Here is a 72,089-nt window from a genome sequence, read left to right on the forward strand (position 1 = left end):
TGGAAATATGAATTGGGGAAGATGGTCTAGAAGGGGAGCTATATGTATACATACATACACACATATATATGTATACATACATACACACATTATATGGAATTATAATATTCTGTAAACAAACTGAATATTCAATAGCAGATAGTTATTAAATATATTATATTAATAAGACAGAACACTACATTGCAAATTAATCAAAAAGTATGAGGCACATAAAGTAAAAGGATTTTATGAAATAAAAAGGGAAAAAAAAGAACCAGGAAAATGGAGTGCACACTATGATCATTTGAGGAAAAAAAAATGAATGAGAAGGAATTGACAAAAGAATTCTACTAGTGTAGAAGTGCTGAAATAATGTTGATATTTTATAAAGCAAAAGTACTCTAATGAAAACAATAACAGCTGTATGTTTTTCTTGTTGGCAGGAGACACCATTACAACCATGTTTTTGACTCTCCCAGATTTCTGGCAGAAGAGTAAAGCTCAGGCCTAGTTGATGAGAGTGGCAGCACACAACCTCAACAGATGTGTATGTAATGGTTGCTTTTGAATAAAACAAGTGAATAAAATCCTATTCAGTTATGGATTGGATAAGGAGTTACGTGGCTTCATTAAGTAGTTAACAGTTGTAACCCTCCCTCACCCCCAAAAAAGAGAAATAAGCAAGATTTGAACTTGAGATAAATACTGTATTAGACCAAAGAGAATTAAGGTAATACAATTGTTGAATTTATAGTATCATGTAATAACTTCCAGTCCTGAAACACTCCAATTCTTACTGTACACAGCAGTAGAGTTCTGAGAAATGGAGTTAAAGTGTTTCAGTCAATACTGTCCTTTATCTGCAAAAGAACAGATGCACTAGGAGGTGGCAAATTTTGAAACTAAGTTCAAAATGCACTCTGTCCCACCTCCAGCCCAAGTAAGCAGATTTAAAAGTAAAATCTAGACTTCTACTCTGGTTGCCAACTCTCAGCTGCTTCTGTTAGAAATACTATACATGTAAAACAGCTAAAGTATGCTTTTAATTGAAGGTAGGCATTAGAAAAGTCAAACCACAAATCTCATCATTGCACATTTTAATATCTAGGTCACAAAGCAAAATATGTATTGGTAAAACAGCTATGAAAAAAATATGGATATCTTCCACAGCAAAACCAGTCTAATATTTTGGAGCTTTGAAATGTAATGCCTATGCTCAATTGGACTTGCTGGATCTCATGGATATTTCTTTTTTTGTAATGAAGATATGATCCTATCCATAGGGTATGTGCCCATAAGGTGATGAAAATGAGTAAAAATTACCAATATTTTCAGTTTACATGCACTACATATCTAGTTATGTGTATATGTCTGGATGATTAAAAATAAGAGTCTTGCTTTTGAAATGAATGCACTTTAGAAGTTACACAATTATGGAATTTTAGATGGAAAGGGCTTTAAGGATTTCCTAGCCAAATACTCTCACTTTACAGATAATGAATCTATGCATAAAAAAGTTTAAATGACTAGTCTAAAACTCATTGAGCCTAAGGATGTCAAAACTGAGATTATGGATTCTTACTCCTAGTCCTATGCTCTTTTAACTGTACCATCCTACCTCACTCATGCAACTCAAAGCTATCTTAATCTAGTTCAATGTCTCATTCAGTATCTGAGAAATCCCTATATAATTTATTTAACATATCCTTATTTCATTTCTTCTTGAATATATACTGTGTTGGGGAACTCCCTACATTATAAAGGATTCCATTCCATTTTTGACAATTCGAAACTTTCAAAAATGCTTTCATTGATTCCAAATTTGCTTCCTTGTAACATCCCCCCATTGGCCTTAGTTCTGCCCTCTTGACCCATAAAGATGTGTGATCTTTTTTCTGGCATTAAGGACCTTCAAATATTTGAAGTCAATGATAACCTTTGGTTTAATTATTTCTTTTCCATTAAATATCTTCAATTGTTCAACACAAACTCATGTGCTGTGATTTCAAGTCCTCTCAACATTCTTATTACCCCATTCTGGCTGTACTACAGCTTTGCATTTTATCTATTTTGCTATGCCTTCCAGTAGTACACATCACAGGTCATCGAAGTTTTGAGAGAATTAAGGACAGAATGGGAGAGGTGGTAGTCAGAAGCAAAAGACTTTTGAGGAGAGATAGAGTGAAAGGGGGAGAGAAAAAGACAAGGGGAGGGAGGAAGAGGGAGGAGAAGAGAGAGAGAGACAGAGAGGGAGAGAGAGGGAGGGAGAGAGAGAGAGAGAGAGAGAGAGAGAGAGAGAGAGAGAGAGAGAGAGAGAGAGAGAGAGAGAGAAAGATGAAGGGAAATACACAGTTAGTAATCACATCTATGAATGTGAATAGGAAGAATTGACCATGAATTGGAAGTAGATAGCAGAGTGGATTAAAAATCAGAATACTATAATATGTTTACAAGGAACACATTTGAAACAGAGAGAGATACACATGGAAATCAAAGAATTAATGAAAACAAATGTGAGGTAAAGTGGACTAGTCATGTCAGACCTCAAACTATAGTCTGAGTGACAATCATCAAAACTATCTGGTACTGGCTAAGAAACAGAGTGATGAATCAGTGGAATAGATTAGGTACACAAGACACAGTAGTAAATGACTATAGTAATCTAGGGTTTGGTAACCCCAAAGACCCAGCTTTTGAGACATGATCTATTTGACAAAAACTGCTAGGAAAACTGGAAAAGAATATACCAGAAACTAGGTATAAACCAATATCTTATACTATATTTCAAGACAAGGTCAAAATAGTACATAATTTAGAAATAAAGTTGATACCATAATCAAATTAGGAGAGTAAGGAATATTTTGCCTGCCTGTTCTAGGAGGAAGGGAAGAATTTTTGACCAAACTAGAGATAGAGAGCATTGTAAGATATAACATGGATGATTTTAATTATATTAAATTAAAAAGGTTTTGCGCAAACAAAACCAATGCAGCCAAGATTAGAAGGAAAGCAGAAAGCCGAAAAAATTTTTACAGCAAGTATCTCTAATAAAGGCCTCATTTCTCAAATATATAGAAAACTGAATCTAATTCATAAAAATATGTCTTTCCCCAATTTATAAATCATCAAAGGATATGAACAGCAGATTTCAGACAAAGAAATCAAAGCTCTCTATGGGAATATAAAAAAACAAATTCTCTAACCCACTATTGATTAGAGAGATGCAAATTAAAACAACTCAGAGTACCACCTCACTTCTATCAGATTGGTTAATATGACAGAAAAGGAAAATAATAAATGTGGGGGGGAGTGGCAAAACTGGGACAGTAATGCAAGATTGATGGGGTTGTGAACTGATCCAATCATTCTGGAGAGCAAATTGGAACTATGCCCAAAGAGCAACCAAATTGTGCATACTTTTTGATCCAATAACACCACTAGTAGTTCTATACACAAGGACATTTTTTAAATGGGAAAAAAAAACTAGTTGTACAAAAATATTTATAGGCAGCTCTTTTTTTGTAGTAGCTGGAAGAATTCTACATTGGGGATACTTATCAATTGGGGAACAGACTGAACAAGTTATGCTATAGGATTTTAATGGAATACTATTTTACTATAAGAAATAATAAGCAGAATGATTTCAGAAAAAAACTAGGAAAGACTTAAACAAACCGAGACAAAGTGAAGTAAGCAGAACCAGGAGAACATTGTATGCAGTGACAGCAATATTTTACAGTGATCAGCTGTGAATAACTTAGCTTTTCTTAGCAATACAACAATCCAAGACAATTCCAAAGGACTCAGGATGAAAAATGATATCCACACTCAGAGAAAGAACTGATAAACTCTGAATGTAGATTGAAGCATACTATTTTTCACTTTTTTTCGTTTTCCCCCTTTTTGTCAGTTTCTTTTACATGACTAATGTGAAAATGTTTTACATGACCGCACATATATGACCTACATCAAATTGCTTACCAGCTTCAAGAGTGGGGAGGTAAGGGAAGGAAAAAGAAAATTTGGAACCCAGTTTTTTTTAAATGAATGCTTACAATGTCTTTCCATGAGATTGAGAAAAATGAAACATTTTAAAAATAAAATGAAGAATGTCTGATTTTTAAAAATTTCTGAGATTTATTGTCCATCTACAGTGCTTTGCCTAAGATAAACGTAATGGACCAACTTTGCGGGTTTCATATCTAAATTGAGAGAGTCTAAAAAGGAAAATTTCTCATGTCCTTTGTATTCCCTCCTTTTTAGGTAAGTAGGCTAAATTATTTTATTGATTATTGATCTCAGTTGGGAGACTTTCTTGGTTTGAGACATCTTAGGACTTCTCAATCTACTGGCAATCTCTCTAGACTAGCTAGATCAGGAACACGTATCTGAATCATTTGACAAAATGTTTTCACACATTCGGAGTCTCACAAACTTAGAGATTTCATCATATCTACCCACTCCAGATCCAACCCAGTACATGAATTGCAGCCATCTTCCTCATACATAACTCTTAAGTATACCATTTCTCCCATCCTTCTTCTTACTTCTTTGATTGAGAATAGTAATGAACTCAATATCATCATTGCTGGAATGGATATGTCAATCAATTCCCCTATGATTTTATTCACCATCTGTCATGTTAATGGGATTAAAGGAGATCTTCTCCACCTATCAAGGGAAGTTGGATTATAGATTTGTAGGAATTAACACATCTTTTGTGAATGAGGCATTGGTTCTCAAGGGTTATGATGTCCTCTGGCTCTAAAAAATGTATAAATACTCTGATGTGAGGTTTTACTTTAGGGCTTACTCATTGGAAGAGTTTGTTTGGCCAGACAAGACTCTGGGCAGCTGCTAAGGAGTGTCCCCAGCTTTGAAAATATAGATGTTGGTACTTCTCTTTCTGATAACTATGTATATATAGTCAGACAGTTACCTGTTGATCTGTGATGTATGTCAGATAGTTGTAAGCCATCTGTTGAGTCTGATTTCTCTGTATTTTATCTGAAGCTCATGGTATTGACTTTTCCCCCTGAACTAAGTGAATGATATATTGCTTGATTAAAGTGATTGTTGACCCCTCAAAAGTTACAATGTCTTCCTTTTAGAAATGCAGATCTAAGAACTTTTGACAGCAGGCCTTCCTGTATGTGTCAGAGTGCTTGCTTTTACACCATCCTTATGATTTTTCATGCCAAATGCCTCTCTCCTTTGTGCACTCCATTCCTCTATCAGAATATAAGGTTCTTGAGCGCTAGGAGTATCTCTCTTTTTGCATTTTTGTCTCCAACACTTAGCACAGTGCCTGGCACATAGTAAGCACTTAAAGTGTCTTTTTTCCCCATTCATTCATTCACTTTAACTTTGGTCATCCTATTTTGACTCCTTGTATTTACTGATCCTCTTTCTAAAGGATCAGGCAATAATTTGTCCCTGTCAAATGACAGTATAATTTCATTAATATCATGCTTTGGAAAAAAAAAAAAAAGGAAAATATATATTTCTGAGCTTCATGGTTCCTTTGACTAGAAGATTCCCTCCAAAATCTAGCTTGACTTTTATTTATCATCTATTTAATAATATATTTTAAATTGATATCAAAATTATTGGGCTTTTTCTGGACTCTACACTTTCCTTCCTTTCTGAAAATTGAACCAATTGATCAGTCTAGTCCCTAAACTGTTCCTTATCCCATTAACCACATTGAATATTCATGTCTTCTCTTCTCTCCTCAAGCCTACCATGCTGCCTTCTCAGCTAAGGATATCTCATTTTTTCAGTGAAAAAAAATGAGGTTACTTGTCTAGAACTCTTATTCTACCCTTTTTCATATCTTATATCACACTGATATTATTGAGAATCTCCTCATTAACCATAGTCTTTTATGAAGGATCATTTTTCTTGTTGAAGCCAGCTCATTCCTATGTACTCTTGATTCAATCCTCACTCATTTTCTCCAGAAGTCTGCTTTACTACATACCCACAACCTCTACTATCCAATTTCTCCCTATCTGCAATCTCTCCCTCTTTACTCGGATATTATCATTCAATTGAAACTGCTCCCTACAAAATTGCCAGTGATCTCTTAATCACTAAATGCAATGGTCCTTTCTCAATCCTCAACCTTCTTAATATCTCTGTAGCTTTACTTTTGCTGTTCACCTTCTCTTCCTACTCACCTTCTGGTCTCTACTGGTTCTCCTCTCATTCTGATCGTTTCTTTCAGCGTCCTTGCCATATAGTCTTTTATTTCATTGCCATTAACTGCACATAATCCCTAAAGTTCTGTCCTGGATATTCTTTGATTTGTCTCTCTCTATTCTCTTATGTGGTGAACTCATCATCTCTCATAGGTTCAATTATCATATATGTTCATGATGCTCAGATTTATATATTCACACTCTGAGCCTTTCTCCTGGGTCCAACATCACCACTTGATCATTACACATTTTGACCTGAGATGCCCATAGAACCTCAAAGTCAACATGCCCAACACAGAACCCATTAGCCTTTTCCCAACCTACTTCTTCATAGCTTCCCTATCATTGATTGGTAAGAGCATTTTTCTCTGTCTGGTCACTTCAGTTCAAATCCTAGATGTCATCCTTGACTCACTCTCTTTTATTGACTCCACATATCCAATCGGTTGTCAATCTTGTCATTTTTGCTTTTACTGCATCTCTCATCTACATTCCTCTCTAATTATGGTCACTGCCCTAGTTCAGGAAGACCAATAATCAAGCTTAAACACTCTTTTTTGGAGAGAGAAATCTCCTCCAAATCATAGAAATCTCCCATCACTTATATCTTGTCTGCATGCCAGATGTATGACTTATTTTCTTAGTGAATTTGGTTCTTTTTTTCCCTGTGCAGGTGGTCTGCAATATACAATCATGACAATACTGCTTCTGTTTCTGCTTCTTTTGGTATCCACCCAAATACTCAATTTCCATCACATTGCTTGGTCTATTACACAACTTGCTAACAAGCAAATTGCTCTTTGCCCTCCATGTTTCTTCCCTTTCTACCTATTCCATCTTTAACATGTCTCATTATATTTTAGTGCTCATCATTTTTGTTCTAAAAAATTTGTCATTAGTACTACCATTTTTAAACAATGTTTATACAGTTGGAGCTATCTGGAAGGTAGCAATAGGGTGACCTCAGAAGTTGATTTCTGGTAAAGCTGCAACTCATTGTGGCAACAGTCATGAGAACAAGGAATGAAGTGGTAGCTAGAAGCTACTTTTTTGTCAAACATCCACAGATATTCTCTCACATAGGGCTATCCCCAGTAAGAATATGAAATCAATATCTGTCAACTTATTCACCCATTAGCCTTTCAAATCCCAAAGTAAAGAATATTTACTGTAGTTGTAAAAAAATACACTTATACATATATACAATATATATATATATACACACATGTATACACGCATACAAATATATACATACAATGTATGTATAATTTTATTTATATTTGCTTTGCACAACTAGTTTTGACATAATGTGGGACTTCCCATTTCTCCTCCTCATCATAATTATTTCCTTTAGTGTCTTCAGAATTAATAACACCATCTTGGCTGATATGTTTCACTTAAAAATACACCTATGGAGGCACAGAAGTGAGTAATGTGTGCTCCTCCACACCACATTTTCCCCTGACACACTAGGAGCAAATTGTAAATCACATTGTCACCACCATCTGAGATACTACCAACATGACTGCAGTTTGGAGTGAGCAAACCAGGAGAGAGGGAGGTAGGGAAGGAAGAAGGGAGGGAGGGGAAAAATGAGTGAAAGAGAGGGGAGGAGAGGGGGGAAAGAGGAAGAGACAGAGAGACAGGGAGGGAGAGGGAGAAGGAGAAGGGGGAGATAGAGCAAGGGAGAGGGAGAAGGGAAGGAAAGAAAGAAATGGTGCTAAGTTACATCTGAGTTACAGGTGCATAAGCCTTTAGTAGTAGACACATTCATAGTGTCATATGTTTACAGTTTTAAGGAACATTACAGGGCATGTAGTTCAAGTCTTCATTTTATACATGAGAACACTAAGACCCAGGGAGTAACATTTAAGATCACATCGCAAATAAGAGACAAAGGCATGATTCGAACATACATGGTCTTACTTCAAATGCAGTGCTTTTTCCAGCATCTCCCTAGGTAAAATCTACCCTGCCCTCCATTCTTGTTGATAGTTTAAACCCTTTTGTCCTTTTACATCTTTACTCATTTTGCTCCATCATTCTTCTTTTTTAAGTCTTCTCTCTTTTAATGCTTTATTTACTTTTATCACTCCTTAACAACTTGACTATTATCAAAACCATTTTTTTTTGGAGAAATTTTGTCATTATACCACAAGCTGGGAGCTCTGCCTATAGTTTGTTTTCCCAATCCTACATACTGTAAGAAGTTCTTTGTCTCCTCAAGGTCCCATGTGTAGGCAGGAATGAGTCAGAACTAAGGTATACTATTTCATATATTGTTATGGCTTTTGTAGTGAGCAGAAGTCATTTTTCACTTAACCAATACTGGTTTTTACTGATTCTAATTAAAGAAAAAATAAATATACTTCAATCTATCTTCCGCTAGAAGTAAACAAATACTGTAGGATTGGATTGTTTCAAGATACCTTAAATTACACATAAATAATTCCATCGGTTCCCAATTGGCTTCCATAGAGTTTCCAAAGCAGATCCTCTAAAATTCCTCTTTTTCTAGTCTCCAGAGACCATTGTCCTTTCACAAGATGATCATTTCCCTAATATTTTAATAAGGTCAAACCATTTAATCTAGGTTTCTTCAACTATTTTTATCCATTTCTTTAACCACAATAGCTTTACTCATCCTCTCTTCTCTTCCTGTAGTCTCAGAAAGTAAGATTACTTTCCTCCTTCCCTAGGTGTCCTACTTGCTTTCTCACATCCTCTCAAACCTTCTTACTCCATCAATCATCCACACTCTTGGATCTTGAATTTCTCCCTGTCTTGTTTCTTCCTCCTTTTTTCTATAAACACTCCATTTCATTTTTTAAAAATCACTTAACTCTGATAACTTTCTCATGCAATTACTCTGTCTTCCACCTGCCTTCTCATAATCAGCCCCTAGAAACACTAGCCTATATTTTCTTCACCAGTTCTTCATATTTACCCTGAAACTGCACGCCCTCTCTTTTTCATTTACATTTCTTTATTTAAATCACTCTTTACAAAGTCACTAAATGGCCTCCTATCACCAGATGTAATTTTTTTTCTCAGTCCTCTTGCTTATTGACAGTCAATAGTATTTTACAATGTTAATCTTCCCTTTCAGTTAGATAAATGTCTTAAGGTCAGGGATACTTTCAATACTGTATTTGTATCCTCAATACCCAGCACATAGAAGATGCATAGTAAATATCTGGTAAATGGAATTGAATTCTTCTTTGACATCTATGATCTTGCTCTATCCTATTACCTACTTGCTCATTCCTCTACCTTCACCTACTTCCTCTCAGACTTATCTTTTTTTTTTCACTCATTCATTTTCATCCTTGGGGCTTTCAAATGTGGAGATCTTGGGAAGCTCTCTTCTCACCTCCTTTCTCATATTGTGTATGTCCTCCCTTGGCAACCTTATCCGTGCCCATAATTTCAATGCTTACCTCTATGAAAATGGTTAAACTGAAAGGATAGAGTGGATTGATTATATTCTGAGAAGGGACTGTGTAACCAAGCTCAAGAAGTCAGGATACACTTAATAACTGGATTTATTCTTCCTCAATTAAAAATGGAAAAGCATCTCAAACTTACTTCATCATAAGCCAATTTCTTTTCATACTGTACAACAATAAATATAAATGAATCCCCGATTCTTTTCTGTATTCACTCCCTTTTACCACAGGAGTCCTGTTCTGTAATCTCAATTTATCCTGGCATGAATTTACATTGGTCCCATATTATAGTTCCTATCAAAGATTATATCATTCAGTGATCAGAGTGTTAATAATTGGACTCTTAATTATACTCCAAGGATGACAGGACAGAATTTCCAAAAGCTCCCATCCCTAGATGGCTTTAATATTTATAAAGCCCTTTATAGACATTAGTTCATTTGTTCCCCCTGTGAGGTAGCTACTACACATATTGTTATCATGTGCACTTTACAAATGAGGGAACTGGATTTCAGAGAAGTTAGGTGGTTTGGACATGATCACAAAGCTAGTGTAGCAGGACTCAAACTCAGATCTCTGCTTACTCCAAGTCAGGACTTTCCCCACTATACCACTTTGCCTAAATCTTCTCCAAATGTCTTGATCAGTTCACATTTGACTAAGACAGTTGACCTTCAGTCACTGGGGAAAATAGCAAGCATAATCACTGGGTAGATGGTATCTACAAGGAAGGGAAAATGCATATGAAGCAGAATGTTGACTAGTCAACATATCAAAACAGAGACTCTCTTATCAAAAAAAGTTCCCTTGAGAGCCCAGACTACACAGTTAGAATTTTCCCTGAGTCAGAATCTCTTTTCATAAACAACTGGATCCACCAATTCTATCTCCATTTACGTCAGCCACCACTCTTCCTCATTAAATTTTTCCATGACATACCGTCTCCACAATCATGTAATGCTGGCATAAGTCAGCTATTTCCCAATCTAATTTCTATGAAATGGAGTCAAACTACTTCATTGCTGTGGTATAATAGTGACAAGAGGTTTGGACTTGAAGTCAGGAAGATGAGTTGCTTCTGGACACTGACACTAGCTATGTATACAGAAGAGTTGTTTAAACTCTCTGAGGTTCAGTATCCTCTGGGAAATGGAAGTAATAAGCCTACCTCATATTTTTTATGAAATAACAAGATAAGGCAGATAAAGTACTTTATAAACTCTAAGGAGTTGATCCTTAAAATTATCAATTTGCAAATATCAACAATGATAACGTTTGTGTTGTTTCCTTTACAAGCTTGCAATGATTTTGCTCCTTTGTATTCATGTAGTTAATTGCACATACCAATTTCTAGAGTTGAATTAGCCCAGTGTGGTTTTGTGGGATTCTGACTATTCTGTTGAGGGCTTCCTTTTCCCTTACCTGTTTGTCGGTGCTAGACTTGACAATCATCTTCAAAATGAACCTTGCATTTGCTTTGTCTTAAGAAGTATGACTTGTAGTGAGGTCAAAAAGGGGGAGGAGGGGCAGTAATCTTTCTATATTCCAAGCACAGTCAGATTCTCTACCATATTGCTTTCAGTAAGGAAAATGTATCATCTTCCTGAGACATGATGGAAACAGTGACATAGATATATCAATGATGCTTAATATAGATATGACAGAAGAAGCTGTCAAGTTTTTTTATATATGAATCTCATTTGAGGAAACCTTGAAATTGAAAAGTGGGGGAAAAAAGCAGAAGATTTCTGGGAAAGTAAATCAGGGGTTTATTGCTATCACTAAAACCCTTTCCACAGTAATTCATATTCTGGGATTCAAGGGATGTAGGTCATCTTCTCAACTGTGTAATTAACTCTTGTATCTGTAAGCAAGTTTATAAAAATCTTTAGAACTCTGCTGCCTCCTTTACAAAAGAGGATGGAGGGAATTCTAAGGTGCTTTCTTCCTCTACCATTTTATGACTGAAACTGTGAGCTCCACCAATGCATTTGACAAATGTTTCATTTAACAACTATATAAGAAGGATCCATGATTTATTTAACCAGTATAAAGAGTTCCTGATGTGGAAATTCTCTTCATTGATACTGATTCCACCCTATGAATGGTTTAGCAGTTTTTAAAGGAAGTTCAGTGACTTATCTAGGGTCACATAGCTGATAAGTGCCATTGGTGCCATTTGAACTCAGATCTTCCTGACTTCAAAGCAACACTGTATTCAATGTTGTCTCTACAGGGTACCAAAGGGTCTTACTGAAGGTTTAAGCTTCAAAAATTTTAAGAGCTTAAGCCTACATTAAGTCTTTTTGGACATCTTCTATTTGCCTAGCAAATTCTTCAAAATAAAAAAGTACAAGGAATAGTTTCTTCTTTATGGATAATAGGATCTGTCTTATACCTCAGGAATAGCGTGATGATGATCACACAAGATGATATATATGAAAATATTCATATTTTTGTAACCAGATAAACACATCTTGGGAATATATATTCCCTGGTGTGGTCTTTTGCATTAGGGAAGAGAATGTTCAGCTGACCTTTCAGGGTGCCCTTTTGTCCTTGAAGTCCATTATTTCTGGGAATCCACTATCAAGAAAACAACCCAAACAACACAGGTGGTAAGGAAGCTGGCCCAGGAAGTGATTTATTTATAAACAGAGCACTAGCTTTTGGCAGCTAAATCAGAGTTTGAAAGACAAAATTAAAAGTTATGACATTCCATGTGCATAATGATGTAGTTTCATATTTTGAATATTCTTCCAAGGGTACATTCTCAATTTTTAAGGAATGCTAATATTTACTGTAGAATAAGGACTAGAATTGTGGTTACGTTGCCATAGTGAACTACCAAGCAAGGAAACTACCTCTGCTACTGATAGGGTACAGACTCTGGGAACCTCTCTGAACTCTCCTTGAATCTTCATACTTAATCTGACTTTTCATATCCAAATCTGTTACCCTTAACCTAGCCTGGCCCTCCATTGTCTGTTACCTCTGGATTGCCTCTAGCAGTTTCCCACCCTTGATCACATCAGAATTCCACTCATTTGATTTGGGACCTGTAGTTCCCCCCTCCATTTAAGATCCTCCTTGGACTCCTCCTCAAGATCCTCCCCAGAGGACTAGACCACCCCCAGATGCCTCCCACAGACTTTCTGTATGTAAGATCCTTCTTGTCTCCATGAAGGTGCACAGATTCAATCTGGCTCAGAATTAATCTAGCTCAGATTCTGTCTGGTCAGTTTGTTACTACAAGCATTGCATTTGGTGAGTCTCCTTAAGAGTTAACCCAATATGGCAAATCTTTAATGAAATTTGCTTTTCTTTAGCTGTAAGAAGTCTTGGATCAAATTCATTCAGGCAGGACCCAGGGAGTTGGTATTTAGGAGCCCCAAGCACTCCAAGTCTCAACATATGGTTCCCTGACCGCAACACTATTATACAGATCAACATCTTCTCTATACCTTATCTTAAAGAGTTGTATTGAGTACTGAGAAGTTAAGTGATTGGATCAAGGTTGCATAGCTATTATGTGTCACAGGTCAGTATTGAATCCAGGTCTTCCAGGTTTCAAGACCACCTCACTTTCCACTAGGGAATACTGCCTCTCCTAATATTACTTTACATAAATTCAGACTTTTCTTAGTTATACTGATGTAAGATATCATCATTGGCTCCAACTCAGTAGAATTATGCAGTGAGAATTCAAATAATGGGACCATTTCAAAGATTCATTATTTACCTTAATTGGGATATAGCTGTAAATGATTTTAAATATGTCACTATTAAATAGCATTTTTATCATAACTAACTGGATGGATAAGCAATTTCTGGACACTGTTGGATTCTGAGAAAATACCAAGAGCTGTTACCATGGAAGTCTACTTTTTTATCTTGATAATTCTTTGATCTTTTTGATACACATTGGAGGCATCCATGAGGGGAATATATCAATAGGGAAGAGGTAGATTTTTATAAGTGATATTCAATAATAATTTAAAGATTTACTGTCACTTGACATTGCTATTACTTCTGCCTAGGTAGAAGGAGTGGGTGAGAACAATTTGTTCTAATGGCCATGAAGGCAGCTGAAGTCAGTGCTGTGGAGCATGTGGAGCATGTGGAGCATGGTCAGGCATCAAACCTGCCAAGGTCTTCCTCTACATCCTGGGCTATAACCAGTCATCCTGACTTTTTTCCTGCCACTGAACTTCAACAGTTCTTAAAGAGAGAGTGAGGCTGATGACTGTGCACCTCTACCTTGCTTAAATCAAATTCAAGCCAAGACATCACCCCATGATGCCATTGGTCTTCTTCAAAAACAAAGAATGAAAAACAACAATCAATTAACTGAAAGATGTAGATAAGATAAGTTCCCATTGTGTTTATTGTTTGTTGATTTAAAAAAAGCATTTGATTCATTAAAGCTTCCTTAGAGGTACTTTTCCAGAAAGAAGTCTCCTATCCATACATCAAAGTTATTTGAAATCCACTAAGAGATGACCTTGTTTCAACTTCCAATGATAAATACCAAGAAAGGCACAAAAATGGAGTATGCTCACCAACAGGATTTGTCACTATGCTGGAGGAAATCTAATGAACAGTTCGAATAGCCAAGAGGTTCTCTCTAGATGTTAACAGCTCTTAGAGGCTCCTTTTTTGGGATGGCACTGTACTGACTGCACCACATCTCAGGATATTGCAGAACTTCCTGGCTCTAAATAGTTTGACCTCATCTTTTCCTGTTGATTTTGTGTAAACGAAGGGCAGACCTTTAGATTAATCCATAATAATTTTGATCTTATTAGTTTACTCATAATTGCAGTCTTGTGAAATGCTTTGGGTTAGGTTTCTATCTCCAAATATGAGCTCCCTTATCCAGCTTCATATCACCTGCAAATTTGACAAGCTTATCTTCATCTCAGCCAACGCTAAAAAAAAAAAGGTAAAACGCACATTGTATTCAGCTCTAGTCACCTTATTATGGAAGAGACACTGACAAGCTCAGGTAGTGTTCAGAGGAGTACAATTCCCTCTGAAGAGGATAGGAAAGGATCTTAAAACCATGCCAAATAAGGATCATTTGAAATAATAGCTAACATTTACATAACACTTAAAGGTTTACAAATTGCTTTGCAAATATTATTTTATTTCATCCTTAATTATTATTTCATTTTATCTGGGAGGTAGATGCCACTATCACACCTATTTTGCCAATGAGGAAACATTTCATATTTATATGTATGTATGTATATATGACCATAATACATACATGTAACAGACATGTCCCCTTGTCTAGTCATTTCAGTCATGCCTGATTCTTCATGACACCATGTGGGATTTTCTTGACAAAGATACTGAAGTGATTTGCCATTTTCTTTTCTACCTCATTTTATAGATGAGGAAACTTAGGCAAACAGGGCTAAATGATTTGCCCAGAGTCGCGTAGCTAGTAAGTATCTGAGGTCAGATTTGAACTCAAGAAGATGAGTCTTCCTGATTCCAGACCCAATACTCTATCCACTGTACTACCACCTAGTTGCCCATCCCTCTTCCCATAAAGCCAATACAGGATTAAATGAGGTTATTCCAGAGAAGTTTGAGCTTTCAGTGATGAACTTCAGGAGTGCTCTCCAGTGCTCAATCCAGTTAAGTTCAGAAGCTGATCACCAGGTTGGCTTCAATAGCAAATCTTGAAGACGATTTCCTAAATTATGCAAAGTTTATTATTTCTATAGATAAAGCCATTATACCTACTGACAGAAAGAAAAGTCCCTAAAGTTCTGAAGAGTATATTTATTGTGCATATGAAGATATAATTGATGTATATATATGTATGTATCTATACATACATATATATGTGTGTGGATGTGTGTAATACATACATATATACATATGTGCATATACATATGTGTGCATACACACACATACACACACTTGCTTTGCGGTAATAAAATTTACATGCTGTTCTCCAGGAAAGAGCCATTAACAGATTTTGTTTTTAAAGTTTAGCTCATTAAGAATATCTACAATAAGTCATTTGCAGGTGCACATTTAAGCTCTCAGGTTTTATCACCCTACCTGCCTCCCTCTTAAACAGAGCTTCACATGAAAAATTTCAAACAAACAGCAGTAGACTCTAGCCTCAGGACATACATGGGGTCCTTGACTGTTCTGAGTGTCAAGATTAAAAGAAAAGGAAAAACAAGTTATTACATGATTGAAAACCATGTGTCTCTGAGGGTACATGGAAACATTCAAATTACATCTAATTTTATAGTTAAAGTTTCCTTTAACTTAATTAGTCTTCTACCCTTTATATCTATATCTCTGATAGAGTTTAAACTGCACAAATTTTGCTGTGAATTCTAGTTTTCATAATGAAAACACTGGCTTTTTAACACAGCTGATTGCCTTCCAGGTGGTTGTTTTTCTCTGTTAAATGACCCTGACCACAAACCTGTCTTCCAGGTTCAGGGAGGAGGGGAGTTTCGATGAGAAGGCAGTCATAGAATTCAGCTGGTCCTGAGAAAACATTAAATGCCTTTCTGAGGCTTCACCAGCTGCTAGCAGGAAAATTGAAGGAAGGCCAGTTGTACCAGAGAAGGCTTCTGGGACACACTGAAATACAGTGTGGAACCATTCATGCTGCTAACTGGGGAACAAGGGCAGCTGGCAGATGATGCTGTTTTGTGGCTATCAGAAGGTAAAGGCACGATCTGAACAAAATGAAATGGAAATAACAAAGGAGAATCCTCCATCAGGAAACAGAGGGATGCAGAAATGCTTAGATTTTCATAATGCTAAAAGAGAACCTTATCTACATATTCTCATGGTGTGATTCTTCGTTGGGCCACTTCTGAGTCCTACCACATTCAGATACCCTCCCCAGCTGTTTGCTGTTTCTGGTACCCCCATTAAGTCATTTAACAATGGGGAATGGAGAGTAAACTTCCAAAGACCCACACAATCTGTTAAGTTTAGATAAGAGGGAGCATTGAAAGCTTATTTGATAATTTCAACTATTTATATTTACTGGGTCTTCAAAATTCAGTCATAAAAAATGTGAAAATGTACGTATGCATGTGAGTTTAGTCTTCCTGGAGGCAGAAGTCATGTAAAAATGAAATATAATAAAGAAAAAATTTCTGGGCTGAATGTGGTAGCTGAAGTAAAAAGCAGATGGAAGGACATCTTCAAAATCAGGAAGGACAAGAAAATAAAGGATTTTATGTCTATGTGGTAGGTGAGTGTGGAGTTTTATTTTTAAAAATTCCTTACATGAAAACCAAATTAAAATATAAAAAAATTTTCTTTTGTAAGAGACAGGACCAAATACCTTCTGGGGAGAATAAATCATTCTTGTACAACAAAATGAAAGTCTTAAGAGGTAAAGAATACTGTATTGTCAACATTTCTACGTGGGATCAACGTATTTTAAATTGACAAAGTGAAAAGGACATACTAGGACTTAAAGGTTCAGTGGGTGAATCTAACCACTTTCTTTCTGGAGTAAAAATTCCGTAAGGATGCATTACAGGACAACATTCTATATGCCAAAATTTCATTTCTCTCTCTTGGTTTATTTACTTCATAGCTAACATTGGTGAGTATTTTAGTAATTAACAGTCCAAGAGAAAGACCAACCTAATCTAATAAAGGTTTCTCAGGAGATGATCATTATCATCAATTAATATTTAATGTGTTCTGTGCTATAAAATTAATAAAGCTGACTCATGGTGCTATGTTGTGAAAGTTCTTGATGTCATGGTGAAATCTGATGATATTCTGAATCCTACTCCCCATCATCCTCCTATAACCCCCATCAATTGCCTGCCACTCTCCAGCTGACAATCAGAAAGAGAATAATGGCAACAGATTTGGCAACTACAGGTCAATGATAGTTATTTTTAGGTGTTGGAAAACAGAGACGACAATAAAATATTTATTGAGCCAAATGCTTCTCCACAAGCATGGCTAAAATTATACATGTGTTCATTGAAGATTCTGACCATCAATTCCATCCAACCAACCAGGACTTTCTCCTTACCTGGAAATAAGAGAAACACTTAGCAGCCATTTTATTTGTACAGCTGAGTCCACAAGCTTGGATGGGTTTGTCTGAGTTTAAAATTAGAATGGCATTCTGGCTCTGTGGGGTGATACATCAAGGTCAGCCTTAATGACTTAAAGCCTTATTTTCTTTGCAATCTATTTTCCAGAATGGTATCACAGATAGAAAGCTGGCCCCAAAATCAGGAAAACCTGGGTACTAATCCTGCCTCTGGCAGATACTGGCTGTTTGACCCCAGGTAAGTCCCTTAACCTCTCAGTGATCTACATTACTATCTAAAATTATTTAATTTTCATTGATGATGTTGGCCTATATTGGCATATTAATGACAAATAATAATAATGTTGATAATAGAATTTATCCTATAATAAAATAAAAATCAATATAACCATATATAAATATACCACACAAATAAAACAATAGAAAAATAGTATAAATAATTGAGTGGTTTGTCTTTCCTTTTCAAAGAGGACCATGACATCAGGGAGATGAGGACATGGTTTGCAACTGACTTTGATCTGAGTGAGGGGGTGTGCAAAGTCACCAAAGCACTTTATAAATATGACCTTTTTTATTCTCAACAGGGAGGTCGGAGCTATTATTTTACAGATGAGGAAAATGAGGCAGTCTGTGGTTAAGTGAGTTTTCCAGGTTTCCAGGTGTCCAAGTTCCAGTGCTCTATCCATTGTACTCCCTGGCAGAGTTTCTTTATCTAAGAGCTCTTTTTGCCAATGAAATGACTGGTCTAAGTTCCATCCCTATGCTTTTTTTGATTTTTAAATACCTCTGTCTGCATACTTAATATTCCTGGCTAAATTATTAGCTCTTCCCAGTCATGGACTATTCAATTTTATCTCTGTCTCTTCAGTCCCTAGCACATAGGTGTTTAAAAAATAATTGTTGGCTAACTGATTCTCTGTATCACCATTCTCAGAGAAGTTTAATTCACAACAGTTACCCCAGCAAGAAAGGTAAAAACCCAGAAACCATATCAGTCAAAAACATAATCTTCTAGCCCAGCAAGAAGACATGATAACCAAGTACAGCCTAGGTTTGAAATGAATGTTAGTGCACAAATGATTATGGAGAGTATTGGAAACAAATTAAGCAATATCTCCTTACAAAACAGAAAAAGGGGTGTTGTGAGAGAAAAGGAGTCGACAGAGATTTTGGTATTAACTAAACCAGATCCTGCCAAGATCATTTGTAGATTAACCCAGAAGGAGCACATCAAATAGAGAATAAGGAAGAGAGAAGGGTTGGTGGGGAGGGGGTTGATGTGAGTTCAATTTTGAATATGTTGAGTTCATGATGTCTACAGCATAACCAATTTGAGATGTCCAATAAGCAGTTTGGACACGAGACTGAATTAGTTGCTTTACTTATCAGCATAGAGATAATTGGATCCACAGAAGCAGATGGGATTCTTAAGTGAAATAGTATAGAGGAAGAAGAGAATTGAGCCTGGTTCATAGGTATGACCTGGATGAAGATCCAGCAAAAGAGATGGAGAAGTGATCAAATGTATAGGAGGAGAACCAGGAGAGAAAATAATCTAGAAAATATAGAGAGAAGAGAGAATCATGGAGAAGACTTAGCTGTGTCCAAAGGCTATAAAGAGGTCAAAAAGAATAAGGACTCAGAAAAGGTCATTAGGGATGACCTTGGCAATGAAGACAGTGTTAGTCACTTTGGAGAGAGAAGTTGCTGATGAATGATGAATTGGGAGCCAGACTGTAAAGAGTAAGAGTAAAAGATGGTCTTTTGTCTTTCTTTGTATTTCTAGCCCTTAGCTCAGTATGTGGCACAGAAGTACTTAATGAACACTTATTTCTTTCCTTCTATCCTTCCTAAAAAGCCACAAAATTGTCCTTGGATGCTGATTAGTTCCTGCCTCCTTTGATGTAACTTCCTGATCACCTAAGGATTAAAGGTCCTCCAACTTGGTATAAGTTTGAAGATCACTTGAGTTACTTTGCCCCATTGACCAGACACTTGCTTTCTTTGTAGAGAGAAGAGTGTGGGGTGGAAAGATGTCCAGAGAAACTAAGCACCTCTATATCCTTGTTGCATTTTCCTGCTGTATTAGGGCCTCTTTTTATTGAGTGTTCAATGACTTGGTGCATCATTCCATCCCAAATTAAACCTGAACAGGTTGCTCACATTAGACCTACTGCTATAGTGTTCATGATTTTGTGTTGACAGATTTCCCTGGGAGAAGATCTAACTCACCCTCTGGGAACACAACCTTCCAGAGCAAGGGAAGGTTTGTAGTTTGGGCTACATATATATTTTTGCTGTCTTTATAAAGGTATGTGTCATCTCTCCCAATAGAACATAAGCACTTTGGAGACAGACTATTTCATTTTTGTCTTTATATACTCAGCATCTGGAATATCAACTGATGTGCAGTAGGTCTTTAATAAATGCTTGTTAAATTCATTGATTAATTGATCCTGCTATTGTCACAGAGTGAATTAGTATTATGTGCAAGACAAGGACTTATCAGATCCTGATGCAGTCTGCCAGAGAATACTGAAATTCTCCAGGCTCTTCTCTTTTAGGATGTTCTCTGCCCTTCCTGAATACCTCTCTCTTGCGGAAAGCTCTGGAAAGGTTTATTATGTGTATCTTTCCTGTCTTCTCCTCCCCTCTGTCCCTGGGGGCTGGGGGTGGGGAGTTATGTGTTCATTGTTCAAATAGCTTAGGATTTTAGTCCCAGAAATAACCTAAGGGAATTAGATGTCGTGAATCTACTCTACAAGGTCAATAAAAGTTGTGTCCATGATATTCTCTGAAACCATGGACTTTTCAGGTATGCTCACAGTGGGTACTAGTATTACAGTCTATTTCCTCTTGAAGTAAAAATAAAATCCTCAAATCCTAGCTGCCGCTAATCTGAGTTTAAACTGGTTTTCTGGGAATTAAACCAACCAGTCACCTCACCCTTAGCAGGTTCGTGTCTAATCCTGTTATATTTACATGGTTATAAGTGCTCTTTGAAATACTGGCAAATCAAAGGAGAGGCAGGCTTGACAGCCTGCCTAGCAGAGAAATTATGCCCTTGGCTACCCTAGTTCACTCTGTCAAAGTAATTTTATCACATAATATTTGAGGGGGGAAGACTTAGGAAGAGAAGAAGGAAATTGTGCAAACAATATAATAACTGATTCGGCTGAAATTATGCAAGAAATATAATAGCTATTTTGCCCAAACATAATAATGGCAAAGGTAGAACAATAAGGGAAGGGGGAGGTTTTATTCTATTTTGACACTAAGTCACACTTCACAGTGCAAAATATGGACTTGTCTTTTGAAGGTATTCATATTGTCAAATTTATTGTTTTTATGTACACCTGTAGAACTTTCTCCCTATGACAGAACAGTGGTAAAAAGTGAAGCTAATATATGATGCTGCCCTCAGTTGTTCTGGCAAATGCAAAATTTTTCAAAGTTTCCCAAACTAACTTCCATGACAGTACATTTTAAAAATCTACTTACCAATTTTATGAACTCCTTATGCCATATTGTATGTGATTTATGATATGAAAAAACTCCTCCCAGTCTAGTTTATAACCAGGGAAATGGTCCTACCAGCTTTAGAATTGCAGCTGCTGTTATTTCAGCAGTTATATATAGCTCAGGTGTTCCTGGGAAATTGCGTTAGAACCAAAAATTTGTGTTGAAATAAAGAAAACAAGCATATTATTTTAAAGTGACTCTTTTAAAATAATAGTTTGCCTCTTTTCGCTTCTTTTTTCTCCACCTTCCTCTAGGTAGGAAGAATGAAATCCACTACACCTCACCTCCCCAGGTTAGAAATATTTAAATGAAAACATAGGAATATAAAATATAAATTCAAAGCACCTGAAATGTGCTGTCCCCTTAGTAGAATCCAGTTAATCCCTCTCCTGGAACTCAGCATGTCAAAACAGTAAATCTTTATGAAGGACCAAGTACAACAGATTTGAATCAGCAGGGACCTCTGACTATTTTTCCTCCACTATCTGAGGTCTTAAGTAGGGCGATTACTTCCTGAATGGAATAATTCCCTTAGGGCTGTGCATACTGGAGTCAATTTAATTCAGTCAAGGAATAAGAAGATATAACAGCTTCATTGACCTCTTCCGTGGTCATACTCCTTAGTCAGAGTACAGTATTCTGTTAGGGGGACCAGTTTTGGAAACGCTATTGGTAAGATGCATGGAGACTATCCAGACAAGAGAAACTAGGATGGTTAAGGGTCTGGAGATCAAACCCTATGAGGACTGAGGTTGAAGACCCTCAAAATGTTTAAAACCTGGAAAATAAAAAGGTTTAGAGATGGGTAGGACAGTTGTCTTCAACTATTTGAAAGCTTATCATAAGGCATATGGATTGGACTTGTTATACTTGGATCTCCATGGCAGAACTACCAGCAGTAGGTGGAAGACGTGTAGTACCTGGGACATCCCATCAACTGATACTGTGAATTCTCCAGACAAAACTCTCCTATATGTAAATCTACTTTGTGTTCTCACTCATTCAAAAAGATAGCTTATTAATTCACCTAGAGGTTGAGGATGATGATGACAATAACTATCCTTTATGTAGCACTTTAAATATTTACCAAGTACTTTAAAAATATCATGTCAACCAATCAATCAATCAATAGTTATTAAGCCACTTTTTGCCAGGTACTATGGCAAAGTCTGGGGATGCGAAAAGAGTCAAAAGACAGTCCCTGCTCTCAAGGAGCTTATAATCTAGTGGAGGAGAAAACAAACAAATATATACAAAGCGGGTTATACACAGGATACACTAGAATTAAGAAGAGTTGGGGAAGAGTGAGATTAATGTGAACTTAAAGAAAGACAGGAAGGTCAGTAAGGAGAGAGGAGGAGGACGTGTTCTAGGCACAAATCTATTCATGCCAGTCAGAGAGAACACTCTGAGCCAAAAGATGGAGTGTCTTGTTTGTGAAATAGCCAGAAGGCCAGTATCCGGGAACTGAAGAGAATGTGTCAGGGAATAAAGGGTAAGAAGACTGGAAACATAGGAGTGGGCTGGGTTATAAAGGGTTTCAAGGCAAACAAAGCATTTGTATTTGTATCTGAAAACAGAAAGGAACCACTGGAGCTTATTGTGGGATGAGGGGTGAGATGGTCACATTTGCTCTTTAGGAAAATCATTTTAATGATTGAATGAAGGACCGATTGGAGCAGGGTGAGACTTAAGGCAGGCAGACCTACCAGCAGACTATTGCAAGAGTCCAGGTACGAGGGGATGTGGGCCCTGCAACTTGCGCGACTCTACTGTCAGAGGATGGAAGCAGCACATTTGAGAGATATTTTAAAGGTGAAATCAATAAGCCATGGCAATAGCTTGGATATGGGGAGTGAGAGATAGTGAGGAGTCCAGGATTAATGAGGAACCAGGAGGTTAGTGGTGCCCCATACAGTAATAAGGAAGATGTTGGATGGAGTGGGGAAGAGAGAGTTTAAGATGTCTTTTTTTGTGGTTAAATCATTTTTGCAGTCATGTCAAATTCTTTGTAACCCCAGCTGGGGTTTTCTTGGCAAAGATATTTGAGTAGTTTATCATTACCTTCTCCAGTTAATTTTACAGATGAGGAAACTGAGGCAAAGTTAAGCGACTTGTCCAGAGTCACACAGCTAGTGTCTGAGGCTGGATTTGAACTCAGATATTCTTGACTCCAGGTCCAGTGCTCTATCCAGCATACCACCTAACTGCCCCAATATGATAAGAAAGACAGCAATAAAAATGCCTATAAATATGTAGCATGTTTTGCCATGAATATGTACACCATAAGAGATAAAATTACTCTTAATAATTGATGATGATTGGTGATGATGATGATGGTGGTGGTGATGGCAGTGACAATGACAGAGGCAATGCAACATAATGGCTAGAAAGCTGGCCTCAAAGCCCAGAAGATCAGACTTCCTCAGACACCCTGGCTGTGTGACCTTGAGCAGGTTACTTCACAACTCAATATATCTCTCTCTCACCTCTCTTAGACTATAAAGTTACAAAGAAGGCATCAGCCTACATTGGTGGAGGGAATTTCCTCACCTGGAAGCTCTCCATTTACACATGAAATCACAGGTCCAGTCATTTTGCTCATTCAATAATAAAAAAAACAAACTATTATTTATGTAAAATTTGTAAAGTCTGTCTCCACAGTGGGTAATTTAAAACAAAGAAAACAGGGAAAATAGTACTTTAGAGTGCCTGGATTATGATAATATCCAAATTCACCTGGAAATTTCTAGTAACCTCTGACCTCCAGAAGAATACTCTGAATGAAAAATATTTGAAAAAGTTCTCTGAGCCTAGCTATGACTGAACCTGCACTCAAGCCCCTTCTCCCTACTTCCCCTCCAATGCCTTGACCCCATGTCTAGCACTTATCCACTAATGTAGACTATTGTCTCTAGCTCAGAGGATCTTAATCTTGGTGGCTGTTGTGGTCCACTTTGGCAATCTGGCGAAGACTATGGACCCCTTTCAGAATAATGTTTTTAGCTAAACTTTAGTTGGAGGTTAGTGAAAGTACAGACGCATTTATTTTCTTATCCAAATTTACAGACTCCCCTGAAGTCCATCTGTAGAACCCTATGGTCAATTCTGTCACTGAAAAGTTAGAGGCTACCCTCCTTTTCTTCTCCCTTTCCTTAAGTCTGAGGAAGGAACAAGAGTCTAGCTTTGAATTTTTATAGCTTTCTCTATCTATCGCCTAGAATAACTCCAACTAACTGATGGTTTTAGACTCAAATCTTCTATTTTCCCTAAGTCACCAAGGGCTCCATCTTTGTCAACAGCCATATTTTTACTTAGAGTTAGAAATTCCCCACGAATCCTGGTTTCATTGACTGACCTTTGTCAACATCCATTTTAAAAACTGGTTCTCTGGACCGAATGTTCTTGGGATTTAGAATTCCCAATACCTCAATCAATCCCCCAATTTTTTTTCTCTCTTACACAAATAATGAAAGAAGAAAAGTAAGGAAATAAAATTAAGCCCAGAATACATGGTTCTTTTGACTCTCTGAGGCCTAACTGAACTCTAGGCCTTTCAGAGGTAAAAGTTGTAGTAACAAGGTCTGCTTTACAAATGTATAAATTGCTGGCTATAAGCCTACAGAAGGTAAACTTAGACTGGATATACAGGAAAATTTCCTATCAGACTATTCAAAAGTGTAAGGACTACCTTGGGAGGAAGCAGGTTTCTTATCAATGAAAGTCTTCTAGAGAAAGTCTTCTAGACCACTTAATAAGGTCATCTATATATGAAATACTTGCTTAGCTATAGAATGGGTAAAATAACCACCAAGATGCCTTCCAATTCTAAGACTATCATTTTATGATTAATGTAAAAATTCTACCTGAGGAATTCAAGCAAAATTCTATCTTTTTTCTCAATAGCAAGACTTGTTGCTTAATTTTGTAGATTATTTCTTATAACACCCTATATTTCACCCCACCTGTATAACTACCCTAAAGACAGTGCCAACATTATGATCAAGAAATCCTGTAGGCGATTGCAAATTCTTGCAATTTTGTCAATATTGACAGAAACTAAGCTGTCAGGAGCCTTTGTGTCCCCAAAGTCATATGGTTTGGCAGCAACACTGCTGACCCATCAGATCTTTGCATTAGGATCAGTTCTGTCCCTGAAAAGGAAAATTAGAGCATCAACTAGTCCAGATTTTTAATTCTCCTGGTACCATTTTGAGGAACCAAGTGGGGAAAATATTTGGAGAGAGTAAAGTATTCCCAAAGTGGCATGTTACAAACCTTATACATAGCAAGAGATCCTGGGACAATATGGTCAGAATGGAAAGATAGCTTTCCCTAGAATGAATTTGTCTTTAAAGAGAAATTTTTGCTCTGGTTTGAGGTCCCAGACATCATAGAGTAAAAATTCATAATACTTAAAAATGATTGAAATTGCAATGGGTATAATCATGAAATTTGTTCCTAGTTTAAATATGCTACTTTAGACTACATCATTCTCTACTTATTAGAGTCTACGTGCCTGCTTATCTCTCAAGTGGGACCAGGCATTAAGCCTATTGTCCAATACGAGAAAAAACCAGAATGAGTTTTTAAGGAAGCTGATCAGGACATCATGTTGTATAGAAATGTATCTGACAACACTGAGACTGGCCACACCAAGTGATTAAATGAGCTCTTTGTGGTTTATGATTTTTTTAGGAACTCAAGCCCTGTTCACTCCAACCAAATGCCTCTGTGAATGGTATTAGAGTTCAAAGCCTATACAGGAACATTCATTGAGGAAAGAATGGAGAAATGTCATTGCTGAAAAGAGCATGCTCATTTTAAAGTGACTAGACTTAAAAATTGATTGGTGGATTCAGTTCAGGGCTTTGAAGTCCTAGCTCTCAGCAAAAAAAAATAACTGGACAGACTGCAGTGCACTATGGGTAAGGGTTGCTAATTCACCAAAACAAAACAAAAATATCTCTGGGGGACCTTATGATCTCAAAGTCAAAACAGCAAAACCAAGGTAAAATGAATTGTGTGCAATTCCAATCGCTTGATGTTATCATCCTCCACTCTATACCTTAAGCTCAAACTGCTGTTTGCAATCAGCTAGAATCATATTAATGGCAGCTGCTTCCTTGGATTTTGAATGAAATAAGTCATTATCCTGAGAGTCTTTTTCCAGGTAGTAATAAAATGGATTAATTGAATGATTCATAATTAAAAGCAATCTACTCATTGAGGAGAGTCCTTCTCGAATTCTCCTAGCTATTCCCTCCCTAAAAATATTTTTGGAATACCATCATATACAATTGCTGGTTTCTAGCATTTTTAACGTTGCTGTTCAAAAATAGGGAGAAAGTCATTTATTGCCAAAAATATTTACATATGCTGCTTTTGATTTGATATATTTACCCCTGACTACCACAAAATGTGAAGTTTTTCTTGTTAATAGTACAAAATTTTATACTGCCATTCCATCTTTCCTCAAGAAATCTATATATGGAATGTCTTGTATTATTCTCCTTTCTCAAAATCATGAGTTAAAATAACTCAAATTTTTTATTCAGATAGTAGTCATCGTTCCTTATTATAAATTAGTTAACAAGAGAACATTACAAAAATAATGCAACTGTAAAACCCTCAGCATTTTCCAAAAGTGATTAAGACCCATTTCTGTGAATGTAATAGACTTAGAAATTAAAATTTTTATTGGCCTGAACAATATATGAAGTGCAAATTCTAGGAGTCAACTTCTTAAACTCCAGGAAATAAACTGAGGAATATATTCTCATCCTTTTAAAATAAAGAAAAGTATTTCATCCTTACTTGTGTTGTACTTTTGAGACATATATGCACATACATTTTTCATGACATTAGCTGGAATTACTTTTCAACACACACACCAAACCAAAGCAATAAAAGAAACTCAACATGGCTAAGATATTTCTGAAATATTAGGTGAAGATGGAAAATAAATGTGATTCATCTGTCCTAAGAGTCTTCCACTCACATAAGAGAATCCATTGGGTTATCTCATAATGATTTATAAAGACGAGAGACAAAAATATTTTTAAAATCCATATTCAACAGGGGACTTTTATGGCAGTATCTTTTATGAAGCAGTATGCTGTAGTGGATAGAGCACTGAACTTTGAGGTGGAAAACTAGGGTATTAGCTATGTCTCCCTAAGCAAATTATTTTAGCCTCAGTTTCTTCATCTATAAAATGGGGGTAATAGGGTCACTGTAAGGATCAAGTGAGGGGTCACATAAAGAACCTTGAAAACATTATAACACTATGACTTTTATGATTTTTGTTTGTGTTAAAATGACAGACTTTGGAGTACACTGGTGTCCTAAAACATGATTTTCTGATAAGGAACCTGTAGCCACTGAAAAGGAAGGAGGAAATGCATTAATTAATTACCCAATTATGAATTGATTCTTCCAGTATCAGAGGAGTTGCCAAAAATAAAATAGACAGAGGTTTACTTAATGGCAAATTAAATTCACTCTCCAGCTAGTAAAGTAAATATGTTCTTTTGTGGCAATGAATAGGAGCTTTTTGACCAGTTAGATGATAAATTAATCACTTTCTCAGAATTTTTTCAATTCTCCAACCCCTCTATCCTCAAGAAAGAATTATATTTCAGGAAGAGAGTAATTATAGCCAAAACTATAGGAGAAGGAAAGAGAATCCCCAATAGGGAGGCTTTATGGATTTATTTCAGAAAACTGTAATACCTGGAGTGCTCACTTGGTGCCCTTATTCCCAACAGCTGTCACAAGCCTTTGGCTGCAACCACAAGCACACTTATAGATATGTGCCTGAAATCCATCTAGGAATACACTGTTGCTGCAATAACTGACTGAAGAGTCTAACACTCCATTCTCGTCCTCCAAGGAGAAGCAAATGCCCAGCATTGTTTCCTATTCCTTATTGACTTAGATCTCATCTACTATTGTCATGTCCCAGTAATACTGAACAAAATTTTAAGCATATCAAAATAATGAAAAAGAAAAAGATGCAAACACAGAGTTAGGGCAAAGGAGACTCAGATCAACTATTAATATGAAAGGAGACTATATGCAATTAGTAAGAATACTTTCTGTTGGAGTGTCCAAGAGACAAAGTAAAGAATTATTCTACTCTATCAAAATGAGTTGTTAGAACCAAGACCCCATAGACCTGTCAACTGTGAGACCTCTAGATCTGGCGCAGCAGAATAGTAGTAAGGCCTGAGGCTTTAGCACAGTAGATGAGACTAGAGAGGATGTCCACAAGCAAATGGTGAGCTTCCAACCTCAGAGGTCCCAGCTCAGAAAGTCAGTGACCAGGTCCCTTACCCCTGGTGCAAGAAACTTGTCATAGTGTCCCCTGTACTCCTGAAGCAAAGCATAACTTTAAAAATTGCAAAATAGGTTGGAAAATTAGCAAAAAAAGAAAAAAGCCATGACCATAGAAAGGTAGTATGGCAACATGGAGATCAAAATGCAAATACAGAAGAAGACAACAATGTCAAAATGCCTATATGTGAAACCTCAAAGACAAATGTGAATTCATCTCATGCCCAAGAAGTTCTCTTAGAAGATCTCAAAAAGACTTTTAAAAATGAATTAAGAGAAAAAACTGGGGGCTGAGCCAAGATGGCAGAGTAAAATCAGGGACTTCCTGAGATCTCCCCCAAAGCCCTCTAAATGCCTGTAAAAAATAACTAAACAAATTCTAAAGCTACAGAACCCACAAATGAGAGAGTAAAACAAATCCCCAGTCCATGACAACCTGGAAAGTTGACAGGAAGGGTCTTTCACATCAGGTAGAGAACAGAGCACAGTCAGGCATGGGAAGCACCAGCATAGATGGCCAGAGCAGACCTCAGGGGACTAAATCATTGGCAACTCTAACAGTTTCCAGACTTCTCAACTGAAAAACACCAAAAAGGCCAGTGGGAAAACTCTGTGGGACTTGGGTGAAAGAGGTGTGCTTAGTCTGGCCAGGTCCAGCCCCAGGTTGGTGGGTGTCATGGCACAGCAACCTGAGGTGAAGGAAACAGCAGCAGCAGTGGCAGCAGTAGCAGTAGCAGCAGTGGCAGTAAAAGCTGCTTCAGGAGCTCTGGGCCCACTGATGGTGGGGGATCAAGCAGTTGATACAAAATCCCTGAAGCCTGGGACAGTATATCCACCACCACCAGCACCAAAAGCAGAGTTCTACCTTGACAAAGAGTTAGAAAGTCAGGTGTTTGTCTGGGAGGATGAGTAAACATTGGAAAAGAACTCAGACTAAAAAATATTACTTTGGTGACAAGGAGGATCAGAGCATACAACCAGAGGAAGACAGCAGAGTCAAAGCTCCGCCTAAAGCCTCCAAGAGGAATATAAATTGGTCACAAGCTGTGGAGAAGCTCAAAAAGGATTTTGCAAATTAAGTAAGAGAAGTAGAGGAAAAATTGGGAAGAGAAATGAGTGATACAAGAAAATCATGAAAAATGAACCAACAGCTTGCTAAAGAAGACCCTCCAAATATTGAAGAAAATAACACCTTAAAAAATAGACTAACACAAATGGCAAAAGAAGCCCAAAAAGCCACTGAGGAAAAGAATGCCCTAAAAAGCAGAATTAGCCAAATGGCAAAGGAGGTCCAAAAGCTCAGTGAAGAAAGTAAAGCTTCAAAAATTAGAATGGAGCCTGCCCGTCCACCATCACATCCCTCCCTTGTTCTCTGAGGAGATCACCCATCACCACCCTGTCTGGTGTCCACCATGGAGGACTAGCATGGCCTCTCCAACCAGGAGCTCACTCACCTGTTCAAGCTCTACAACATCACCCCCCGGCCCGTCATGGGTTCAACCTGAAAACTGTATGAAAAGAAAATCTATGAATATGGAAGTCAGAGAACCAAGCTTTCCCCTGTGACTGCCAGGTCTTCTTACCAATATGCAGAGGATTTTGAGGGTGAAGCTTATGGTTCCAGACAGGGACAGGATGAAGATGACGACATGGATGAAGGTGATGAAGTTGACTGTGATAATTACTATGAAGAGAATTACTCAACTACCAAAACTTATGGGGAGACTGATATTGCAGCCATCCTAGCAGCCAAGACCAGGACCAGCTTCCAGGAGCCCCTGCCTTCCACAAGCTACAGCAGTGGCAGTTCCAAGGCACCTACTTATCACCTGCACCAGTAAATAAGAGAATATTCTCTGTCTTGTAACCCAGAGGAGAACATAGACAGTGACTTCAACTGCGACAGCAATGCCTACCAGAGTGTTTCTCACTACCGAACTGACACTGACTTGTTCTTGTCTTCTAGCCCAGTGGTTTCTTCTCCTTTTTCCTCCACCCCAGTTTCCTCCCACTGGCACTCCCTCCCTCCAGAAGCCTGTCAGTCTACCTGACCAAGGCCCTGAGTCTAAGCTTGGAAAGTATGAGAAAATGGTGCCCCTTTGGGTCCAGTTCCTTCTCTTCATTGATTTTGCTCTTTTTCTGGCCTTTTTCTACTATTTCATACAGGCAGATGATGACAACCCCTTCACTCTCCGTAACTGAAGGCCCCTTCTGGGCCCTGGTCTCATTTTGACATTCTAGCCTCCCTTCTGGGGTGATTGGGAGGGGGTGCAGGGATATCTTCCTGCTTTCATTTGCTGTAGGCCCTGTTGAGACTGCCTCTGTGGCCCATTTGGTTTATCCAGGTCCTACCCATAGTGCCTTGTTGTTTGGCTTTCATTTGAAGCCTTTTGTTGGATTGATTGGAAAAGAGTATTCATGTTTGTTTCTGGAAAAGGAGTTGTCCTGCCCCAGCATAGATAGATATGCTCCCCTATCACATTTGAGCAGACAGATCAGGGGTGTCTTCTAGGAATCCTTTCCTTGAAGAAAGCTGTGCTCCAGTGCCCTCACTCGAGGTCAGGGGGAGTGGTATCCAAACACCATAGTGTTCTCATGGGCTAGGCTCCATCTCACCTGATGCCTCTGTAGAGTCCACCCCAGCAGTGCCATCACTCCACCTACATCCCTGCCCTCCATCCAAGGGGAGGACAAAGGCCCTCCCTGCCCTTGGACTTCTCACACCTGGAGGAAAAGTGAGATTTTCAACAAAAAGTGTCAACCATCCTGCCCTTGACTTTGTTCTCATACAGTTTGTGAATTAAAGAGTTTGTTTATTTTTCAAAAAAAATTAGAATGGATCAGACAGAAGCTAATGACTTTATGAGAAACCAAGAAATTACAAAACAAAACCAAAAGAATGAAAAAATAGAAGACAATGTGAAATATCTCATTGGAGAAACAACTGACCTGGAAAATAGATTCAGGAGAGACAATTTAAAATTATGGGACTACCTGAAAGCCATGATCAAAAAAAGAGCCTAGACATCATCTTTCATGAAATTATCAAGGAAAACTGCCCTGATATTCTAGAACCAGAGGGTAAAGTAAATATTGAAAGAATCCACCGATGACCTCCTGAAAGAGATTTGAAAAGAGAAACTCCTAGGAGTATTGTAGCCAAATTCCAGAGTTCCCAGGTCAAGGACAAAATATTGCAAGCAGCCAGAAAGAAACAATTTGAGTGTTGTTGAAATACAATCAGGATAACACAAGATCTAGCAGTTTCTACATAAGGGATTGAAGGGCTTAGAATATGTTATTCCAGAGGTCAGAGGAGCTAAGATTAGAACCAAGAATCACCTACCTGGAAAAACTGACTATTATCCTTCAGGGGGAAAAATGGACATTAAATGAAATTGAGGACTTTCAAGCTTTCTTGATGAAAAGACCAGAGCTGAATTGAAAATCTGACTTTCAAATAGAGGAATCAAGAGAAGCATGAGAAGGTAAACAGGAAAGAGAAATCACAAAGGACTTACTAAAGCTCAAATGTTTACATTCCTACATGGAAAGACTTGTAACTCATGAGAAATTTCTCAGTATTAGAGTAGTTGGAGGAAAGAGAAAGAGAGACAGAGACAGAGACAAAGAGACAGACAGAGAAAGACAGAGATGGATGGATGGTACAGGGTGAGTTGAATATGAAGGGATGATATTTTAAAAATAAAATTAAGGTGTGAGAAAGGAATATATTGGGGAGAGAAAGGGAAAGATAGAATGGGGTAAATTATCTCATGTAAAAGAGGCAAGAAAAAGGTTTTACAATGGAGGGGAAGAAAGGGAGGTAAGAAGGAATGAGTGAACCTTACTCTCATTGGATTTAGCTTAAGGAGGGAATAATATATACACTCAGTTGGGTATCTTACCCTACAGGAAAGTAGGAGGAAAGGAGATAAGAAATGGGGATGATAGAAGGGAAGATATATGGTGGAGGGGTAATGAGAAGCAAATACTTTAGAAAAGGGACAGGGTCAAAGGAGAACATAGAATTGGGGAGCAAGATAGGATGGAGGGAAATATGGTTAGTCTTTCACAACAAGACTGTTATGGAGGTATTTTATATAAGTACACACGTAAAACCTATATTGAATTGCTTGCCTTCTCAGGGGAGGGAAGAAGAGAGATAATATGGAGCTCGAAGTTTTTAAAACAAATGTTAAAAAATTGTATTTAAATGCAATTGGGAAATAAGATATACAGGCAATGGGGTGTAGAAATCTATCTTGCCCTTCAAGAAAGTAAAGGGGAAGGGGATAAGAAGGGGAAAGATAAAAGAGAGGGCTGACTGAGGGAAAATGTAATCTTGGAGTGGGGAGGGGAAAGATGGGGACAAAATTTGGAACTCAACATCTTGTGGAAATGAATGTTGAAAACTAAAAACAAATAAGTAAATTTAAATCTTAAAAAATCAAATGAGGAAGGGAGAATAAAAATGGGAAAAATAAATGAGTTATGAAAGAGTCATGAAAAAAAGAGTCAACAGCTTGGAAAAGGAAGCACAAAAAATGGAATAAGAAAACACCTCTTTTAAAAGTAGAACTGGCCAAATGAAAAAGGAGGTACAAAAGTTCACTCTAAAGAAAATAAACCCTTGAAATTGTAATTGTGCAAGTAGAAGCTAATGACTCCATGAGACACCAAGAATCAATCTAAAATATTTAAGCATTTCCAAAAATAACCAAACAAAATCAGAAGAATGAAGAAATAGAAGAAAATGTAAAATAACTCATTGGAGAAACAACTGACCTGGAAAACAGTTCCAGGAGACATAATTTAAGAACTGTTGAATTACCTGAAAGCCATGATCAAAAAAAAAAAGCCTGGACAGTATCTTTCAAGAAGTTATCAAGGAAGACTCCGCTGATATCTTAGAACCAGAGGGTTAAGTAGTAATTGAAAAAAAAATCCTCCAATTACCTCCTGAAAGAGATCCCAGAATTAAAACACCCAGAACTCTCAAGCGGAGAAAATCCTGATAGTATCCAGAAAGAAACAATTCATATATTAAGGAGTCACAGTCAGCATTACACAAGGTATAGCATCTTCTGCATTAAAGGTTCAGAAGACTTGGAATATTATATTCCAGAAAGCGTAGGAGTATGGATTACAACCAAGAATAAAGTACCCAACAAAACTGAGCATAATCTTTCAGGAGAAAATGAACATTCAATGAAATAGGAGAGTTTCAAACATTCTTGATGAAAAAAGCAGAGCTAAACAGAAAATCCACGTTTCCAATAAAAGACTCAAGAAAAGCATAAAAAGGTAGACAGGAAAGGAAAAAAAACATGTTATTCAATAAGATTGAGCTGTTCACATCCCTACATGGAAAGATAATAAGCATAACTCTTAAGAACTAAATCTTTATTAAGTCAAAAGGAGTATACATAGGCAGAGGGTGTAGGTTTAAGTTGAACTTGTTGAGATAAAATTTTTAAAAATAAGGGATGAGAAGGAGTATTGCACGGGGGGAAGAGAGGAGAGAGACAGAATGAAGCAAATTATAGCACATGAAGAGGTGTGAAAGACCTATTACAGTGAAAGGAAGAAGGGGATGGGGCTGAGCATTGCCTGAATCTTACTGTCACCAGATTTGGCTCAAAGAGGGAATAACAAACATATTCTGTTGAATATAGAAATCTATCTTACCTGACAAGGAAGTAGGAGGGGAGTGGAGCCAGAAAAGGAGGAGTTCTGATAGAAGGGAGGGCAGATTGAGGGAGGTGATGGTTAGAAGCAAAACACTGGTCAGGAGGGACAGGCTGAAAAGAGAGATAAAAATTATACATGAGAAAAATAGTATGGAGGGAAATATACAGTTAGTAGTGATAACCGTGAATGTAAATAGGATGAACTCGCCTATGAAATGAAAGCAGTTCATAGAGTTTATTAAAAAACAGAATCCTGCAATATTTTGTTTACAATAAACACATTTGAAGGATAGAGATGTACACACAGACTAAAGGTAAATGGCTGGAGCAGAATCTATTATTATGCTTCAACTGAAGTAAAAACAGAAAAAGAAGGGGTTGCAATTATGATCTTAGAAAAAGCAAAAATAGATCTAATTAAAAGAAACAAGGAAGGAAACAACATCTTTTTTTAATATATTAATTTTATTTATTTTTGATGTTCTACAATCACTACCATAAAATGCCAGGCCTAGAGGCCTGAGGGCTACCCGAGTCTTCCCTTACCTCTATCGGAGGTCTTCGGTTGGCCAAACCGGATGCTCTTATGAGAGAAAGGACGTTCCAGAGTCGAACAAGGGTTGAGCTTTATTTCAGGGTCTAGTTACAAGTGCAGGGGAATTCTTCCTTAGGAGGGAGCGAAGAATCTCCCAAGGAGGCAAAGATCTTACAATAAGAGATTGGAAGTAGAAGTGTAAGTGGGGAGAGAGGGGGAGGGGAGAGAGGAGAGAGGAAAAGCGGAGCCTTGTTGTCCTGTCCGCTCCGCGCCCCTCCGCCCAAGAGCGCTTTCAGGCTTTCCTGATCCTACTTAAACTCTTCAGCAGCATAGTTTGCATCTGAATACCGTGCTGTTAGATAACAATAGTGTGCCCAGATCCGGGACAATCTCCAGGGCGGGGAGAGCTCTCTCCCATCACGTTTCTCACGGGAAGAGGCGGAAATACACGAGATAGCTCGGTTCACCTCGATTCCCAGTCGTTTCCTGGGGGGTCTCGTGAGAACTCTAAGATTTAGAAGTTCCCACCTTTACCCGCCCGAGACTGTCCACATGGAATTGAGCTTCCAACCCCAGCAATAAAACTTAGATTTTTTTCCCCCTACCTACCTCCCACCACCTCCCTCCCTCCCCAAGACGACATACAATTCTACATAGGATCTACACATACATTCCTACTGAATACATTTTCATTATAGTCATGCTGTGTAGAAGAACTAAAATAAGTGGGAGAAATCATATAACAAACCAAAACATAATACACACATGCACACACACACACACACACACACAATGATATGCTACATTCTGCAATTGAATTCCATAGTTCTTTCTCTGAATATGGAAGGGATTTTGCCTTAGAAGACCATTGGAAATTTTTTTTTTTATGTCCTTGCATTGCTATGAAGATCCAAGTCTACCAGAAAAAACGCTCGCACACTGTGGTTGTTGTTGTGCACAAAGTTCTCCTGGTTCTGCTCCTTTCACTCATCAGATCATATAAGTCTTTCCAGGCTTCTCTGAAATCTTCTTGTTCATCATTTCTTTTGGCACAATAGTATTCCATTACATTCATATACCATAATTTATTCAGCTATTCCCCAATTGATGAGCATCCCCTTGATTTGCAGTTTGGGGCAACTACAAAGAATGCTGCTATAAATATTTTTGTACATGTGGAACCCTTTCTCATTTTTATGATCTCTTGGGGATATAGTTCTAGAAGCAATATTGCTGGCTCAAAGGGTATGTACATTTTTGTAGCCCTTTGGGCCTAGTTCCAAACCGCTCTCCAGAACGGTTGGATGAGCTCACAACTCTACCAACAATGAATTAGTGTTCCAGCTCCCCCACATCCTCTCCAACATTTATCATTTTCCTGTTCTCTCGTGTTTGCAATTCTGATAGGTGTGATGTGGTACCTCAGAGCTGTTTTGATTTGCATATCTCTAATCAGAAGTGATTTTGAGCATTTTTTCATATGATTATAGATATCTTTAATTTCTTCCTCTGAAAAGTGTGAAAATTGCATGTTCATATCCTTTGACCATTTATTAATTGGGAGGAAACTACATCTTGCTAAGAGATACTATAGAAATGAAATAATATCTATATTAAATAGTGTAAACCAAATTCTAAAGGAGAAGTTAAATGAGTTATATGAGGAAAAAGACAGTAAATCTATACTAGGAGAGACCTCAGTTTTCCCTTCTCAGGACTAGATAAATCTAAGCACAAATCAAACAAGAAGGAAGGTGAGGAGGTGAATAGAATTTTAGAAATATTAAATATATTAGATCTCTGGAGAAAATCAAATGGGGATAGAAAAGGATATATACTCTTCTCTCAGCAGGACATGGCACCTACATAAAAATTAACCATGTGTTAGGGCATAAAAAACCTCACAATCAAATGCGGAAAGGCAAAGATATTAAATGTATCCTTTTCAGATCATGGTGAAATAAAATTACATTTAATAAAATTTTATGAGAAAGATAAAAATTAAATGGAAAGTAAAGAATCTAATCCTAGAGGAAGAGTGGGTCAGAACCAATCACAGAAACACTCAATAATTTCATCAAAGTTAATAACAACACTGATACCAAAATTTATGGGAGGCAGCCAAAGCATTACTTAGGAGGAAATGTATAATTATCAATGCTTACATCACACCTGCACAATCTGTGGCCCACGGGCTGCTTACAGACTGGGCCGCTAGCAGCACACCAAAGGATTTTCTCTACATACAAAGGATGTTTTCCTCTACATTTTTTGCAGGCTGCCCAAAATCCTTTGGTATGTTGTAAACAGCCTATAGGCTGCAAGTTGTGCAGGCATGTCTTACATCAATAAAACAGAGAAAGAGCAGATCAATGAATGGGGCATGCAACCGAAAAAGCTAGAAAAAGAACAAATTAAAAATATCAAATTAAACACCAAACTGGAAATCTTGAAAATCAAAAGAGAGTTTAATAAAAATGAAGGTAAGAATACCATTGAACTAATAAACAAAAGCAGGAGGTGGTTTTATGGAGTAAAGGCACAATAAAATAGATGAACCAATGGTTAATTTGATTTTTTTAAAAAAGAAGAAAGCCAAATTACCAGTATCAAAAATCAAAAGGGTGAATTTATCACTAATGAAGAGGAAATTAAAGCAATAATTAGAAGCTATTTGGCCCAATTGTATGGCAATAAATCTAACCACCTAAGTGAAATGGATGAATATTTACAAAAAATATATATTGTCCAGAATAACAATATAAGAAATAGAATACTTAAATTACCCCATTTTAGAAAACAAAAGAAATTGAACAAGCCATCAATGAACTTACTAAGAAAAACATACCCAGGGTCAGATGGGTTTACAAGTCAATTCTACCAAAGAACAATTAATGCCAACATGTTGTGAACTATTTGGAAAAGTAGACCAAAAAAGAAGTTATATTAATCTCCTTTTATGACACAAATATGGTACTGATAACTAAAGCAGTAAAACCCAAAACAGAGAAAGAAAAGTATAGATCAATTTCTCTAATTAATATTGATGCAAAATTTTAAAATAAAACACTACCAAGGAGATTACAACAATATATCTTTAGGACCATATACTGTGACAAGGTAGGATTTATAACAGTATTGCAAGGATCATTCAATATGAGGTAAATGAAGCGTAACTGACCATATCAATAACAAAACAAAACAAAAAATCATGATTTTCTCAATAGATGTAGAAAATGTTTTTGACAAAATACAGCACCCATTTCTATTAAAAAGACTAGAGAACACAGGAATAAGCGGAGCTTTCCTTAAAAATAAATATTATGTATATAAAACAATCAGCAAACATTTTCTGTAATGAGCATGAGATAGAAGTCTTCCCATTAAATCAGGGGCAAAGCAAAGATGCACATTATCACCACTATTATTCAATACTGTACTAGAAATTTTAGCTATAGCAATAAGAGAAGAAAAATAAATTGTAGGAATTGCATTAAGCAATGAGGAAACAAAACTCTCACTCTTTACAGGTGATATGATGACATACTTAGGTAATTAACTAAAAAACTTAGTTGAAATAATTCACAATTTTAGCAAAGTTTCAGGATATAAAATAAACCCACATAAATCATTAGCATTTCTATACATCACCAACAAAGCTCAGGAAGAAGAGATAGAGAAATTCCATTTAAAATAACTGTAGATAATATAAACTATTTGAGAATCTACCTGCCAAGACAAAACAGAAACTATATGAACACAATGATAGTATACTTTTTACACAAATAAAGATCTAAAGAATTAGAAAAATATAATTGTTCATGGGTAGGCTGAGCAAATATAATAAAATGATAATTCTATGTAAAATAATTTACCTCTTCCATACCATATGGAGCTACCAAAAGATTTTTTTATAGAGATAGAAAAAAATCATAACAAAATTCATCTGGAAGAACGAAAGGTCAAGGATATCAATGGAATTAATAAAACTAAATGTGAAGGAAGGTGGCCTAGTAGCATTGGATATCAGATATATTATAAAGTAGTAAGCATCAAAACTCTCTGACACTGAATAAGAAATAAAGTGGTGAATCAGTGGAAGAGATTAGGTACACAAGACACAGTAGTAAATGACTTTACTAACCTAGTGTATGATAAACCCAAAGACCCCAGCTTCTGGAATAATGAATTTGACAAAAGCTGCTGAGAAAACTGGAAAATAATATGGCAGAAACTAGGTATAGACCAACATCTTACACTGTATAACAAGGTCAAAATGGGTACATGATTTAGACATGAAGGATAAAATTATAAACAAACTACAACACAGAATAGTTTATCTGTCATATCTACGGAGAATGGCAGAATTTATTATCAAACTAGAGACAGAAAGCATTATGAAATGTAAAATGAATGATTTTGATTATATTTAATGTAAAAGATTCTGTGTATACAAAGCCAATGCAACCAAGATTAGAAAGAAAGCAGAAATCTGGGAAATGATTTTTATAATATCTCCGATAAATGTCTCATTTATCAAATATATGAAAAACTGAGTCAAATGTATAAGAATGCAAGTTGTTCCCCAGTTAGTACATGAATAGGCAGTTTTCAGATAAAGAAATCAACACTATCTACAATCATATAAAAATGCTCTAAATCACTATTGATTATAGAAATGCAAATTAAAAACAACTCTGAGGTATCACCTCACAAGTATCACATTGACTAATGTGATAGAAATGGAAAATGATAAATATTGGAGAGAAAGTGGGAAAATGCAGACATTAAAGCACTGTTGGTGGAGCTGTGAAATAATCCAACCATTCTGGAGAACAATTTGGAACTATACCCAAGAGACTATAAACCTGTGACTACCCCTTGATGAAGTCATACCACTGCTAGGTCTCTATCCCAAAGAGATCATAAAAGAAGGGTAAGGGACCTACATGTATCCCAAAGAGATCATAAAAGAAGGGTAAGGGACCTACATGTATCCCAAAGGGATCATAAAAGAAGGGTAAGGGACCTACATGTATCCCAAAGAGATCATAAAAGAAGGGTAAGGGACCTACATGTACAAAAATATTTATAGCAGCTCTTTTTGTGGTGGCAAAAATTACTGAATCAACTATGGTATATGATTGTGTTGGAATATTATTGTTTTACTTTAAGGGGATATACCATATGACATACTATAAGAGGGGATACACAGACACAGACACACACACACACACACACACACACACACGAACATACCCCTACACTATATGGAATACTGTTGTTGTATCATAAGAAATGATGAGCAGAATGATTTCAGAAAAACCTAGAAAAGTTTATATGACCTGATGCAAAGTGAAGTAAACAGAACTAGAACACTGTACACAGTATCAGCAACATTGTGCCATGATCAACTTCTCATCAAAACAATCACCTAAGACAATTCCAAAGGACCGAAGATGGAAAGTGATACACACATCCAGAGAAAGAACTGATGGAGTGTGAATATAAATAGAAATTGCAGCATATTATTTTCACTTTCGTGTCTGTGTGTGTGTGTGTGTGTGTGTGTGTGTGTGTGTTTGGTCCACTTCTTTTACAATATGACTGATGTGGAAATGTGTTTTACATCATTACACACATATAACCTATGTCAAATTATTTACCATTTTAGGGAGGAGGTAGGGGAAGGAGGAAACAAGTAGGAGAGGAACAGAGGTAGAAATTTTGAAACTCAAATATTTTTAAATGAACATTAAAAATAATCTTTACATATAATTAGAAAGAATAAAATTATCATTTTATAAACATGAGGTTGTTAGAACCAGTCACTTCACTGCCAAGTTCAATTTCTCACCTGCTAACATGAGATTCTTTAGAAGCATTTTAAGAAATAATCATCTGCCTACACAATATCTGATCACTCATTCATTTTCATTTAACCAAAACATATGTACTTAGCATATACTTTATATCGAGACCTGCTCCTGATTGCGCTTTTGCTGGGGAGATACAAAACCCAAGGAAGAGGTAGTCCAGGATGAGAATAATATTTGTTTGGGGTTAGGATGCTCAAGATTCTTAAAGCCATGAGTAGAAAAGGTGTCCCTGAGTCTTATCCTGTGTTATCTGGGTTTACAAGTTCTCAAGTTTCTTTCTCTCACCAAATTAATAGGTAAAATGAGATTTCTGAGGTATATTAATGCAGTAAAAACATTTTCTGTCACTTCTGAAACTTGGCTGTCCTTTTCTGATAGCGCTCTGATTTTTTCTAGAAATGACTATCAAAGGAGGAAGAGAAGCACAGAAAGTGGATAGTTGGGCTTAGCTAGAGTGAAAGATTGATAAGGTGGAGAGTGAGAAGATAAGATGGTAATGACTTCAAGGGGACCAAGAAGAATGCCATGGAAATGGTTAACTCCAGGGAGGTAGGTAGTTGGGAAGCAAGTGATGGCAGAATGAAGCTGATAGCCTACAAGAATAGGCAGTACTCTGGAAGCACTGAAAGTTACAGTGACATGAACAAAGTGGTTCATTAGGAGGAAGGAGATAGGTGGGAGTAGAAAGAAGGATAGTATCCCTTTGAGTTAGAATGCATTATGAAATTGTGTTTTTAACTTTATTGTCAAACAGTTTGGGGACTCAGCTGTTGCTTTCCTCCCTCCATCATCTCATACTTTAAATAAAATTCTCAACAGGGTTTCTATGACCAAATCCCCTCCTCATATTCCCATAGAATTACTCATTTCTCTCCCTTCTAGGGTCCCTCCTAAATACCAAATACAGTAGCAGTTTCTTCACCTCAGGTCAGGCTTTATAAGAGCATCCCAGAGCAAGTCACTGAGACAGCCATTGCAATTCTCAGAGAAGTAAAATAAGATGTCCAATCCATCCTTTCAGGTATGGGAATGTTTGAAGCCCTCCCCCCTTCAGTAGCAGACAATTAAAATTTTCAGCTACCAAAACTTTTCCCATATCTTCGATGGGTACAATATCCAGTATTCTGGAAGGGAAGAAAGATGCAAAAGTCCAGGTGATGAATACATCCTGAAATAAATAAAATAATGAGGGTATCTCCCTAGTATCAAAAGAAAGCATCAAAGAAACCCTGGTGTCAGTAATTTGCTTCTGACGTTGAAGGGGGAAATGTGCAGAATTCAGACAATTCACTTGTTTAAACACACACACACACACAGAAAATAGAGATTTGAAAATATGCTTGACATTTAAATTGCTTCCCAACCTGTCCTAGTCTACATTTCCAGTCTTTTTTTTTTTTTTTTAACACTTTTGTCTCCTCCTCCTATTCTACCATTCAGCCAGACTGGCCCTACTTACTCTTCTACAGACACAATGTTTAATGTTCCATCTCCACCCCCCCCCCAAAAAAAATGGAATGTTCTTTTTCTTTACTTCTGCAAATCCCAGATTTCTTTCAAGACTTGAGTCAAATGCCACCTTCTAAATGAAGTCTTGGCCATGTCCCAGCTCCCACCGCATACCTACCAGTGTCCTCCCTCTCAAAGCTATTTTTTATTCACTTCATACTTATCCTGTTTATTCGTATGTATGTACTTATTGTCTCCTCCTTTGGAGGTCAAGATTGAAGTCAAGGATTATGTTAACTCTTTTTTTCTTTATATCTTCAGTGTTTGCTACAATATCTCATTTTAGCAGGCACTTATTTAATATACACTTTTTGATTGACTGATGTCTTTGTGAGGATAAGCCATGCATAGAGATATTAGCCACAGTCTGAAAGACAAGACAGCATGACACTAATGTATGTTGGGCAGATGGACCAGGGAGTTTATGAGCATGTGCAGAGTGCTCAGCTGATACAATCCCCTTGTGGAACACACTGAAGAGTCTGCTTTTAGAAAGGTGCGATGATCTGTAATGAAAGGCTACTAATCACTTATTGGAAGCATGTATAGATGTTCTACTATTAATTCTAGTCTGCTCACCACAGGAAGAAGAGGAATCATTTTGATGCATTTTGGAGCTAGAATTGACGTTTCCTCAAAGAGGTGAGGAAGGGAAAGAGTGAGCACTTGTTAAGAGCCTACTATGTGCCAGACATTGAGGTAAGCGCTTTACAAATATTATTTCATTTGATCTTCACAACATCCTGGGGAGGTACATGCTACTATTATCTGCATTTTACAGCTGAGAAAACTGAGGCAAAGAGAAGCTAAGTGACTCGCCCATAGTTACACAGCTACTAAATTTCTGAGGCCAGATCTGAACTATCCCTGACTCCATGCTTGGATATTCTAGCCTCTACTCCACACGAAGTCACCTGCAAAAAAGAATTACCATCAGAAGTGAAGCTTTTGGTCTGGCTCTTCCCAGTCTAGCTAGTGTTTAAGAAGGAACATGAACTGTTGTGGATCTCCTGATGGAGGAGGGTCCCCTGATCTCTTCTTATCTAGAAGCAGAATGAAGCCACAACTTTTATCACTATTGTGTCCATTTTTTCTGGATTTTAGGGGAAGAGTTATTGGAGGTAGCTATGACCTTGAGAGCTTTGAAAAGTCAGAAGAATAAATTACCAAAAACTCTAGTAGCTCGAGTCCATGCTGGGATTTGCCAGAATCCAGATGCAGGAGAACAAAATCCCAAGGGACCTGAGGATTGTCTCAACCCCAAAGTAGAAGACATCCAAACTTATCAATCTACTATTTATGTTTCCTATGGAAGCAGACTTAGTGAAACCAATGCTATGCAGAATCAGCTTCAAGTTTGAGCCCACTCTCCTTATGACAAAGGTCGTATATTGGAGAGTGTGCTCAAGAAATTGGAGGAAAACATTTTTGCTTCTTTTCTTGTGATGTGTTCATAGTTGCCATGTACCTGTAAAAGTTAATCCATATTGATTAAATTAAACTAGATTACTAATTATTGGCATTTAACATTGTGAAAAGATATCAAAATGGGAACTAAAGATAATACCATTAAGGAAGAATCAAGGATAACCTAGAGCCCTTAGGGAGAAATGGAGGTTTCCCTCTCCCTCTCCTGTTTCCCCCCCCAACTTTGAACATGAATTCACAACCCTGCCATGCTAATTTACCTAATTTGAGAAAATATAACTTTAATATCATTTTAAAACTTATTGAAGTATGGTGTGTTAATATGTGAAAATGTAAAGCCAAGTCAAATTAGCCACCATTGTAAGAGAGCTTTGAAATTTTTTTTAAAAATTTTTGATTTTAGAAGCAGAAAAAACCTTAAATACCATCTATTCTAATCTTATATTACAACTCATCATTCCCTTAAAACATGGACTATTCCTAACTAAATTAAGTTATACAATTTCCACAGGGTCCAATGTTGTGTTCTACAGTTAGTAGGTTCTTTATTAATATTTATCTAATTGGCAAAAGATGAAAGGTAAGGCTCCCTTGCAAAAACTATAGGGCCACATATAGCAACTAGGTGGGGGAGTAGATAAATATTGAGCCTGAAGTCAGGAAAATAAGAGTTCAAATCTGGGCTTAGGAAAATATGGGTTCAAATCCTAACTCAAACAGTTATTAGGTTAGTGATCCTGGGGCACTCATTTAGTCTCTGTTTTCCTCAGTTTGCACAACTATAAAATGGGAATAACATTTATCAGGGTTGTTATGAAAGTCAAATGAGATATTTATATAGCATGCAATATAGTACCTATCATATACCAGGCACTATATAAATGCTTATTTACTTCCCCTCTTGTTACCATGGATATGGAACTGAACCTCAAAGGCCATCTAGCCCAACACCCTGATTACTCAGAAGAGGAAACTAAGGTCCAGGTGCATGAAATGGCTGTTCTGAAGTTGCAGAGTTATCACCAGACTCATCATTTGAATTCAAGTCTTCTGACCCCCAGAGAATATATCATTACTGCAAGAAACAACAGCAAGAGGACAGTGGTTGTCCAGAGTGGTACTAGTCAAGGGTGGAAGGAATGGGATGTATCACTGAGGGCAAGCTTCCCAGATTTACCTAGAGGCAACTTTGAATTATTCTTTTCCCAGACTACCTCCACCCTGACCCTCCATTTATACATTCCTTCCATTGTTGGGGCAGCTAGGTGGTGCAGTGGATAGAGCACCAGTGCAGGAGTCAGGAGGCCTGAGTTCAAATGTCACTTCAGACACTTGACCCTCACTAGCTTTGTGACCTTGGGCAAGTCACTTAATCCCAATTGCCTCATCGTGGGTCATCTCCAGTCATCCTTATGAGTATCTGGTCACTGGATTCACTAGATTCAGATGGCTCTGGAGGAGAAGTGAGGCTGGTGACCTACACAGCTCTCCCTCACTCAAAACAAAGTCAAGTGCAAGTCATGTCATCATTCCTCTGATGGTGGGGTCTTCTTAAGCAACGAAGGACAAACACACCTTCCGTTTTTATAGAAGTTTTATAAATCAGCCCTAGTTAAAAAAAAGAAAGAACCTCATCCTTTAACTCTCAAATTACCCAAATAAGAACAGAGGTACCATCATTGCAATGATTTACTCCTCCAGGAAGTGATTTTATTTTATTTATAATACAGAGAAGTAGCATTTTCCTTTGCAGTAAATTCTCCTAAGAGGTACAAATGTTCTTTAAAAGATGTCGCATTTTCCAAAAATTATGACTCCTGGGCACTGTGTATATTTTATTCTGTTTCTGAAGGCAGGAGACCCAGAATCTGGTAATCTTTAATAATGGGAAAGTTTCTGATAAGGGCCCTTTGAAAAGGAGACAGAAGACTGTCTCTCTCTTTCCATCTCCACATCAAGTGTATTGGACTGGATTGGGTTTTCAAATACTATTAACTTATGTTGCAGAATGAACAGAAACTGGGATGAATTAGGTTTGGGCTTTTTTCAAACAGGAAAGGGTTTCAGTAGAAAAAGCCTGCAGGCCTCAAATGTCAGGTTTCTATTTCCACAGAAATACCTGTATTGAAAGGAAGCTATGTGGTAGATTATTTCATCCACGTATAACATGTGTTTGTAATGTATCTTATGCATTATGTAACTTGGAAGGATTTCTTCTCCCTCCTCCCATGTAAAAGATTCAGAGTAGTGAAAATGGGTTACATCGAAGGATATCAGGGGTCTTTGTGTGTATCCATTACCTTATTTGCCCTCAAAGATTGAATTTTGGATGCCTTTAACAACTATATAAGGAAATCCTTTTGCACAGCACAGTCCAGGTTAAATCAGGCTTCAACTGTATCTATTTGTGTTTTAGAAAATGGAGTTTAGAAGAAGAAAACTCTGGTTTTCTGACTTCAGGCTCAGCATTCTATCTACTACTACACCTAGTTGCCTTATGTGACCCTATATTGTTTTTTCCAAGGGAACCTTACCTTTGCATATTTGAATCTCTGTAAGCTGCCTACTGTATTTAGGGAGCAAGGTTCAGATGTGAAATGAACTTGCTCCTAAATCTATTTTGTAGTTCAGTGTTTTCCGATTTAATTGTGCCTAGACCTGGAGCTAAAAGGATGCAAGTAATGGAAAAAGCATAAAATTGGCTTGTGATGAGGGCTATTAAATATTAATTTAACCATCTCAATGTGTACTAGAAAATGTGAGGAAACGTTGCTTATTGGATAGAGCATTAGAACTGGTGTTGAGAAGCTCTGAGTTCAAATCTACTCTTCCACTTGCTAAATGTGACCAGTGACCAGTCATTTAATTAACCTGAGCTTCAGTCTTCTCATCTATAAAATAAATGGATTAGATTCCTCTTCTTGTAGAGTTCCTTCAAACTCAAAATCTATTATAAATTCTATGACAAAATGGTAACCTGAATTCCCAATATGACAACACACTTGCTTACCTGTTCTTTTTTTTAAATTTCTTTTATTTATGACCCAGAAATGGGAGAAGTGGTCAGCTCATAGAGGGAAAGAAAAAGAAGAGAGAAGACACAGAAAGAAGAGATGAAGGAAGTTCTGCTTTCTCCGATGATAATAGGAGAAACAACACAGATGGAATGTCCTGAAATGGGGACAATTAAGAAGAAAATATTCTGTGAGGGACAGTTTGAGGGAAGGATAAAATGAGCCACAGATGATACATATACAATAGAAAGTTGGAAATCATTCATTTTAGAAGAAACTTGGTCTCTGTCGACATATCTTCTTTATGTTGAACCATTATGTGGAAGAGGGATTACATTTACACAATATAGTCCCATGTGATAGAACTAGCAGTGGTGGGTGGAAGTTTGAGAGAGGTAAATTTGGGCTCACCGAATGGGAAAATGTCTCTCTCATTCAGGCTATTTAGAAGACTCTGGGCTCCTGAGGACTGGAAGATGACCACTAAGGGGAGAAAGGTTTGGGATGGGGTTTGGAGGTTCTGCAGATGAGACTAAATGGCCTCTGGACTCCCTTTTAGGTAAGAGATTCTGTAATTTAGATATTTAGCAGAGCAGTTTTGAGAATTATGCCCACCTTCACTTTCTTTTTTAAAAAGAATAGTTAGCAGTACTCCAAAAGAACAAATGCTTTGCTGAACTTGGTTTTCTGTTACAGCAAAAAAAAAAAAAAAGAGAGAGAGTGATAAAGAAAAGGTAGGGGAAGATGAAGGAGAAAATGTATTTAGCACTTTGAAAATTTCAGAACACTATAGATCTCTTCACAAATCTATTAGATAGATACTAAAAGTACTATTATCCTCATTTTACCAATAAGGAAACTGAAGCTCAGAGTGATTAGCTCATCAGTCTATGGCCATGTAGTTTGGTAATTTTCTGCCTGGCTGTACTGCTCTGAGAATTTTATGAATGGAAAGGAAATTTATTAAATTTATTTATTTATTAAAATTTATTTATTAAATTTATTTATTAAATATTTTCTATGAGTAAAACATTGTGCTAAGCATTGGGGACATAAAGAGAGATGCTGAGTCCTTCCTTGACTTGTCTTAGGAAGTTTACATTAAAATAGGATAGAGCCTTAAGAGTGAATCTAGGAACTTGAATGAGACAAAGTCATACCAGCATGGAGGTAGGGCATCCTCAAAGATGTAGAAAGAGTAACTGAGGTGCGGTCAGCCACTATCACACTGAAGGATCTCGTTTCTGCCATAAGGAAACTTGGGTAGGGACTTGAGATAATGATTTTGAAAATGTTTCTGCATACCAGCTGAGTGATTTCCTCAGACAAAAACCAAACAAACTGTTAATTAAGTACAATGAGAAAGTTATTCACTTGCACCCTGCATTGCCACAGTGCCAATCTCATTATTACGCATATTGTCTGTCACCTCTAGTCATACTGATATATCTTTCATCACCAACACATCTCCTTTCTCTTTGCCTTTGGTTATCCTTCTGACTGCATTTTGAATCAGAAAACATGGGCTCCAATGTTGAATCCAACACCCACTAGTTGTGTGACATAAGGTGAGTTAATCCCTTTTGGACTTTAGTTAGCTCTTCTGTAAAATGAAGGGGCTGGACAACATTGACTCAGTACTGTTTCTACTAGTATATCACCTATACTTCCCTGATCTTTCTGAATTTAACATTGGTCTTTGTCAAGTCTGATCAACTGACAGGCCTTAACCATTTCAAAATATTAATTTTTAAAATTTCTACCTAGACTTCACAGTTCCTTCTTTGCCAACTCGGAGAGACAACTCCTATAACAAAGGCTTTGTTGTTGTTGTTGTTGTTGTTGTTGTTGTTGTTTTTAAAGAAAAGAGAAAGAGAATCCATCAAAATTGATCAATATCTAGAAAAATCAATATTATATGGAGCATTCTATACCTACACTCTCACACTGCAAAAACGTTTGTGTAGGGGGAATAATGTCCTCTTCCTTTGTCTTTGGGGATCTTGATTCATTTTATCTCTTTTATCCGATCCCTTCTCTCAATTTACATGGCCAGTTCCATAGTCCCAATCAGCTCTTGTCTGGACCATTACAATGGCCTTCTAATTTGTTTCCTTGATTCTCATATCTCAGTTCTCCAATCCGTGTTCCACATACCTGCCAAGTAAATCTTCCTAAATCGTAGGAGTGACCATGTCATTTCCCTACACCATCATGTGGGGAATGTTGAAAACTTCTCACCATCGAAGTTTACTCTTCCTTTCCAAGCAATTTCAATAATTCATCTATGCTTCAACCAAACTGGCTTATTTGTTCTTCTCTGAACTTATCATTCCCTCTACCTCCTTCCATATCTCTGCTTAGGTATACATTCCTTCATCACCTCCCCTTCCGAGAATCTTAAACTTCTTTCTAAATTCACTTTAGGTAATCCCACTCATGGGAAGGTATTTCTGATTCCCCTCTTTGTTATCACTCTCTTTCTCAATTTATATTTATCTTTTTACGTGTTGCATTACACATCCAAATATAAGCCCATTAATGACAGGGGATGAGTACAAAGTCAGCAATTTTGTTTTTGAAATCCAACTCCCAGTATTCTATCTTTCACATAGTAGGGGCTTCCTAAGTTTTTATTGAATTGAGTCCCATTGAATCTCTGTGATTAAATAATGCTTTGCCAGTGCCAAATGTCACAAGACTTCCAAAATGTGATTTTCTATAACCCACATTCCACTCACAATACTAACATTAGTAAGTCAACTGTTGTCATAATTCTCTGTCTTATACTTTACTATTGCTCTTAATGTCTGGTGAACTTAATTTATACTGTACAGTGATGGCAATTGTCACTGAAAAAGCAATAAATTTTTAAGGAAACCATGGGAAAACATATGAATGATGGGAAATACTTTGTCCACTGAGGAAATAGCACAATTATCTCTGTCTTCTATTTATTTATTAGGAATAAGCTTTAGTCATAGAAAGTAAGGTAAATGGAGACTGCATCAATATTCCCTAACTTTTTATTTGACTTCCCAATAAGAAAGAAGAAATATAGTGCCCAAGTTATGGAGTTTATTGCCCTGCTATTCTTTATAGCTTTTGCTACACCCAATTTCAGTTGCTGAAAACCTATTCCAATATATTTTAAGGATGACTTTCCTGAAGTGACAGCTTATATAACTTGTGCTCTTGAATTGGCCTAACTGGCAATGTGAAACACCATTTAGGCATCCCTTCTCATTTAAATTCTAACTTGTATAGAGTCTGACATTCATTAACCAGGACCTCAGAATTGGACCAAGATAAATGAAGCCACAAATGCATTTTGGGATATGAATTTCCTTAATCAATTGTGAAGTGTTGGAGGTTTTCTCTCATTTCTTTCCTTCATTCTTCTACCAATACTTCTAGGTAATTTTTGAAGTCCTGGTATGAAAGTGAATTAGGAGGATGTGATAAAATTTAAAGTTTGCTGATGTTATTTAAAATGCAAAGAACACCTTGACAGACTTTCAGGATTTCTATTATCGTGGTGCTCTTAACCTATCCTACACAAGAAAGGATGAAGGTGCTGAAGACCTGAGATCCGTAACACAGAAAAAACTGAGAAGTACATGATGCTTAGGTAGAACTTATTTTGTTACTATATTTTCTTTGAAATAATTTAGAGAGAGGCAAAAAATGTTAGAATGTTCACCTTGAAATATTCCTCTCCAGACTTATTTTTCCTCTTATAGCTTCTCAAGTCATCGCTTTTCTTCCAATAACTAAATAAGTGGGAAAGCCTTGACACACTGTATAATACAGAGCCTTCATCTTCTAAGAAATGCCAGGAAATGTTTGAGATTTTTACGCTTTCTGGAATCCACAAATAAACAATGGACATAATAGGAAAAACCTGTTCAGTCTTATCCACCCTTTTAAACTCCTCCCCCAAAAAAGTCTATTAAAAATACCAAACTTGATTTTCTTTTTTATCTACCCAAGGGCATCAGTCCTTATTACCAAGGAGAAAAACTACGAAGCCAGGATTACAAAAGTGAAGGAACTCAGAAGCATCTCATAACAGTATTTGATAGTCACTAGGGAACTTTTGCTGACAAAATTAAAGAGACAAGTGTCAACGGTCTGAATGGAGAAAGTAATAGAAAACTATCACATAATATGTAAACTTTTTAAACTAAAAGTGGTATAACAAGTATTTCAAGGAAGGAAGGAAGGAAGGAAGGAAATAAGGGGAAAGAGAAGGGAAAGGAAGAAGTAAAGGAGAGAAGAAAAGAAGGGAAAGAAGAGAAAAGAAAAAAGGAAGTAGAAAAAAGGATGGAGGGAAGGAGGGAGGAAAGGAAGAGAGGAAAGGAGAGAGGGAGGGAGAATAATTGAAAGGCAAAGAAAGAATTAAACTCTCATTTTACGTTAATTTCCAAAAAAGATCCTCACATGTCTTCTTCAATCTAGCGCATTTACTTCAAAACCAAAAATATTATCAATTATTTGACCAACATAACATGTTTGTAGTACACTTCTCCCAAGCTCTATAAAGTGTTTGAAATTCAAAAGGGTAAAAGAAATTTATGAAGGTAGTTTTAGACTTTTCATTTTGACCTATTAGTAGCAATGACCATAGTTGGTCCAAGATACTATAAATCACATGTCCACTCATGCTAATGTGAACTGCCCCCATCTTTAACAATGTCTTGCCTTTCAGGATTCATAGTTAGTGGGAAAGCATGGAATTGTACTCATGCATTCTGTCTTCCAAAGAGATTTTTAATTTGATGCAAGATCTATGGGGTTAAAAGAAGATAGGTGATTGGAATGTGATTAAAAAGAGAATTCAAGAAAATAGCGAACTCTTGAGGGAAGTAATAACTGTAGAGGTTTCTAATGTCTTCTCTTAAGAAAACAGCACCATGGAAATACTCAAGCAAAGACAGATGGCCAAAATGCTAATTACTTCCAAAAAATTGAAAAAAGAAAATATGATTAGTGAGAAACAAGTTTTGCTGATTTTTCTTGATCTTAATTGGACATGTAATTCAATGGACATTTCCTGTGAATTCCCCACTGACTCAAAAGGAACCTTGTCATTTTATTCCAGCTACATCTCTTATATTTAAAATTTATGAATATAAAATAAAATGCATGCAACACAAAGATGATACCATCTGATGTACAGGTAAAGTCTGCAATAAAATTCAAAGTATGATACATTTTTGTCTGCTAACCATTATGTGTCATCCTTTGGCTGCAAAGAGGCAACTGGTGTTCAGGGGTTCAAATCCATTATTAGTCACTAACTCTTGTTAGATTAGAGTCTTGGTCCACCACGATTAACATTAATTGCCCTTTTAAATGTATATCATTGTAAAGTTCTTTATGAACATAATATCAAGTGAAGCTAAGAAAACTGGCCGCAGACATTTAAATATCTTTTAAATATAAAATGGTTGGTTGGTTGTTGTCCTTCGTACTAGAAGAGGACCAAAATGACATCACTATGAAAAATTCAAGTTTCAATGTGTCCGACTGTGGCTTATCAGACCAATACAAGCTTGGAATGCTCTACCACAGATTGGGCACAGGTAGTCCATGTGAAGATTTGAGCTGGATACTCTAAATTTGTACATCTTGTGTTTCCTTTGAGCTGTTTCAATTCTGCTTTGCTTGTAGAGCACAACACCTTTTCTGATGTTGGCATGCCATGCTGAGCACTCCTGTGCTAGTGTCTCCCATATCACACAATCAATTCCAAAGTTCTTGAGAGAAACCTTGACAGTGTCCTTGTATCTCTTTTCCTGACTGACATTTGACCACTTGTCCTGTGTGAGTTCTCCATAAAACAGTGTTTTTGGCAAGTGTATATTTTGCATTCAAACAATGTGGCCAGCCCATTGAAGTTGCATTATCTGAAGCATAGTTTGAAGGCTTGGCAATTTGGTTTCAGTAAGGACCTCAGTGTCTAGTACCTTATCTTGCCAGGTGATCTCCAGAATCTTTCTAAGATAATTAGCACCGTGAAACTGGTGTAGATTTTGTGATCAAAATTAATGTAGTCAACAAGTTGGTATGCCTACCAAAAGGAGTTAATGACAAGCTTATGACAGTGTGATTGTCACTTACAGGGAAATGTCATGCCACCATCATCAGTGCCTATGCTCCCACCATGATGAACCCTGATGATTTCAAAGAAAAATTTTATGAAGACCTACAGACCCTTATCATCAATGTGTCAAAAGAGGACAAGCTTATAATTCTAGGTGACTTTAATGCTAGAGTAGGCTCAGACTATCAGACTTGGCAAGGAGTTCTAGGGAGGAATGGTCACAATAGCAACGGTCACTTACTACTGAAGACTTGTACATCTTATGACTTTCTCATCACCAATACCGTCTTCTATTTACCTAAATGCAAAAAACCTTTATAAATGTACCCTCATAGTTAACATCTAATAGACTCTGTGATTGTAAGAAGAAGAGACAGAAAAGATGTGAGAGTGATGAGGGCAATGTGTGGTGCATAGTGCTGTACTGACCATAGACCTATCTTTCCAAGCTAAATATTCTCATTCATCAAAAGTGGCATCCCCAGGGCAAAAATGACAACCATAAGAATTAATGTCAACAAATTAGAATTCTCTCAGCATGAACAGTTGATTGCTAACTTGGATATTTGAAATAGAGAGAACAGGAAAGAGGGAGGCTTAAGCCTGAGCTGTTGGACTTGTCTATCCACATTTATCTAATTCTGAAGAATTATGAAGTTATACAATTTTTGGACTATGCAGACATAGCCATAGAACTTTTCATTTTATCTTGGACATATGAAGGCAAAAACAAGTTCAAACATATATTTCTATGTAGGTGATGCTGGGTAAGTCACAATCTCCCTGAGCCATAGACAGCTCCCTGTAATTTATCTACTAAGTTGCAATTGGACTGCATTGTCACTGATGGAGAAAGTTCCTATATCATCAAAATACTGTATTATGAATTCACATTTATATATAATTATCATACATAGTTCCCATTCTTAATGGCATAATTATTAATTTTGCCATGATTAGATATAAATCAGCATACATTAATAAATCTTAAAAGTTTCCAAAGTATTTGTATCTATTTTCTCAACCGGATCTTTATGTCAACCTGTGAAATAGATTCTAGTATCTCTTTCTTCTCTCTCCCCCCATATTTTTACAGATGAGGCAACTGAGGCTAAAGGAAGTCAAGTTAATTGCCTAAGATCAAGAAAGTGCCCAAGGTAGAATCTGAATTCTGGTTTTCCTAAATCCAAGTAGATCCTTTTATCAGCATGCCAGGCTTCTTTTCAGATCAGAGATCTTGGTGTATCAGTATAGGGATTGATCCATAGTTCATTTTCCCTCACATGGAATGAGGAACTGAATGATTATTAGAGGTGCAAGTCACCTGAGTGGGGAAGGCTAGGACCTTCTGAGCCCCCAAGAGAGAAAAGGGATTCAAGGGGCTTATGTGTTAAATCAAAGCCAAGAGTCAGTTGATTTCAAGGGAGGAGCACCATTACTTTGGACTGAATGTATTCATAAGTGGTCTTAGCACTGTGCTCCACTTAAGGAGTAATCTACCTGTATAGAATTCAACACCAATGAATGTTCAAATTACCAAACAATTGTGCTCGTTTCACATGCCAGTGAGGTTATGCTTGTACCAGATCATGTTACTTGTCTCCTGAGGAATCTATTTGCAGACCAAGAAGCAATAGTTAGAATCAGACATGGAACAACTGATAGATTTAAGGAAAAGGCGTACAATAAGGCTATGTAATGTCACCTTATTTTTTTTACTTTTATACACAGTATATCATGCAGAACTCCAAGCAAGACGAATCAAAAGCCAAAATTAAGGTTGCTAGGAGAAATATCAACAATCTTAAATATCTAGATGATACCACTCTGATGGCAGAAAATAAAGAGGAATTAAGAGGCCTCTTGATCTTATTTTTTCATTGTCTATATTTTTATAATGGGTTTTGTCTCTAGATCCAAGTTGGCTAATTTTTTTAAAATTCCATTTTAAGTGTTTGCTATAAATGAGCAGTGCATACTCGGGAAAAAAAAAAGCCGAGAATTTCTGGACAAATCCTTCTAGACAACACTTTGCCTATATTGAAACTTTGAATCCAGAAACACAGAGATGGGATTCATTTGATATATTGATGAATATTGGATAAAAACTAACGCTAGATTTTAAAAAAAGAATAATTCACTTAATGCTAGGAATTCCTAGTGGCCAAAATGAAAACATATGCTACCAACAATGTGAATGGTCAGATGGGTCTATTCATTCTAGTTGGTCTAAGTCAGACCCTACTTAGCATTCATGTGTTTAAAGACTGTGGTTATTTTAAATGTTTTGGAATGGCTCTGTTTTTTCCACATAGTTATTTAAAGTTATTTCTCATCTATTCATAAAAAAACTCTCAATTGTAGACATTAATGTGGGATTTGTTCATCACAAACAAAAAAGTGATTCAAAACTCCACATGGTGAAACTCTCATATTATTTACATAACGAATTCTTTCTTAGAGGGCCTCTGGGATCATTATCTTTAGAGTGGCATATTTACAAATTTGGACAAATGCAACAAATGTAAAACACAAATGTTGCCTACTTGCTCCTAACAAGGAACAAATTTATCATCTCACTAATCCCTGGAACTAGGCTCAAATCCTCATTTTACTATATAGTACCTATGTGACTTTGGAACTCAAGACTTCGAGTCTTAGTTTCTTGATGTATACAGTGAGTGGGCTGGGCATTGTGTCCCATCTATGATTCTATAGCTTAGTGGAATAAGGTCAGAGTACATAGGGTTTTTAATTATTATTATTTATAGAGAATTCCAGCTAGCAATACAGTAATCCAACGACTACACATACAGGACTAAGATTTCAAGTTTGGTGAACTCATCTTTAGATTTGATCTACTAAACCAAATGGGCTCTTCTGAAAACATTTCACCAGGCTTCTCATCAATTTATAATTATGTTTATCAGCTAACTCTCCATGTAGTTACACGGAAAATGTTTTCCTATAGTTCTTTTGCTGAGCTTTATGATTTTTTAATAATTTATTCACTTAGATTTATTATATACTACTATGAGGCTTTTGGGGAGGAGGATCTTTGCTTCTGAAAATAAATGTCCTTTATATTAAACATGTTAACAGATTTACTGTTATGATTCTATACTCCTTAATATTCAATGTGACACAAAGTGACAAAGATGTGAATAAATTGAAAGACAATGACTTTTCATATGTGTGTCTATATATACACAATAATTTCTGCGCTTTGAGGCTTATAGAAACACAATACACACTTCCTGATTAAATATGCCTGTTTGATCATTTCAGTATGTCATGGTTCAAGAATTTTTACTTTTGCTACCCAAGAAACATCAAACTGCTGACACTGACCTACCATCAAGCCAGTTGATAAGAAAATAAGAACTGTTTTGATTTCCAGAAGCTTGCTTCTTCTTCTGAGGCTACATGCTCCATATGGAAAATATCTATTACGCATGGGATCAGAGTATTTGTTAGTGAGAGGCTTTACCATCTGTATTTAGCTTCTAAATTAAAGTGAAATATCATGCTCATCTCTCTCCCATCCTATGTCTTTCTACTTCTCCCCCCAAGAAGAGGAATGTATCAAGATGTTTGTGAATACTTCATTAACTTTCCTTTGGTCAGCTAACAAGCATTTGTTGAATAACTGCTATGTACTAGGTACTGTTCCAAGTGCTGGGAATACAAAAAGTTCACAGAAAGCTTTCCAACAATCTTGTGTTTGGGCTCCCCTCAGGCACTTTGAAGATGTTCCTGCCTTCAAGGAGCTTGCAATCTAATGGGCCAACATTCATGGCAGGAGTTGTCAGAGGATACTACTACCTTTGGTTCTCAGAGTGTCCCTATGCCCTTCATTCCTAAAACTATAGCCATGATCCTTCATTGGTATTCTCCATTAGAAATAATCCAGTCTCTTATTACTAACATAACATTGTAAGGAGAAAAGCTACAAAATATTCCCCCCAATAAACCTTGGGCACATTATATCACAAATAAAACCAGCATCAGTAAAGGAAGGGGGCTTGATTATAGACTATTATGGTTGTAAGGCTCACATGTAGGATATATGTGTGACAAAGGCAACTCATGTGTCCCAGTACTACAGGGCTTAGAAGTTCTTCATATAATCCTAGGTGGTACAGTGGACACAGCACTAGGCCTAGAGACAGGAAGATCTGAGTTTAAATCTGTCCTCAGATACTTCTTAGCTATGGTTCTGGGCAATTGACTTATGTGCTATTTGGCTCAGTTTCCTCAAGTGCAAAATGGAGAGGACAATATTACCTAGTAGGATTCTTATGAGGATCAAATGAGATTATATTTTTAAAGTGCTCAGCATAGTGCCTGGTATATAGTAGGTGCTATATAAATGCTTACCTTCCCCCACCCCAAGATGAAACTCTTGTGCATACTAATTCTGCAGCATGGGTTGGATTCCTGTGTCTACTCCTTCCCATATCTGGCTCTCTTCTCTTGCCAGGTGCACCTGATCCTTAAAGTGGCTTCTTCTCTACCTTAAGTACATACTTCCCTGTATCCCTTTTTGTCTTGAGTGTACATACCTGCTCTCTGCTGGATGCAATGTCTCCTAACAGTTGACTTCAAGGTGAGAGGGCCATTGAACAGTGGACAGAGTGTTTGTTTGCGTGCGTGAGAGCGTGCATGCGTGTGTGTGTGTGTGTGTGGTATGTAAAGACTGGAAAAGAGGAGGAATGAATTTTCCCCTGTGTCTTGTCACCATTGCTCAGGGTGATTCCCTCTCAGTGGATTGGTTTATCCTTTACTTCTAATTCATTACATGAAATTTACTTGTAGATAACTAGCAATTCAACCTCATAATAGATCTGAGCTGCTTGGCGGGTTTTCTCCTCCGCCAATCACTTCGCCCCCTTCTGATTCAGCCAAGGCACTGTTTCATGTTTCATAAAGGGCATGTCTACAGTTTTATAGGGTTCACCTTATTAACACATTAAAATTTCATTGTGTGCTTCAATCAACTGAATTGTGTTGGAGAGTTCCTCTTTTTTACACAGAGAATAAATCAGAACTTCCCAGAGCAAACTTAAACTGTGGGACCTATAAAACAGCAATGACTCTGGTTTAGATTTTCCCTCCCCGCTTCTTTCAAGATTCATGCTTGGAGAATCCTGCTTTGAAACCCCCATGCTCCAAATAGCAGAGGTCAATGAGCTTCATTTGTAATCTACCAATGTGAACTCCAAGAAGCAGGGCCCCATGTATCTTACTGCATTCCTGAGATTTCTCTAGATAAAGAAAACCAAAGCTCTGTTCCACAAAAGGATTAAAATGCCTGTGCAGGCTCATTGTCTAGATCCCATTGGATGCATTCAAGTTGTCTGTCACTGAGGTCCCAGTACTGAGTCTAATACTTGAAGGGAAAGGAGTCATGAAAAGAGCGCATCCAGGATATTTTGCTCAAAATTTGCCAGTTTCACACAAAAAGCCTTTCATTTCTTGTAAAGATCTAGCCAATTTCCTTTTGTTTTATCACTTGCTATAAAAGAATGTTGGAATGCGATAGAGTAATTGACTGCCTAGAATACGCCATTTCAGGAAGGACCTGAGAATGTGACATCTTACGGTTTCGATATAAATTGCAACACTTGTCACACTAATGTTTTCATTTAGAAGCTATTAACTTCTCTGTTAGCAGCTACTGTTGGGAAAAAAAGATAAATGAAAGGTGGGTAAAACACAATACGTGTTCATATTCATTGTAGATCTAGCCTTGTCTCTGGTTTATAGATTTCTTCTATCTTCTTTTTTTTAGATGAACTCTCAGTATCTGAACTATCCTTGTATATCCCATTCTCTTACTTACACGTTTATATGCTTAGAAAGTCTTTCTTCCCTACCCCTTGCTAATGACATGCTTCTATTTTAGAGCTTAACTCACATTTTAACACCTTAATGAAAACGTCCTTGATGCTTACTTCCTCCCTTTGCCCACCTGAAAGTGAATTTTCCTTCTTCTGACGTGATAGAAGTGTGTGCCACATTATAGTCCAACTTACCTGTGACAGAGTAGGAAAAAAACACTGTACTTCAAGTTCGGAGAGATGACGCAAAACTTCAGCGCTAGCACTGAGTGGGTGTGAGAAATTGATTTAGGTCTCTGGGCATCAATTCTTTTCATCTGTTAAATGAAAATCAGACTTGTCCTATCTGTGTCACAAGCTTGTTGTGAAGAAAGTGTCCTGTCAGTCCAAAAGTTCTCTAAAATATGAGCTTTTGAGTTTTATTTATCCTTTTTATATTTTATATTATATTATTATTACTTATATTGCTATGTATATTATATTATATTATGGTTTAAATTTATCCTTTTTTCTCCCTCTCACATTAGATTGTATGCTCCACAAAGGTAGAAGTCTTTTTTATTTTTATATTTATTTATATTTTATATATTTTATTATATGTGTTATTATTATATATTACATTTATTTTATTTTTTTTATTTCTTCCATCATCTGGCTCATCACATTTTACAGAGCAGAAACTTAATAAATATTGACATGAATGAATAAATGAATTAGGAATCGGAAACATCTTCCTATATGCTAGTCAATGGAGGAAAATGGTTATTTTGTGATGGCAACAATGAATGGAGACAAAAAGCCAAAACAATTGCATCTTTATATGCTATTCCTTTAATCTATTGGATGAGGTATGGTTTCAAACAAGCCAATGAGAAGTTATGGAAATCAGTAAAGGACCAAGATGTCCGTTAGGACATGGCCAGAAGAAGAGGGGTGCCATTGATACAATTCAGCACAACAAAGCTTAGTGACATAGGACCAAGCATTCACTACCTATGTTGAAGTCGTTTGTTTTAGATTTTATAGAAGAACTTCCTAGGGGAATTTTTTTATTTTTATTAAATTATATTTTTTAAATTCCATGATTCAAAGTGATCCTGGAGAAATATGTAGCTTATCTTAACAAAAATGGAAGAAAGAGAGGCCAAAGGAAAAAATATGAGTACATTAGTGGTCCAGGTGGTTCATATGATCATGAGTTGATGGATGCAAAGTTGTTTGAGAGAATTTGGAGCTTAAAAGTTTGTAAGGGGTGCTGACCGCCACACCATCTGGAACGCCACACTGACGGACGTCAGGTAAACTGAGTCTGGTGCAGGGAAGGGTGAACAAGATGGCACTGGAAGAGATGGCCCCACCCCTGGTTTGTTTTTGTTACTATAGTTCCAGCTTGTGTTCATTACTATAGTTTCAGGTTTGTTTGTGTGTGTTACCATGGTTCATTGGGCTGGCTGGGAGAGACTATATAATCAGAGTGCTTGCTTGAATAAATCGGAGTTGCTTCATGACTCCGCTCTCCCGCCTCCTTCTTTTACTCACAAGCTCCACAGGAGGAAGAGCAGCCTGCTGTTCAGGCATAAGACTTGTTCCTCTCGGTGTGCTATGCCGATATGATAGCAAAACTTTAAAAATTTTTTACATGTATTTGGGAAAAAATAAAATATTTAAAAAGTTATGTGAGTATAAGTTGATGTTATTAATGTTGCAAAGGACTGAAAGAACTATTAAAATGATCACCTAGGGCCTATCAATAACTGAAAAAAAGTAGGTTATCACAATGGATAAGGTGCTATAGTTAAATTCAGAGGAGCAAGATTCAAATCTCAGCTCTGCCACTTGCTGAGTGACCTTGGGCAAGTCACTATATCTTCTCTAGACATAGATTTCCAATATGTAAAATAGGAGGATGGACTAGATGATCTCTCTGATTACTTAAAGTTTTAAATTTTCTTTATTTTTAGAATTCAGACAAGTTGTTTTTAATATCCAAAATAGGGGTTATATGCTGGAGCTTTCCTTTAATTTAATACTTGTGTTCTAAGGCATGCAATCATGTTACAGATAAGATAATATTCAAATGAGTTCTTTCTAGTGTGCTCATTTATCATTCCCATAAATAATGTATTCAAATCTATGCAATCAGGTATTGTATTACAAGGATTTAATGCATAATGGTGCTTTTTTAAAAAAAAAAACAAAAAAGTAGTGATAGAATTCTCCTAATTCTATCTTTCAATTTAGGACACATAAAAAAAATCCAAAATACTTTTGACCAAAAAAAGATGTGAATTTTAAAGGAATTTGGGGCACAGCTTATAATTTGGATGGTAGCATGATCATAAAAAATAACTTCTATATCATTACCAATTCTAAATTAGTAATTATTGACCTAGCATAGGACCTTAAACATAGCATATGCTTAATAAGTGTTAATGAATTAAAATGACTGGTACTAAAAATCACTGATGCTCACATAGCATCTTACTCCACTAGGTTCTTGTTCTGATTGTCATTGTGAATTCTCAAAGGTGATGTCGGAAGAAAAATGTCTAGATGTGTCAGAATAAGAGAACAATATGAAAACAAAAATCATCTACCATTCACCTCCTAAAAGAAACTCCAAAATGAAAACTCCTAGGAATATCATTGCCAAAATCCAGAGGTTCTATATAAATGAAAAAAATTCTTCAAGTGACCAGAAAAGAAGAGCAAAAGAACTAGGATTCTAGCTGAAAATATCACACCCAACAAAGCTAAACATAATCCTGAATGAAAAAGAAATGGACATTTAATGAATTATCAGACTTGGAAAAAAATTGATCTTAATAGAAGATTTGATATACAAGAGGCAAGAGAAATATAAGGTACATAACCAAAGACCAATTACAAAGAATTCAATAAGAATAGACTCTTTACCTTTTCTGTATGTAAAATGTAAAATGTAAGTCTAAGATACTCTAAGAAAGATTGGGATAGACCTGAGCATGACATGACTTCAAAAAATAAAAGGAACAACTAAATAAGATTAATTACCATATACAAACAAGATGTTAGAGAAATAATCAACATAGAGGATTTAGATGGGGGAGGAGGGCTGTTAGTCCTGGAAATGTACATTCATGGGGAGTGGGTTCAAAAGGGGAAAAAATACATATACATCTTGAAGAGGATAAAAGTCTTCCAAACTTAGAAAGAAATAAAATAGTAAAGGAATAGGGAAGTGAGAGAGAATTAAAAAAAAGATCTTTTGAGGGGAAGGTGAGGGAATAGGTTAAAGAGGGATATGAAGGGTGCTTAGATTAATGGGAAGGATCATTAGAGGGGGGAATAAGGTTAGTAATAGGTGGGCAGTGTAGCAGGTAGAAGCAAAGTAGAGGAAGCAGAAGGGATAGTAAATAAGAGATGCATAAACATGAAAGATTAGGAGTAGGATCTCTTAGGAAAAGTATATGTTTATAAATGCATGTATATGTATATACATATATGTATATATACATGTATATATATACATATATGTATATACATATATGTATATATACATGTATATATACATATATATATATAAACAAACATATTCATAGCCTGGGGGGACATGGAAGAAGTGAGAAAGAACAAAGTAAAAAATACACTGCAGAGAACAAAAGAAAACCTAGAAAGAAGCAAAGAAAAGATGGATAGCTTTCAATACAATGCGTAGTATTTAATATATAGGCTTTCTTGAAATGGAAATTTTTTTTGCTATATATTTTGAATTCTCTCTTACATTCTGCTGTGTGCATGACATTTTTTCTTTTGTTATTTTATATTTAGGTTTATAATGTTTCTTTTTCTTTTCTTATGTATTTTTTAGTATCCAAATTTAAAAGTTTTTAAAAATTTTAAAAAGTTGAAAACATGGAATTAAATATTCCAAAAAGCAAAAAGGTTTATAAGAATAACTTATCCAGAAAACCTGATTATAATCCTACAAAAGACAAAATGAATTTTTTATGAAATAGAAGGCTTTCCAACATTCCTGATGAAAAAAAGGAGTTGAAAATGAAGTTTGAAATACAAATAATGGAGTCAAGAGAAAAATATAAGGTAAGAACAATTGGACAATCAGAAACGACTTTATAAGAATGAACTATTTACATTCCAAAGGTAGAGGGATGATAAAACCATCCTTTCAAAATTCTAATGTAAGGGTCAAAGAGGTAGTCAAGTTAGACAGAAAATCTAGAAGTAATTTTCTCATTTTTTTTTCAGAGAAGAAAGAATAGGAATGGAGAGACAGAATACACTGCTGGGCCAGGAGATGGAACAGAATAAAGACAGAGGATTTTATCTTATTTAACTGAGTTCTACAAGTAGAAATATAACAAATGTAGAAGTTGCTGTGGGAATGGGTAGCACTTAAACTTCACCTTCATCTAAATTGGTCAAAAAAGGTCAGAACACACACAAGCAAACATACAAAGAGTCTGGGATACAAAAAGGGTTTTAGTGTACCTCAACAGAGAAATAGAAAGGAACAGTGTGAGGTGAAAGGGGTGGCAGATTCAGGGAAGGATTAGTCATCGGCAAAACCTTAGCTTGGATTAGTGAGGGATAGTGAAGAGGAAATTAAAAGGAAAGAAAGATTAGAAACTCTAGCAAGCCTATGAAGAAGGAAAGACTTCAGGTAAGCACCCAACAAAACACTGTATGAATATCAACCAAACACCAGTTTCTAGGTCAGTAACCTCATCACTAGGTGGCAACAGATTGGTAAATTTGTAGTCTACCACACCTCTCAAAAACCATCTGCTGAAGTACAGAAAAGTTGGTTTTTCTACAGGAGACAGTTCTTCTATTGGCAAAATCAAAATCATATCTCCACATAATATGTTTACCTCTATCTGAATCATAAGTCTATTCTAAAATGTAACAAAGTGTTCAGTATTTTAGGAATATTAAATTTTAATCTGACTCCTGGTGATTTTCATCCCTTGGTCCTAGTTCTTCCCTCTAAAGTCCAAAAAATACCTACCCACTCTTCCACATGATAATCTTTTAAACATTTGAAGGCAGTGACCCCCTTTTAATTTTCTTCTTCATCTCATACATCTCTTAGCCCTTCAAAAGATCTTCACATACATAGTGCTGAATATTCTCACCATCTTTGCCACCTTTTTCTAGGTTTATCCCTAACTCATCATTTCCCCTACTGAAACATGCTACTCAGAGCTGAGCACAATTTTCCCAGTGGTGTCTGACCAGAGTGAATTACAGGACTCTAACCTCCCTCACTCTATACATTATGTTTCTATTAAACCCAGCAGAAGAATTAACACTTTTGGTTGTTACCATCCAACCATTCTTCTGCTCAGTGTTCTATTTCAAAGTGGTTCAATTTGTACTATGATGCTGCCCAAGATCAACCTCACATCAAATGATGTAGTCAATTACTTTAGTGTTCCTGATTCAGGATTCTTCCTTAAATTATTTTTTTGGGAAAACATCCTATGCAGTTAAAGATATTAATAAACTAATTAGTAGTTAGTTTTGTAAAATCTTTAAAAGAGAGAATTGCTTTGGAAGTTACTATGATTTTTTTTTATTTCCAGTGAATTTATCATCTTATTCTGCATACTGCAAAGAATTTCTGTGTTCATTTCCTCCAAGGAGGTGTGAAACCAAAAAGCTTTTCAGGACAGGAAGGAATCAGGTGTCTGGGATGCTGACATGTTTTAAGTCTGTTCCTTTTTCCTACTTCCTAATTGCTAATATGGCTGTTGTTCCACAAGTATTGGGCAATCTGGTTTTGTTTGTCCTGTTTTACTGAGTTGGAAAGCTTATGAGTTACCAAAGTTCTGTCAACTGAAAAGATGTAGATGAGGGTCAAAAAAGCATGAACTGGTGCTATAGCTAACATTTTAATTCTCTAACTCCAGACAGTTCTAACATTCAGCCTTCATCTATTCAACTTCAAAGAAAAGACCCATTGCATTTATCCCTTGTGCTTCCAGGCCTTAGGGACAGAAAGACTTGTGCTTGGATCCTGCCTCTGTTGCCTACTAATCGTGTGATATTTATCAAGTCCATTACCCTCTCTAAGATTCAGTTTTTTTTTTTTTTCACCTGGAAAATGAGGCAGTTGGACACAATGGCATCTAAGGTCCCTTCCAGTTCTAAATTTATGATCCTATGACCAAACACAAGCATTGATGTCATGAGACTAGATAACACCTCTTTTGGATCTAATAAGGCAAATAGAGATGAATGTATCTGGATACAATCTTTCTCTAGAGAACAGTCATCACACAATTCATGAAGAGTTTTATTTTCTTTGGAAATTTGTTCCTAGGACAGTCTTTGTTTAGACAGATTGAGCAAATGTAATATTTAAGGCCTTGGAACATCTTCTAGGCTTTTAAAAATCTGAGAGATTTCTGGCATGCCTAGGGTGTGGAATGCTTTAACAAACAACTTAACTGCTAGTCAGTAACCGTGTCAAAGGCTACCTGTCATCTCTCTGGCTAGACTGTGAAGAGAAGAGTGCAAAGCAAGAGCTCGATGTTTAGCTTCCATGGCTGTCAGCACGAAAGCAGCCCAGGCCAATGAGGCTAACAGTGGTGAGGTGAGGAATGTCTAACTCAAATGAGATTCTCCAACTGACATAGGGCAAGCCAAATTCCACTGAACCTCCTGCAGAAGGAAGTGTGTTCTGTGAAATGATGTTGTCAGAGGACAAGAAATCTCAACAAATGCTCAAGTGATGGGGGTAGGGAGTGGGAGGGGAGGAACAACTTCAACTTGCTCTAGTCATATAAATTTCTTACATAGTGCAAAATATCTTCTATGCTTTTCCATAGACAAAGAATTCATCTAGAGGTCAACCAGTTTTTGATAGACAGTTCAGTAATTAACTTGGCCAAATTTTAATTTAAACTCCCAACTGAATTTATACACTAAAAATCAAGCAACTTCAGTTTCTGAGGACAGAAATAAATGCCCAACTGTAATAGCACCAACACTTCAATGCTCTGAATTGCCTGGCCAGAGAACTGAAGAAGAGAGGTAATTAGGCAGGACACGGGGGTGAGGGTGGGAGGGAAAGGGGTAGGTAGTCTGTACAAGACTATAGAGTACTTTACTAAGTCTGAGGGAAAGAGCCCAGAACCTAACAAGGACCAGTTCTTCTGTCTTCTCAAGTCACTTGGGTCAGATATCTAGGCTGGTGAATAATGGATTGCCCTGCATGTCAGGAAGCTACCATCAGAGGGGAGGGATTCAAAAATTGAGCAATAGGGGAAAATAGAGGAGTGGGGAGTTGGGGGGGCTGAAATTAGCAAAGATCTCACAAGGAAAAACAACACTCAAAGACCTTAAACATAACCAAATAAATCAAAAGGGAAGGAAAAACTTTAATGGAAAAAGGAAATTTGGATTCCAGAGTTAGTAAATGAGTGAATGAACTATGAAGAGATACTGCAAAACAAAGGAAGATGACTCAATACTTGATGAGACAGAATAACCTGTAGAATGTGAGGAGTACATGAAACCATAAAATGCTGTTTTTGAGTTGTTTAAAAGAAAAATGATAATTATGAGAAAAAAATGCATGGCCTGCACAACAGAAATAATTGGCACAACAGAAAAACCTAAATTTCTGATGTCAAATCTCAACAAAGAAACAAAAGAGAACAATTGATTATTATGTTCCTCTTGGAACCCATAATCTTCAGTCTGTTTTCATCTATATATCCTGTCTTCAAAATTAATGTGTTTTGCTTGCAGAGAACACGTTTCTTTGAATTTTAGTGTTTTGTTTCTCTTCTAGATTTTCTTTTATTTCAATTGATTGGATTGCAAATACAGAAGTGAAAAAAAATTAAAAAGAGTAGAAGCAAAAAGTGAAAATATCCAAAGAAAATACATTCTCTATTCAGTCAAAATATGCTAATCTCAAATAGAGGATGTGCACAGACAAACTAAGAAAGACGGGTCTCCCAAAAGAATGAAGTCAAAAAACCCAAACACAAATAATGCAAGAAATAGTGCTAGAAAACTGCCCAGAATTTCTAAGCAGAGAAAAATGAAATATCAAGTGAAAGTATGCATATATCACCTTCAGAAAAACCCTAAGACTGCAAACTCTAAAACATATAGTAGTTAAATTTAACTATTCAGTTCAGAAGCAACAAATTCAGCAAACAACCCAGAGAAGTATCTTCAAATAGGAAGGAAAATAAACTTGAAGAACACAAGGCCCTCCCCTATGCATCAGAAAATGCAAGAAGAAGTGGAAAGAGGTATTCCAAAGAGAAAGAGAGCTCAGAATGCAGCCTAGAATGATCTGCCCTGAAAATCTGAGCATAATCATAAATGAAATAATAAAGAGATATCTGAAACATTTTAGATGTAAATTACCTCTCCCCTGTGAAGCAGCAGACCTGCAGTCTGGAAGACATATGTTCAAATCCCACCTCAGATACCTGACACATGGGCAAATAACTTAACCTTTGTAGATCTCAGTTTCCATATCTGTAAAGAAGGCATTTTAAGAAGGATTCATAAGAAGAGATGAGATGCAAGCTCAAGTTGGAAGTTCTTAAACCTTTTTTTTTGACCTCTTTGCCATTACAATCAACTCCTTAAAAAGTCAAATTGGCCAAATGGATAAGGAGGTACAAAACCTAACTGGAGAAAATTCTTCCTTAAAAGGAACAATTGGACACTTGGAAAAGGAGGTACAAAAGCTAACTAAAGACAATTCGTTACAAATTGGAATTGGGCAAGAAGAAGGTAATGACTCTAGGAGGCGTCAAGAATCAGTCAAACAAAATCTAAAGAATGAGAAAATAGAAGAAAACATAAAGTATCTCATTAGCAAAATAACTGACCTACAAATTAGATCCAGGAAAGAAAATCTAAGAATCATTGGTCTACTGGTAAGCCATGATGAAAACAAGAGCCTGAACAGTATCTTCCCAGAAATCATCAAGGAACACTGCCCTGCATTCCTAGATCCAGAGGGCAAAAAGGTCATTGAAAGAATCCACTATCATTTCCCTAAAGAGATCCCAAATTGAAAACACCGACCAATATTGTTACCAAATTACAGAATTATCGGATCAAGGAGGAAATAATTCCAGCAGTCAGAAAGAAACTATTTAAATATCATGGGACTCTAGTCAAGACCATACAGGACCTTGCAGATTCTAAGTTAAAAGATCAGAGGGATTGGAGTAAGATATTGCATAAGGCAAAGGAGGTTGGACTACAAGCAAGGATCAATTACCAAGTCAAATTGAACATAATTTTTCAGGCAAGGAGACAGATATTCAATGAGATAAGGGATTTCCAGACCTTCTTTATGAATAGGTCAGATGTCATTAGAAAATTTCATTTTCAAATACAAGATTCAAGAGAGGCACAAAAAGATAAACAGGAAGACAAAGGAAAAAGAAGATTAGTTATTTAATATGGGCAAACTATTTACATCCCTATGTGGGTATTACCTCCCTCTTCATGAGTACCTGAAAAGGTTAGCCTAAAGAAGTCAAGGTCTCCCATTGTATCCTGGGTCACTTCCAATCATCCCAATGAATTCATGAATATCTGGTCACTGGACCCAGATGGCTCAGGAGGAGAAAGTAAGGTTGGTGATCTTGCACAGCCCTCCCTCACTCAAAACAAAGTCAAGTACAAGTCATGTCATCATTTCTTTGATGTCATAATCTTCTTCAAAAGCAAAGGACAAACAGACATTCTGGGGAAGCCTATGGACTCCTCCTCAGAACAATGTTTTAAATGTATAATGTAAAATACATAGGATTACAAAAAAATTATGTTAAAATACAGTTATAATACGTTTTAAAATAAAGTCATGGAACCCTGATTAAAGAAAATTACAAAATGCTACATGAAATCTAAGGAAAGAATTAATACTTCTGGCTGGAAAGATATGAAAAGAATTCCTGGAGAAGAAAGAATATTAGTTGACTATTAAAGCATGAATGGTATTTAATAAATTGAGGAAATAAAACATTAGAAGAAAGTACCCAGTCTTCCTTTTTTTCTGAAAAATACACCTTCACTTAAAGGATTTTAGGACTTACATAAAAAGGGACATGAGGAGAAGAATTCTAAGATAATTTTTGTCTTCATAACTCTGTCTAAATGAAGCACTAATTGTCTATACTATTCATTCTGCCTTATATTAGTACATATCCTCCAATATTTTAACTGTTTCTTTCCAGGTAGTCCTTTATATAGACCCAGATCCTGCTACACCAGAGATGGGATTATGGTATAATGAAACTGATTTTACAAGCTAAACAAGCAAATCTTATCAAAAGAAGTCACAATATGAGCTTACACACATCCCTCAGGACTGAGACAATGGATCACAGATTTAGAGTTGGAAGAAATATTAAAGTTAAAGAAACTGAACACTGGGGGCCGAGCCAAGATGGTGGAGTAGAGACAGATACCTACTCGAGTTTTCTCCCCAAAGCCTTAAAATATCTGCAAAAACTGACCCTAAACAAATTCTAGAGCAGCAGAAGTCACAAAATGACAGAGTGAAGCATATTTCCACAGCCCAACACAGCCTGGAAAACTGACAGGAAAGCTCTCTCGCACCCAGTTCAGAGCAGAGCATAGTGTAGTCCTCTAAAAGCAGTCTTTCTGGACCAGAGAAGAAAAGTCTCCAAAAAATATAATGCTTAAGAAAATTGAATGCTTGACTGAATTTCTAAAAAATGAATCATCTCTGCTTCACTTGAAAATAAAAGGTCTTATTCCCAAAGGACTCGTGGTTTTAACAAATGCTATCTATATCCAGAGAAAGAACTGATGTAGTTTGAATGCAGATTGAAGCATACTATTTTTCACTTCATTTTTTTCGTGTTTTTTTTTTCTTTTGGTCTGTTCCTTCTTTCACAGTATGATTAATGTGGAAATATACTTTACATAACTTTACCTATGTAACCTACAACAAATTACTTGCCATTTGGGGGAGGGAGAAAATTTTGAACTCAAGAAAATGTTTTATTTAACTCTGATTTAGAACTTGAAGGAGAAGTAAACAAGAAAAGAATAAATCGGAAGGAAGTTTATTGGTTTCAAAGTTTTTGTATCTTTGCTTATATTTGTTTGTGTTACTGGTAAAAGAATACATGAGGTATGCCTAACTACAACTGGATGGTGGTTCTGTGAAAACATGATTTTTACAAAAAAGAATAATTACACAAGGAGATACACAGAAATTGTGTCATAAGTGGACAGTCAGTTGGGCTTCATGAACTTTTGCTGGGGCTTGAATATAATCACAATGCCCAGACAACATTTTGCAGGGTCTGCCTGTATCTGAGCATATAAATGTTTCTGGAATAGAATTCAATTGTTTTCACCTCTGTTTATTCCTATGTATGGAAATTCTGCTAAATAAAGAAATATACCAATTAATTGATAACGTTCATTTTATGCATTTGCCACTCTTTCTAACTAAGGAGAGAAAAAATATTTACTTCAGGGTTTACCTCTTGTGGCATGATACTTGTACTCTAATCTTCATTCATTCATTCATTTTTTTCAATCGATTTTTAATTTGTAACTATTTTCAGTGCTCTGTGATAGACCTTGATATATGAACACAGAAGAAATTTGGCATAGTCAGAAAAACACTGGCTTTGGAATCATAACAGTTTTAAGTTTAAATTCTGTTTCTGCCAACTTATTAGTGGTTTGATGAGGGAGAAGCCCGTTAATTTATTTGAGCCTCAGGTTCCTCTTCTGTAGAATGGGAATAATTTCTCCATCATACAGGGTGGTAGTAATGACTGTCACAACCTTCAAAGAGCTCTATAAATGCTAAACACTAATGATAACCTAAAGTGGAGAAAGTCATGTATACAGATAAATATGATAGAAAAAAGGAGAGAGCCAAAATAATTTGCTATGAGAAATATGAGGAAAAAATTCTTAACTCTGAGCTTGAGAAGAGGGTCTGACTCTGAAAAGGCTTCATGAAGGAGGTGGCACCTGTGTCTGGCAGCTATGGCATTTCTAAGGCAGCAACTCTAGCACTGTGATATTCAAGTTCATATGAATTCTGGATGGTTCTGCTCCACCTGATATAAGGAAATTACTTTCCCCCAGTCTACCAAGTAGCTACTTGAGAATTGCTGTCCATCCATTTGTACCATATGATCACCCCAGTGTGACTGAGCTGTCAAAAAGAGTTTCTTTGAGTTCTGTGGACTGTCTGCTGTGTTATAGGAACCATGCCTCATTTATACTTTGGTAAATATCCAAATATTGATATAGGAGAGGAAAGGAAGGGGGGGGGGAATCTAGAAGGACATTAGAGCTTCACAGGCACTCCCATCATCAGTTCTCAAGATGACTTTAAAATTCATCTTTGAGTTCAGCTCCCAGAGCTCAGGCATCACAAGTTTGATTTCCTAATCAAACCTTTTCTGATATTCAAATGTCATTCAAAGCTTTGAACAATTTTACCCTGAGGAATTTTGTCTTGGGAAAAATAGGGGGATAGAAGAGTGATGAGATTCACAAAATATCCTTATGGAAATGAGCTTCCCACTTGAGACAGTCTAGGAAAAAAAAAACGTCAAAATGAGGAGAAAGATACTTAACCTTGTTGAGTCATTTTTGACCTTTTCCCCCTTTAGATGAGACTCACACAGTTTGGCTACCCTCTGGTTACCAATAAAAACAACATCCTGTTTAGAACCTTATGTTATCTGAAAACAAAATGGCCAGTGATAGAAACCGCAGGACCACATATTTAAAGCTGAAAGGAACTTAGAGGCTATTTAATCCAAATACTTCATTTTACATGTGAGGAAATGGGTGGCCTAAAGAAAGTAGGTCAACTGCCCTAGTACACACAATACATGGCAAGCCAATGATTCAATGGCAGGTCCCCTGAATCCAAATCCATCACCTATTAGGGAAGATTTTATATCTATCTATATCTATGTATATATATATATATATGTATATATATATATGTATATATATATATACATATATATATATATACATATATATATATATGTGTGTGTGTGTGTGTGTGTGTGTATGTATGCATTTGCATATATATGTGTGTGTGCATGTGCATGTGTATGTGTGTATGTTTGTGTGTGTGTGTATAGTATGGGATAGTGGATAAAAGGTTGGTCTTTGAGTCAGCAAGATATGGATTCTAATTTTTTCTCTGCCATATTTTAGCTACATGATCATAAGATAATCACCTAGATCAAGAATACCCAACCTGGGATTCAGAAGTCTGTGGATAAATTTCAGAGGATCTCTGAACTTGGATGGGGAAAAAATGAATTCCAATTTCAATGTAGTTGTTCTCCTTTGTAATGCTATGCATTTTATTTTACGCATTTAAAAACATTATTCTGAGGAGTACATGGGCTTCTCAGGTCCATGAAACAAAACAAGGTTATGAGCCCTGACTTACAGAGGGCCCCAGGCACTCTTAACTCTCTAAGACTAAAATTTACAGAGAA

At 36.6% G+C, this 72,089-nt stretch overlaps 1 pseudogene; it reads left to right on the forward strand.

Moving 5' to 3' along the window:
* The first annotated feature begins 29,977 nt into the window (after nucleotides 1-29,977).
* On the forward strand, nucleotides 29,978-30,767 carry LOC140531146 (emerin-like; annotated as a pseudogene).
* Nucleotides 30,768-72,089: the final 41,322 nt, after the last annotated feature.

This window comes from Notamacropus eugenii, chromosome 3 (genome assembly GCF_028372415.1).
Source record: "Notamacropus eugenii isolate mMacEug1 chromosome 3, mMacEug1.pri_v2, whole genome shotgun sequence".
Taxonomy (NCBI): Eukaryota; Metazoa; Chordata; class Mammalia; order Diprotodontia; family Macropodidae; genus Notamacropus; species Notamacropus eugenii.